Source organism: Aquarana catesbeiana, linkage group LG11 (genome assembly GCF_042186555.1).
Source record: "Aquarana catesbeiana isolate 2022-GZ linkage group LG11, ASM4218655v1, whole genome shotgun sequence".
NCBI classification, from domain to species: domain Eukaryota; kingdom Metazoa; phylum Chordata; class Amphibia; order Anura; family Ranidae; genus Aquarana; species Aquarana catesbeiana.
In genome coordinates, this window is record NC_133334.1 from 254,493,481 (window position 1) to 254,565,569 (window position 72,089).

The window sequence follows — 72,089 nt, forward strand, 5'->3', positions numbered from 1 at the left end:
TATTTTATGTGGTACGCCACATACACTGTTACCTTGTTATTCTTTTCTTGTTTCCCCACCCATCCCAGTTTTGCCAGAACATTTGCTCTCAGGCTTGAGAGCTCAAATTATTTTTTGATCTGTGTTCTGTGCCACCTGGACGGCTATCTGGGTGGATTTGTCGCCAGTAAGAGGCCAACCACATTATTACCAGGGACCACCATGAGTAGCTGAAGCAAGTACCTGAGCAGTATTCTCACCAACTGGGGACGGTGAAGAATCGGAAAATTTCAGTGGGTATCAAGCCAGGGACCCAACCAGTGGAGGTGACTCTTGCAGAGCAGCCTTGTGTATCAAGCCAGGGACCGAGCAGGCCATTGGGGTGAAGCTTGAGAAGTATCTTGAGTCCCAAGCTAGGGACCCAGCAGAGAGGTGGGGGTGACGCTTGAGGAAGATACTGTCATTGAGGATTAGAGGAGCTCAAGGGATTCAGTGGCAATGAATAAACTAGTCTAGTGAGAGAGACTGGGAGCTCAGTGGGCTGAAGAACTACAAGAAGTGATTGTAGTGGAAGCAAAGAAATTGTTACACTTTGTGTTAGGAACTGTTAAAGACTGTTGCCATAGGAGACAGCATTCCTACACATGCAGATGTGGCGTCTTTGCCGTCTGGATGCCTTTCCCTGCATGGCTGTCCTCCTGTTGAAGTCTCGGAGTCTGCCAATTAATCTTGCAACTACCTAAGGGTGTCCTGGCCCTAACCCTCTCTCCCAAAGTTCTGTTAAGAGAAATAAAAGTCTTTTTTGCATTCAAGAATTGTCTAGCACCCAATGACTTTAACTACTTTGCACCCACCATGCCTCACAACCCACCATATACAGAAGGATGTCAGCTGTCTCTGGCCCTGGAGGTTCTCATTAGACCGAAGGAGGCCTGGGACCTTCCTACACAGAGATCCCCCCAATCATACGGAGACCCCTCCAATCATACAGAGACCCCCACATTCCCCAATCATACAAAGATCCCTACAATCATACAGACATCACTCCAATTACAGAGACCCCTCCAATCACACAGAGATCCCTCAAATCACACAATGATTCCTCCAATCACAGAGATCACTCCAATATTTCAGAGATACCTTGAGTCACAGAGATCCCTCCAATCACACAGACCCCCTCAGATCACAGTGATTCCTCCAATCACAGAGAACCATCAAATTATCCAGAGATTTATTCAATCACAGAGATCCCTTCAATCACCCATAGATCCCTAAAAACATCCAGAAACCCCCTCCAATCACAGGGATCCCTCCAAACATCTACATAGAGACCCCACCAATCACACAAAGATCCCTCCAATCATAGGGATCCCTCCAATTACAGGGATCCCTCCAAACATCAACATAGAGATCCCACCAATCACACAAAGATCCCTTCAATCACAGGGATCCCTCCAATCACAGAGACCACTCCAATAATTCAGAGATACCTTGAGTCACAAAGAACCCTCCAATCACAGAGATCCACCCAATTATCCAGAGATCCCTTAAATCACTCAGTGATCCCATAAAACATCCAATTAAATAGAAGGTACAAAAAAACCTCCAAAAGCTGATTTTCCACTGCTAATTACCCAGCAATGGCAAGATAAATGTGAAAGGTGACTTCTATACTCCCTCCATCTGCTCCACAACACTGAGATTTGTGAGAGGTGGAGGTCAGGAGGCTGGAAAGTGCAGAGAGGCTGACATAGGCCACAGATAGATCTTTGTTCCAGTGTCAATGGCAGTGTCTTAATAGTTCATGTATGGACCATCAGTGGACCTCCAAGGGTTGGGGAATCTCAGATCTTGGCCTCCAGCTGCCGAGGCCGGCTGATATTTGTGGTTCTCCAGCAGAAGGAAGTCTCAGGGGTGACATGGCGGGCAGTACAAAGTCATTTTCTTTACTGCTTGTGATTGGCTGAGTGGTCACCAGAATTTCGTGCCAGTTGTCCGCTTATAGTTATACACCTGAGAGAGGATCGCTATGTCCAGACCGATCTGCAGGGCCCCACACAGCCAGAATTGGGCGGGGGTCTCCTTTATGATGAAGTAGGTGGTCTTGAAGCAATCACCAGCCATCCAGAGCAGAACCATCTTCACACTGAGGAGAGAGCAGAGCAGGAATTATAGGCAGAATCTACTCTGGGGGGGTAATACAGGGGCCACTAAACCTGGGGACCCATTCCATTCTGTAAATCAAATTTCTGCATCCTTCATGTCCCTTCCCTGCACTTATGTGAAGTATACCAGCATTGGTAATCAACTTGCTAGATATAGGGGGCCCCGACGGTGGCCCCTGACATTCCCAGAAGGGCGCACACATACTACAGGAGACGGTCAGAGACTACAGACATACTACAGGAGATGGTCAGATGGTCAGAGACTGCAGACAAAATACAGGAGATGGTCAGAGACTGCAGACATAATACAGGAGATGGTCAGAGACTGCAGACATGGTACAGGAGATGGTCAGAGACTGCAGACATACTACAGGAGATGGTCAGAGGCTGCAGACATGGTACAGGAGATGGTCAAAGACTGCAGACATGATACAGGAGATGGTCAGAGACTTCAGACATACTACAGGAGATGGTCAGAGACTGCAGACATACTACAGGAGATGGTCAGAGGCTGCAGACATACTACAGGATATGGTCAGAGACTGCAGACATGGTACAGGAGATGGTCAGAGACTGCAGATATACTACAGGAGAATGGTCAGAGACTGCAGATATAGTACAGGAGATGGTCAGAGACTGCAGACATACTACAGGAGATAGTCAGGGACTGCAGACATAGTACAGGATATGGTCAGAGACTGCAGACATGGTACAGGAGATGGTCAGAGACTGCAGATATACTACAGGAGATGGTCAGAGACTGTAGACATACTACAGGAGATGGTCAGAGACTGCAGACACACTATAGGAGATGGTCAGGGACTTTGGACATACTACAGGAGATGTTGACATTTCTGGCGCTGTCTATAAGCGGTTTGTGAGGTTGAACTGGGCCCTATGTCTTCCCCCTAGTGGCCCCAAGTCTGGGGGACCTCATTACGGCACTCTGTAATATCGGACTGTGTGCTCCATTTCTCTCTAGGAGAGTCCATTTGTCTCCATCATCCGTCACCTTCACCAGTCTCCCACTTCAGTGACCACACATTTTCACCACATTTGCTACTGATAGGATCATCCATCATCCAGCTAGAGCAGGTCTGTCCACACAGAGGCCCTAGGGCCAGAGGCGATCATGCTGCTATCTGGCTGTAATATGTTTGAAGGATATGAAGGGAACGGGGCCCGGCAGGGTGGGCTCAGGGGGTTGCAGCAGGGTCCCCCATGCTCTGAAGATCTGAAAATGAGCTTCCATATCAAGGATGTTCTCAATAAACCATCTCTATGTGAAGAGGTCACCTGAGATATCGCTGTCCTCGTTCTAGATAACTATGAGCCTTTCTGTGAATACCACCACCCCAGCCATACTGTTTACTATAATGGCAGAACTTGGTAAGGGGAAAGCTGGAAATCCTGCCGGGGCCTCCAAGAGGTACAAGAATCATGTACATTTCCATTGTGTCCCTTCCCCCCTGCAGAGCCCGGCTGCCTTCTGTAGGATTGATTAAAAAAAAAAAACTCACAATATGGGGGTGGGGCCTAGTGATAAAAACAAATGTATGTTAGGAAGCTCAGGGGTGGGTTTTAATAGCAATGAGGGTGGGGTGAAAGAGCCACACCCAGCTCCAGCGTTTACCCGGAAACCAGAGATATAATGCAAAATATGGCCAATGCAGCCATAGAATAAAGCGTTTATTTTATTTATTTTCTATTTATTATGTTCCTCACCAAAAAACTGTTTACAGATACTTCTGTTTAAATTGGGTAAATATGCAGCCAATGCGCACATGGCAGGCTGACAACACTGCCGCTAATTGTATTGCAGTGGCTTAGTGTTGCCAGGCTCTAACAGTACAGCTGACGGGGGATCTTCTCCCCATACCCGCTGTTACAATTTAAAAACTGCACGGCTGTTCGGGACTCAACCACATCATTTATTCACCGAGTTCTGTGAACGAATGAACATGTAGTCCTGCCTGCCAGTGCCACCACGGCAGATGGCTTGTAGTTCTCAACGAACTGCAGGGGTGCTGGTGAGCGCTCTCACAGTTCATTGACACTTCCTGCACTTCAGTAAGGTCCTGTTCACATTATCCTGTAGCGACAATGAGCGTTCCACCTATGCGATTTTGACATTAGGATTTTCATGTGATTCTGTGTTTTGCATAGGGCAGCGAATGGGCTGCCCTATGCGCATTTGTCGCTCAAAAAAAAGCTCCGGATACTTTTTGGGCAACAAGTTTCACGCGATTTGTGAAGGTATGGTTTGCCATGATTGCCATGCGATCTTGTCCTGTGACAATCGTGGCAGAATCGCAATGCGTTTGAAGTGCCATTGAAGGATAATGGCACCCAGACGCATGCAGAGCATTGTGCTGTGATTGTCACAAAATCGTGAGATGTGAATGGGGCCGTACTGTCTGCCTGTATGGGAGGTATGGGCAGACAGCTGTATTGTGTGTCTGCAGGAGCCTGACATTGCACCCATATACTGCTGATCGCAGGTGCAATGCACATTTTTTTACATACAAATTCATGTGCATTTATTGTTTTTTTTACAAAAGGTGAACTTAGCCTTTAACCACTTGCGGACTGTGCGCCCACAATGTACTGCGGAACGGTGGCCCGCACAGCCAAAGCAGCGTACCCATACGTCAATGCCTGCTTACAGGTTTAGAACGTGCCCCCTGCCCAGCACCCACTGTAATGGTACACAGCAGGAGCCTGTCAGCAAGCCCCAGCCAATGATTCATGGCCGAGACCTGCTGATCTGCTGTGCACAATCACAGCCCAGAGCTCTGTGTTGGTAATCAACACAGAGCTCTGTACAGAGGGAGCGATCCCTCTGTTTCTCGTCCCTGCAAAACAGGGATGGGAAACTAAGAGATCATTTAGTAAAAGCAGAACATGTTACACATAGTTAGGCACACATTTAATCCTTTGATTGCCCTAGATGTTAACCCCTTCCCAGCCAGTGTCATTAGTACAGTGACAGTGTATACATTTAGCACTGATCACTGTATTAGGCTGCATTTCACATTGGAGCCGCAGCCGCATTGACGGCAAAATGCTGCTCATTTTAGCAGCCCTTTACCATTGTTTTAGCAGCGCCTTTCTAAAAACACCCCGCTATCGGCCGAAGAAAGGGTTGCAGTGCTTCGGAAGCGCTTTTCAGGCGCTTCGCACTAAAATGCCTGAAGAGCGCCTCAGTGTGAATGGGGTCTTAGTGTCACTGGTGATGTCAGTGGCAGTTAGTTAATTCCCCCTCAGTGTCAGTTAGTGTCACATTGCCCAAAGCAGTATCGCAGTCCCATTATAAGCTGCAGATCACCACGGTATTTATATGTATATAGTAGTATAAAGGTTTTATACTAATATATATATATATATATATATATATATATATATATATATATATATATATATATATACCATAGTATGTAGGGGCTATAACTTTCACCCAAACCAATCAATATACACTTATTGATGTAGCAGGATACATTTTGGCCAAATTTCATGAAGAATTTTTTTTTTTTTTATTGGATATGTTTTGCATCAGAAAGCAAAAAATATTGTTTTTTTTCAACATTTTTTTGGTTTATATTGAAAAAAGAAAAAAATCACCAAAAGAAAGCTCTATTTGTGCGGAAAAAAAAATGCAAAAAATTTGGTTTGGCTACAGTGTTGCAAAAAAATGGCCTGGTCATGAAGAGGTAAAACTTTCCAGAGCTCAAGTGGTTAATCGGCAGATTTTGTGGATTATATTTTGTGGTAAATATATGAAGGTCACAAATTACGCAATTGTTGCGTTGGGTGAAATTACAGAAAAATGTTTAGGTTTTTTTTTTTTTACATTTTTTACAAATTAATACCAACCAAAGCTGAGGAACTGAGGAAATTATTATTATTATTTATATTATTAATATTATTATTATTATACAGGATTTTAAAGGAAATTATTATTATTATTTATATTATTAATATTATTATTATTATTATTATTATACAGGATTTATATGGCGCCAACAGTTTGCACAGCGCTTTATATTATAAGGGCAGACAGTAAATAAATGTATCGAAATCTACTACCAAATTAAAGCTTTAGCTGTCCTGAAAAAACAACGTATAACATGTTGGGGTGGGATACAAATGCTAAAAGGTATAACGTGCGCAAATGAGGCAATACTTTAAAAAAAACGCTCTGGGATTGGGGGGATTTACGGAGGAAATGACTCAGGATTCAAAAAAAGAAGGAAAATAAAATTGACGGAAAACCATCCCAATCTTCGGAACATAGAGGCATCTGTCGCTTTAAAACAAGGATGTTCTCCCGATTCCCCCCATCACCTCTTATCGCCCTCCGTCATGTATTAAACATAACCGCCGCGCTGGCTGCCCTCCGCGTTCCTCCTCGTTGACGGGCGGAGTTAAATCAAAGTGATTGTAATGGGCCGGTGTTTATTCAGCGGGTTTCCCCTCCAGAAATCATTAATGACTTTCTCAGCAGACGGAAAATAATGATTTCTGCTCCCAGCTTGGTAATGACATTGTGCAGTTTTCAATGCTGACGGATCTCAAAGTATCCCCGGCGGGACGCAGCTCGCAACGCTAAAGGGGAACTCCTGCTGGACAGCTAAACACACAGCTGAGGTACATCCTGCATAATGGGCAACCTTGTGCTTCTGCAGACATGATGCAGAACTGAGAGGGTGACACCATCATTTAATAGAGAAGCTTCCTGTGTCACCTCCCCACCTCCAGCCTGCTCACTAGTCTGTGAACAGGCATCATGGCACAGCTGGATTTCTGCTTCCATAAGTTTGCCAGAGAATGCCCCTGGTGCCTGAAACATGTCACACTAACAAAAATCTGAGGGCTTACTGTTCATTTCTACTGTGGGAAACTAATATAGAAGACATATTTCAGGCAGTTTATACCAGCAGTTTTTTATTATTTATCGTAAGGATTTTTTTTAATGATTACAAACTTCCTGTTCTGCCTGGAGGCCTTCTTTAATCTGAATGCACGGCGGCCCCAGCTTCCCGCTTTAGAGTAATTCTATATTCTTAGTTCTGTTCTGCAGACCCCATTTATTACCGGTTGGTGGCGGAGATCTGCCGGAGCGGGAGGTAACAAATTATGTCATTTGTGTTTTCTGCATCTGGAGAATGTTTTCCTTGGACACAATGGATAGTCTCCGGCGGCTAGGAATCGGCTCTGGGGGGGGTTATACTGATTATTCCTGTCTGCAGCTTTTCCTAATTGTGTCTGGGGGGAAACTCCACCGCCTGTCTCTGGTGGGAGGACACCGCATCACCAGACAAAATACCCAATATGCCAGGACGGGGCTCTGCGCCTTTCCCCGGGGAAATACAGACGGGGATTGAGTAAAGATGGAGTGTAACATTCTACCCTGCAGGACACCAGTCTGCCACAGGGAGCTGAAATCTCAGTTTTCTGGAGCTGCCTAAACTGAGCTGAATGCCAAGGAAAGGGGGTATATTATGCGTGCCCCCATAGGGGATATCTACTATTCTCTCTGAGGGCATATCCTTCCTACAGTACACTCTCTGGGGGAATATTCTTCCTTCTCCACTAAGAGGATGTCCTTCTTACCCTCACTAGGGGGAACCCTTTATGTCCCACTGGTGGGATATCCTTCTTGCCCCCCTGGAGGATAGCCTTCCTGTCCCACAAGGGGGATATCCTTCCTACACCACTGGCAGTATACCCTTCTTACCCGACTGGAGTGATATCCTTCTTTCCTCACTTTTTGGAAATCCTTCATGCTCCAGTAGGGGGATAGCCTTCCTGCCCTGGTGGAGGAATTACCCCTCTTTCTTCACTTTTTGGAAATCCTTCCTGCCCCACTGTGGGACATCCCTCTTGCCCTCACTTGGAAAATATACTTTCTGTCCCTCTTGGTGGAAATCCTTCCTGTCTCAATAGGGTAGGGGGATATCCTTACTGGTTTATTAGGGGGATATCCTTCCTGCCCTGGTGGAGGAATCCCCCCTTTTTCTTCACTTTTTGGAAATTCTTCCTGCCCCACTGTGGGATATCCCTTATGCCCCCATTTGGAAAATATACTTCCTGTCCCTCTTGGTGAAATCCTTCCTGTCCCAATTGGGTAGGGGGATATCCCTCCTGGTTCATTAGAGGGATATCCTTCTTGCCCCCTCTGTGGGGATATTTTTCATGCCTCACTGAAAGGGCATCTTTCTTTCCCGCACCAGGAAGATAGTCCTCCTGCCCCACTAGGGGGATATCCTTCCTGCATCACTAGGGGGATATCTTTTCTGACCCTACTGTGATGATATTCTTCCTTTCCCCATGCTAGGAAAATATTTTTTCTTCCCCACTAGGTGGTATCCTTCCTGCCCCCACTGGGGGATATCTTTTTTGTCCCACTATAGGTTATTCTTCCTTTCCCACTAGGGAGTATCCTTCCTACCCCCCACTGGGGAATATTCTTTCACTCCCACTATGGGTTGTCCTTCCTTCACCACTAGGAGGTATCCTTCCTGCCCCCACTGGGGAATATCCTTTTTATGCCGCTAGGGTAGTATCCTTCTTGCGCCTCTAGGGTGGTAACCTTCCTGTTTCAAATGGGGGCGATATACTTCCTGCCTCCTTTCTGCCCCCACTGGAAAATATCCTTCATGTGCCACTAGGGTGGTATCCTTCCTGCCCCCAGTGAGTGATATCCTTCTTGTCCCTAATAGGGAGTATCCTACCAGCTTCCAATGGGGGGGGTATCCTTTGTCCCCAATGACAGGGCATCATTTCTGCCCCTACTTGGGGGATATTATTCCTTTCCCATAACCCCCTGTTCCCAGGGTCTGGCTGACAATGTCAGTCACATAACCTGGAGAGATGTTGTGCAATGTTACCTCATCCCCCGGGTAGATCGGTTCCTCCTGTTCTGCAGGAACTGGGGGAGTCCGAGCATCGCCTCCGTCATCAGAGCCAGCAGGCCAACTCCCTCCACGAAGATGGGGACATCGATGAAGACGTAGGTGAGGAGAGCGCCACACACCACGAACACCAGGCAGAATTGCACATAATCCTCAAACCGGCTCCAATTCCAGAAGTCTTTCTGCTGGAAATCTGCAACGAATCACAAACACTGTCAGTGTGACATCACCAGATCCACGTATCTGTCACAGCGACCAATGAAATGCTCCAAACATTGGTTCCGCCTCTGCGGAGCACCTGTAACCCTGAAAGTGAAAAAAAAAAAAAGAAGGTGTTACATGGTAGCTTAGTGGTTAGTATTACTGCCTTGCATCACTGGGGCCCTGGGTCTGAATGAAACACCATCTGCATTGGGTGTGTATGCCTTGATCATGTTTATACTGTATGTATTCTGATCTCCTCCCTCAATATAATCAGTGAATTGGCAAACAGTGAGAAGTCAGTTAGTGTATGGCGCCTAAAGCGTGATAAATGGAGCACCGCGCGGGTGGAGAAAACCTTCCTAGATGATGGATATTTCATTCTCACTGCTGAAAGAATTTCAGGGCAACTGAGCTCACTGTACTTCCATAATGATCTCTATTCTATTCTCAAAGTAAGAGCCACCGTGACAAGAAAAGTTTTGTCTTGAGTTACATTTTAAATTAATTTTTTCCAATTCCATTTTTTTTTGGCTGCTAGTATAACTTGATCCTTATCTTTATTTTCTTCATCCCAGACCCTGCACACTATAAATCAGGCAGAGAGTGGATATGTCAGCACCAGGAGTCAGGTAGGATTTATGGCATTCCACACTGCTGTTACCCTAACATGTTGCAGGCCCTGGGTGTTTAGGCATGGAACCCCTTAGCAGTATATAGATGATGCTGATTCTCAATTGGATGAGCAAGCTGGTGATGAATGAACAGTATAAAAGCCACAGCCTTGAATTACAGTGTCACCCCTCGGGCTATGCTGAGTGGCAGTGGTCAGTATCACAAGACTGGTTGAACAGAATTAAAGGAATTCTGAAAGGCAAATTTGTTCCCATATATGAATTACAATTGAATATTTAGCTATTTGGTTGCTTTAGAATTTATTATTACAAACAAGTTATATACAGAGTTACAAAATAAAAACCACCACTTCCTGTTTCTATAACTCGCAGAGATAACACGCCATGTGACAGAGATATTGTCTTCCTCTCTGACCAGATCACAGAGTTCAGAGGAGGAAGAAAATCTAGAAGAGATTGTTTTAGATTTCATCTTATTTTTATCATTGTTTCATTTTTTTCATCCGGTATCAGCAAAAAAAAAGTAACAAACCACTGCCACCACCACCAGGGGGCTCCAGAGGGACCTACATATTGGGGTAAATCCAACACTTTGGATGGGCTTCATGAAACACTGAACTCTGAACTCCACCAATGAGATCTGATCACACACATCACAAGCTGATTATACAATCTGAAAAACTGAAGAAAAGATTTTGTTTCTCAGAAATGTCGTCAAAATTTGGGAACAAGTATAGAAATCTCAGCACAATGTATTGAAGTCCGAGGGAACATTAAGGGTTTTTTTTAGAGTTTTTTGGTCTTTAACTGTTACATAGTTATATAAATGGTAAGGTTGAACAAAGACACCAGTCTGTCCAGTTCCACCTATGTGTGAGTATTTATGTCTCTACCATTTCCCATATCCCTGTGTATTGTGTACACTAAGATGTCTATCTAAAAGGTTTTTTTTAAATTGTCGAAACTTCCCGCTGACACATCCTTACCGCTCTGACAGTAAAGAACCCCCTATACAGTTTAAGGTTAAACAGCTTCTCATCCAACTTTATTGAGTGTCCCTGGTCCTCTTGAGCAACCTAAGACTGAATAGTTTTCTCCCTTTGCCTCCTGATGGTTACAGAATCCGTTTTTGCATTAGGAAATGATAAACCTAATGGGAGCCCTACCATTGTGTTTATAAACAAAGTCATGTGATCACTGACGCAGGATATAATGGATGGACAGGCAGATGGATAACACAGAATGGGAAGTACAGGTGGATAATATGGGATTGCATGGACAGACAGATGCATAATGTAGAATAGGATGGATGGGTAGACACTGGTGCTACCCCTGGAGCCACTGTTCTTCACTTGGCCCTGAACAGAGCCCCACTCCTACTGACACCACCAAATTACCTTGGCTGGGGAGTCTCCCAAGAAAAATATGTACGCACCGTTATAAATGAAATGATCAGGTTGTATTACTAGCAATAAAGAAAATGGTAAGCAAGTCAACTGTTAAGAAAGGGTTAACAGTAAGCAAGGTGACTCAGCACAGGGGCAATACAAGCACCCCAGTAATTCTAAGAAAGTTAGTCCCTGAGCACAATCAATTTGGAAGGTAAATGAATCTGCTGGCTTGGATGGGGCCCTTATGTTGACGCACGGTAAAAAGTGCTTTCCCTTTTTATTGATATGGAGAATAGAATGATTTTCTTTAAGAAGCAAAGTGGTTGACACAGTTCTCCTTAATAAGTGAAGTTAGTGAGGAGGGTCACTATAAGATGTAGGAAAAGGTCACTTTAAAAGAAGTAGGGGGGAAGAATTGACAGGCGTGTAAAAAATATAGTTAACTTAACTTAAACTTAAAGCGGAGATCCACCCAAAAGGGGAAGCTCCACTTGTTTGCTTCCTCCCCCCTCTCCACTGCCACATTTGGCTCCTTTCGGGGCGGAGCGGTTACCTGTTTAACCCCCCCTCCTTCCCCCACCGCCAGGCTATTCATAAAGTGCAGTGCGCTGTGCGCATGCGCAATAGGGAGCCATCTGTGAAGCGGCAAGGCTTTACTGACGGTTTCTCTTACAACGAATGGCGGCGGCAGCACCCGAGAGCTGATTTGGAAAATCGGCTGGGGTGCCGGCATTGCAGGATCCATGGACAGGTAAGTGTCCCAATAATAAAAGTCAGCAGCTACAGTATTTGTAGCTGCTGACTTTACATTTTTTTGGTGGGGGGGCTGGACCTCCTCTTTAAGCAGCAAAATTCCTTCCTGCAGGGAGCAGAGTGGTTAACCTAGTTCAGTAGCCTGCAGGCAGTGACTGTGATAGTGATAGCATTTGAAAAATTACAGTTTGTAGCAATAAAGGCACAGTACGGATGTCACTTCTATTGGTCTATGCTGAAGAGTCTTTTGAAGTGTCTTTTACTTGAAAAACCTAAATAGCAGAAACTGTTTGTAATTGAAAATGTCGATAAGTGGGTTAGGAACACTTTCACCCAGTCCTTAGGTAATGATCAGCAAAGCGATAAGGGGCTCTCTTTTCTCTTGAGAATGCAGCTGTGCTGGCAGCAGCTCTCCCCCTTTTGCCAGGAACAGGTCTCCGCAAGTCTTCTACCCCCACCCAATGCTCGGCTTAAACAGTGTACTTTGCGGCTCCTTGGCCAAACCTGGGCCAGTCCAGGCCCACGTGACTTGACACAGCTCTTGTACACACACCTCCTTTGACCAGCATCGTCTCTCTCCAACTCCCTCCCGTGTTCCAGGGCTTTTGCTTTTATTTGCTCATGCTCCCTGGTGATATCTCACGGACTGTGTAGTTTAGTTGCAGCTTAACTGAAGAAAGTTCTACTTACAGCATACAACTCCCAGCAGTCTCTGGACAACTGCATTAAAGCGGAGTTCCACCCAAAAGTGGAAGCTCCACTTATCTGCCTCTCCCCCCCCCCCCCCCCCCCCCGGTGTCACATTTGGCAAAAACAGGTACCCGTCCCCACTTCCATGAGATTTCACCACAGCCAGATCACTCAGAAGTTCGCCCCTCTCCTCCTTCCCCCATCGCCGGGCCATTCAGAAAGAGCTGCGCACTTCGCACATGCACAGTAGGGAACTGGCAGTGAAGCCGAAAGGCTTCACTGCCAGTTTCCCTTACCACGAATGGCGGCGGCAACACCCGAGAGCCAATGGAAACATCAGCTGGGGTGCCGACATTACTGGATTCCAGGACAGGTAAGTGTCCTAATTTGGGCCCAGAGCCTATTCACCCTGAACCTTCCGAACCTGAGCCTGACATCTCGAACTTAGCGGAGGTAAAGGACTTCACTGAGCCTATTACTCCTGAGGCCTTAGATGGCAGCTCAGAGCAGGAGGAGAGGGCCTCAGAGGCTGAAGATGAAACCAGCTCACACTCAGTGAGGAAAGCAGGCTATAAAACTGCCCAAAAAACGGACATCAGAGAATGTGACCTGCCCCTCACTGACACCACCGGCGAGGCAAATTCTGGGATGTCGCCTCTTCCCACAAACAATTGACCCATCCTAATCCATGGTGGGAAACCCTGTTACTAAGTTTGTTTTGTAATGAGAACTTACCTATAATTGTCCCTCCTGGTTAATATACTGTTATACCTGTTCATATTTTTCTTGTTCAATTTTTTTGGGGACCAAAGACATTAAGTGGGGGGAGTATGTAACACTGTACATCGTTACTGTAAATGGCCTCATCATATAAATCAGATGTTCTGTGATAATAATGTTAGGGGAAGATTTTACTGGTATTATCCATCTGTCCATCCTGTTCCATGTTATCCTTCTGTTTGTCCATCCATTCCATCCCATGTTATCTACTGTAACACGGTGCATTGTTACTGTGAATGCAGATTTATATTTAACCACAAGATGGCATTGTTTAGCATTACTGTTCTTCACAGCCTTAAAGTGGAGTTCTGTGGGGATCTCTACCACCACACTTAGCTCCCAGTGGCCATTTTCAGCACTGGGCTGCAGCAGCAGCGACCATGGCGATTGCCCTTGGCTCGTTGTCTTTGTGCCTAACTGATACAGCAAAGGAGATCCCGGATGAGCCCCCACATTTAGTGCTACCCCGGAAGGAGCTGCTGGTATATTTGGGATCTCTATTTTTCACTTGACCCTGAACAGAGCCCCACTCCTGCTGACACCACCAAATTACCTTAGCCGGGAGTCTTGTGGCAGCCACATAAGAAAAATATGCACACACCGTTATAAAATAAGTGATCAGATTGTATTTTTAGCAATAAAGAAAATGGTAAGCATTTAAACAGTTAAGAAATGGTTAACAGTAAGCAAGGTGAATCAGCACAGGAGCAATACAATACAGTCAAATACCCTTTAAAGCCTGGCTACCTGTCCTGTAGGACTGAGGATATAAAAAATAGCCCTCCAACTGGGAGATGACTCCCAAAATGAGACGTGTAGGGTTAACAAAGAATTAGGGCTAGATCACTTGTAGGCCCTCAGTCGGGAGAGCCTAGGTTTAAAAGAAATCAGTCAAATCTCCTGCACACCAGTACTTCTATAAAAGATAGTCCCTGAGCACAATCAATCTGGAAGGGTGATTCTTCTGCCGGCTTAGCTGGGGCCATTATGTTGGCGCACAGTGTAAGGTGCAGTCCCTTTTTTTGATATGGAGAAGAGAATGATTTTCTTTAAGAAGCAAAGGAGTTGGCACAGTTCTCCTTAATAAGTGAAGTTAGTGAGGAGGGTCACTTTAAGATGTGGAATTGTAGGAAAAAGTCAGTTTAAGAGAAGGAGGGGGAAGAATTGACAGGCGTGTTTCCCTTTAAAGAATGGATTGGACCACAATGGATGCTGCTACGAGGTTCTACCTAGCAGGGAGCAAAGGGTTAACCTAGTTTATTAGCCTGCAGGAAGTGACTGTAACAGCCTTTGAAGAATGACAGTTTGTAGCAATAAGAGGCACTGGTACAAAAGTCACCTCTATTGGCCTATGCTAAAGAGTGTCTTTACCTTGAAGAACCTCAAAAGCAGCAACTGTTTCTAATTGAAATTCTCAGTTAAGTGGGTTAGGAACCCTTGCACCCAGTTCTTAGGTAATAATCAGCAAAGCAAGGAGCTTCTGGCGATTTTCTCTCTTTTCTCTTGAGGATGCAGCTGTGCTGCCGGCGGTTCTCACCCTTCTGTAGTGAACAGGTCTCCACAAGTCTGCTACTTCCACCCCGATGTTCGGCTTAAACAGTGTACTCTGTGGCTTCTCGGCCTAACCCGCTCCATGCCCACTTGACTAGACACAACTCTTGTATACACACTTCCTTTCACCAGTAAAGTCTCTTTCTAACTCACTCCTGTGTTCCCGGGCTTTTGCTTCTATATGTTCCTGCCCCATGGTGATTGCTCATGGACTGTGTAGTTTAGTTAAAGAAAGTTCTGAATACAGCATACAACTCCCAGCAGTCTCTGGACACCTGTATTGAGGCTGCGATGAACAGTAATGCTAAACACTGCCATCTTGTGGTTAAATACAAATCTGCATTCACAGTAACAATGCACAGTGTTACAGTAGATAACATGGGATGGAATGGATGGACAAACAGAAGGATAACATGGAACAGGATGGACAGATGGATAATACCAGTAAAATCTTCCCCCAACATTATTATCACAGATGATCTGATTTATATGATGAGGCCATTAATGGTCAATGCAGAGCGCCTCATCGATATCTCGAAGGACAAATGAATCCGGGACAAATCATCTGATGTCAGATAAAATCTGTGTTCAGGCAACCAGAGCAAGCTGGGACTTATATTGTAGTTCAAGTTATACCCTTTTCCTCTATATGCATAGAGTCTGTATTTTCTCCCCATCACATGGGACCAATTTACTAAAGTATAAAGTGACATAAATATCCAACCGTAACAGAAAGACTGAGCTTCCCCTTATATGACTGGAATACAGAAACACTTCACTACACATGAATGTGGGGGGACATTAAAATGTAAGCTCCTCTGCTACAGAGACTGATGTGACTGGTTCAGTGTTCCCTGTGCAGCACTGTGGTATATGACAGAGCAATGTCAATTTGTAATAATAATAGTGTGCGACTGTAGTGGGGACATTAGAGTGTAAGCTCCACTGGTAAATAGACTGATGTGACTGGCTCAGTGTTCTATGTACAGCACTGTGGTATATGTCAGAGTTATATAAATGTATAATAATAATAGTGTGTGGCTGTGGGAGGACATTAGAGTGTAAGCTCTTCTGGTGCAGAGACTGATGTGACTGGCAGTACAGATAGTTTTTGTATGTCGGTTGCCCCGTCGGCCTGATCTCCTCCATCCTGACTGTTATGTTCACCTATGGTGTCAGTGGCTCTCACCTGTAAAGGAGCGTTGTTTGGTGGAAACGCGGTTTGCAGACTGAGTAGAGCAGCACAGGTTCAGAATGGCCAACATGGCGCCGATCATAAGAATACTCTGCAGTAGTAGCGGAAACTCAAAGTACTTCCCAAACCTGCGAAGAGTAAACATAGTGGTCATGGTCAGCAGGCAGCAAGAGACTCTGAGATAACCAGGGAAGGCGTAATCTTTTAGGGCCGGTTAACACCTGAATCGCACAGGAAAGCAGTCCGTGTGCCTGTGCTACTAAGTGCAGTGCAATTTTCAGCCCATTTATTTGAATGGGATGAAATTGCACCATGCACTACTTTTCAAAAACTCACTGCACCAAATCTGGTGCAGGTGAACACACTGTGTTTAGTTTGTTCTTTGTATCATATATAGAATTGCTACTTTTTAAAATCCTGTTTTCAGTCCTTTTTCATTCTTTGTTACATCTCAAGGTTGCTGATCTTGCTGCCACTTTCTATCTAAATGTACACCAGTGATGGCTGCATGACATTTCTTAGAATGGATTTCCTGATGGTGACAACAGTAGAATGTCTGTGTAATGTGTGTTGAAACAGCCACTTGCAGTCTCCATCAGAAGCCCATGTGACGGGGTGACAATGCAGAAGCACAATTGGGAAACAGAGTGGTGTCACCCTATAGCAGGAAGTGCCTGAACAAGGACCGTCATGTCAGGATCACCAGGGATTTTTTTTATAGCTGCAGATTTAGAAAGACTGAAAATTAAGCTACTAAAGCTTACTAAAAAGATTACTTGGGATTTTAGTAAATGAGAGTTGGGGCCTAGGGTATCCAACTGTGGCCCTGTAGATGGGTGGGGCCCAGGGTTATTAACTGAGGGTGTGGAGTTGGTTGGGCATCCAACTGTGGGACTGGAGGGGGTTGGAGCCCTGGGTAACTGACTGGAGAGGGTTTGGGGTCCAGGATATTCAAATGTAGAGGGCTGGGTCGCTAGTTATCTAACTGGGGACCAAGAGAGAGTTTGTGGCCCAAGGTATCCAAATGGGAGCCTGGAGAGAGCTGGGGCTCTAGGCATCTAACTGGGGGCCCAGAGAGGGTTTGCGGCCCAAGGTATGCAAATGGGAGCCTGGAGAGGGTTGGGACTCTAGGTATCTAACTGTGATCCCAAAGAGGGTTTGCGGCCCAAGGTATCCAAATGGGAGCCTGGAGAGGGTTGGGGCTCCAGGTATCTAACTGGGGGCCCAGAGAGGGTTTGCGACCCAAGATATCCAGATGGGAGCCTGTAAGGTTGAGGCTCTAGGTATCCAACTGGGAGCCTGGTGACAGTTGGGACCCTGAGTATCCAACTGGGAAACTGGAGTAGATTATGGCCCTGGGTATTCAACTGGAGGCCCAGAGAGGGATTGGAGCCCAGCATATCCAATTTGGAGCCTGGAGAGCCTGACTATAGGTCTCCAACTGGAGCATTAGCAATGGTTGGGGCCCAGAGTATCCAACTAGGAGACTTGGGAGGGTTTGGAGCCTTGGGTATCTAGATGGGAGTCTGAAGAGGATTCGGAGCACAGAGGATTCAAATGGTGCACTGAAGAAAGTTGGGGCCCCTGGTATTTGCCTACTTTTCTCCCCTCTAACACTGGTTCTGATTCTGAAAGTCCCATTAGCGGGATTGCAAGGAGAAGCAGAGACGCGCCCATTAATTCCATGCACATTTCATGCCACTGGAGTGATCTGAGGCGCTCAAAGAAAAAAATGACAATTACAGGAATTAGATCCAATGACTTTCTCGGCAACAGTCAGATCATTAAAAATCCCCTTCACTCCCCACAACTGTGCTATTAATAATTACCATGTGTGGCCGGAGCATTAATTAGAAATAAAACATCCCTGGAGGGGACGATGACTTCCTAATTGGAAGAAAGGTGACCGTGCAGAGCGGCCGAAGGTTGGGAAACTTCCAGCTGTGAGATAAGACGTCCAGGAGGACAAATGGAGTGGGGATTAAAGTGGAACTCCGGCCAATGCTTCTTTACTCACAGGGGAGGTCAGAGCTTCTGTCAGGTTCTGAAGATTTCTTTTTACTTCCCATGTGGTCATTATTCAGTTTTGTGAGGATGTTTGTATGTCTTATCCCAATATAAGAAAGCTATTAAGAGGGAGTCTCATGCTGCAGCAAGAAGAGTGAGACTCCCTCTTTTGGCTTTGTGATGGCTGTGGTGTAAGAGAAGAGCTGTTGGAAAACCAACCATATCTCAGGGAGATCCAGTCTGTGTCCACCTTAAATGTGGTCTTTCTTAGCTGAACCCATTGGGTACAATACCATCAGATTGTAGAGCCCTGTGTGGTACCGGCGCTCAATTTTTGCCCATCGTGAAGCTAACTTCTGACTTCATAGCCTCATCTTTCAGTTTTGAGAAAAATGCTGTCCACTTACCAGAAGAATATACGGAGGATATTGGCCACCAGCAGAACCAGACAGACCCAGGTGGAGAAGCCCTCTGTGTTGGAGGTTTTCTTAATTTCCTGATACTGGGGGATGTACGGGATGATGCCTCCGACCACCATGAGACAGGAGGAGACCCAAGAGAGGAGGAGCCATCCGCCATCGCCATCTGCATCCATCATCCTTTACAAAGAGCACCTGTGAGAAGAGATAATCCCCACCATTGGTCAAACCAAGGGGTCTAGTTATAATGAAATTCACAGTGTGAATGCCTCAGCATGAGGATAATCCCCGTAATGTCACTGATATGTATATTTCCTATGATGGCCAGCACCATCTAGTGGCCAAAATGCATTATTTTTCTGATTGTGATATTTCAGGAAACTACCACATTATGGCCACTAGATGGAACTGACGATCATAGGACATACACATCTAAAAAACATTATGAGGATTATTCTCATGCTGAGGCATTTGCATAGCACATTTTATATAAATACACCCTGTGGTGTTACATATTTTAAAGTGGACCTGTCATCAGATATAGTTTCATGGTAAATGCAACACGCTGTGTAATGTGTCCATTACTTTTTAATACCTTTATAAATGATTTAGGGTCTGGGATTAAAAGTACAATTTCTGTCTTTGCAGATGACATCAAGCTATGCAGTGGAATAACGTCCTTACAGGATGTCTCCAACTTAAAAGCCAACCTCATTTCCCAATGCACTGCATTGGGCAACTAAATGGCAAGTGAGGTTTAATGTTGATAAATGTAAAGTTATGCACTTGGGGGCTAAGAATATGCATGCATCATACATACTAGGGGGTGTACAACTAAGGAGTGTACAACTAGGGGGATCCGTACTGGAGAAGTATCTGGGGGTTTTGGTGGATCATAAGCTCAATAATAGCATGCAATGCCAAGCTGCAGTTTCCAAAGTGAGCAAAGTCCTTTCTTGTATTAAAACGGAGTTCCACCCATATAAAAGTCAGCAGCTACAAAAAGTGTAGCTGCTGACTTTTATTAATCGGACACTCACCTGTCCCACGGTTCAGCGATGTGGAGGAACGAAGCCTTGCTCCTCTCCCCCTCCTCTCTGCGGCGCCGGCATTGTCACTGTGGGTGCCTGGCTGTGGCTTCACGGCCAGGCACACACTGCATATGTGAGAGCCGCACTGCTCAGTGTGACTGGCCGGGCAATCACGTGGGACCTGTGACGTGTCCCAGATGGTTGCCGAGAGGGATGGGGGAGATCTTCCTTCTGGGAGGAAGTAGGAGCTGGATGCCTCTAAAAAGAGGGTATCTGCCCCCCCCCCCCAAAAAAAAAATGACATGCCAAATGTGGCATGTCAGGTGTCACCTTCACTTAAAGCCGTTCCATTTTTGGGTGGAACTCTGCTTTAAGAGAGGTATGGACTCCAGAGAGAGAGATATCATTTTGCCCCTGTACAGATCATTAGTAAGATCTCATCTGGAATATGCAGTTCCGTTTTGGGCACCAGTTCTCAAAAAGGATATCAGGGAACTGGAGAAAGTGCAGAGAAGAGCAACCAAACTGATAAGAGGCATGGAGGAGCTCAGCTATGGGGAAAGATTAGAGGAACTGAATTAATTCTCTCTTGAGAAGAGGAGATTAAGGGGGAATATGATCAACATTTACAAATAGATAAGGGGTCCATATAGTGAACTTGGTGTTGAGTTATTCATTTTAAGGTCATCACAGAGGACAAGGGGGCACTCTTTACGTCTAGAGGAAAAGAGATTTCATCTCCAAATACAGAAAGGTTTCTTCACAGTAAGAGCTGTGAAAATATGGTATATACTCCCTCCAGAGGTGGTTTTGGCCAGCTCAGTAGATTGTTTTAAGAAAGGCATGGATTATTTCCTAAATGTACATAATATAACTGGGTACTGACATTTAAAGGTAAAGTTGATCCATAGAAAATCCGATTGCCTCTTGGGGGATCAGGAAGGAATTTTTTCCCTGCTGTAGCAAATTGGATCATGCTTTGCTGGGGTTTTTCGCCTTCCTCTGGATCAACTGTGGGAATAGGATTGTGTATATGGGATTGTATTTTTTTTTTTTTTTTTGGTTGAGCTGGATGGATTTGTGTCTTTTTAACCTGACTAACTATGTAACTATGTAACTATGTGTCAGTGTAACACAGGTATTTATTCCCACTCACAAAGATCACAGTACTCCGAGCCAGGGGCGGACTGACCATTTGGGCACTCTGGCACTGCCCAAGGCCCCATACCACTAGGGGGCCCCATCAGAGTTGCCAGCCTCAATAAAACCAGGGACAGTATGTAAAAATCTGTGTTTTTTTTAAATCCCAAGATTATAGCTGCCCCGCCTCTCCAGTACCTTTTCAGTGTGTGTATGTGTATTCTGTGTGTGTATACTGTGTGTGTATAGTGTGTGTCTGTGTGTGTATACTGTATGTGTGTGTGTGTATACTGTGTGGCCCCATAATCTATTGCCTGGGGGGCCCCATAATCTCCTATGGTCCGGGGGGCCCTATAATCTTCTCCTATTGCCCGAGGGCCCCATAATCTCCTATTGCCCGGGGGCCCCATGAGTTGTCAGTCCGCCCCTGCTCCGAGCCCTGACAACGTCTTTATCTAATTTTCAGAAGGATGGCACCATCTTTGTTCAGGCGTCATCCAGGATCCCCATCTACTTTCTGGGTTGAGATGCGAAGTCAGAGACGACACGATTATGTAAATCCTGGTGCCTGTGCAGTTCTGGGCTGTGTTCACAAATGTCTGACTCAGATCACAATGTTTCAGTTCCTCGGTGATCAGACCACCATTGTGATTTTTTTTTTTTATAATGTTACACTTTCTCAGTGATCAGACTGCAGCATTAAACCTTTATCGCTACTGCAGCCTCTCACCTTGTGACTTGCTACAAAGTTACAATGTTGCAGTCTGAACACTGGGGGAGGGGAGATTGAGGAAATTCTCAGACTGATTACAACATCTGAGCCTAGGCAAAGTCACTGACTGGGGTTCAAGGACAACTTTTTAATAAAAAAAAAAGCCCTCGTTCCCGCCAATGCGATTTGTAATGTGATTTGACAGTAAAAAATCGCATGACAAGTCGCACCCTATTTTCGGCAATGGATACGTTTAAATCGTTGCGACTCTGAAAAAGGGTTCCTGCGCTTTTTTATGCGATTTCATTGCAACTTGCAGTGACTTCTGACAAATGAAATCACGAGGCACAATGAAATTGGAGATCCAAATCGCACTGATCCGCGGATTTGAAATCGCGCTGAAGTAGTACGATTTCAAAGCCGAATTGGTGTGAACCAGGGCAAAAGGTGGAGCTTTTCTGAAATATGATAGTATGACCATTTGTGAACTGAGATTGTTGAAGTGAATTTAAATCCCATCACTAAGAGTTAACCCCGTGCATTGTGTCCTCCTGACACGCGGGCAGTGTAGCGCAGCGGCAGAGGGTGTGTGGCATCCTGCTTCTGCTCTCTCGATGAAAGATGCCGCTGACTCCCTCTCCACGTCCTGTTTGCCTTGTTCTCTAATCCATCAAACACGCTGACATTGAAAACCCTAAACCCGCTCCTTGTTCCCCCCCACACTGAGCGTCGGTGCAAATAAAACCTCAAATCGGTCAAATCGCAGAAAAAAAAAAAAGTAAAAGAACGGGATCAGGAATGGTGACATAATGACAGATAATAAGATGACGCGTCACATCTGTGAACAGGAGAGTGGAGCGATCAGTGTGGACAGGACCAACCGCCAAAAGCATCATTAATCATCACAGCTCCACCTTATTACATTACCTGGCGACTTTCACCTCCACGATCACACATTGCGTACACACGATCACACATTCTGACAACAAAATACATGGATTTTTTCCGACGCATGTTGGCTCAAACTTGTCTTGCATACACACGGTCACACAAATCTTGTCGGAAATTCCGAACGTCAAGAACGCGGTGGCGTGCAACACGTACGACGAGCCGAGAAAAATGAAGTTCAATAGCCAGTGCGGCTCTTCTGCTTGATTCCGGACATGCGTGGAACTTTGTGCGTCGGAATTGTGTACACACGATCGGAATTTCCGACAACGGATTTTATTGTCGGAAAATTTGAGATCCAGATCTCAAATTTTGTTTTTCGGAAATTCCGATGGAAAATGTTCGATGGAGCCTACACATGGTCGGAATTTCCGACAACAAGCTCCCATCGAACATTTCTCGTCGGAAAATCCAACTGTGTGTACGCAGCATTAGAGTGTAAGCTCTTCTGGTGCAGAGACTGATGTGACTAGCTCAGTGTTCTCTCTACAACACTGCAGTATATACCAGAGCTACATAAGCTTATAATAATAGCATGTGACTGTGGGGGGGGGGGCGCATTAGAGTGTAAGCAGGGCTTTTTTTCTCAAACAATAGGTGCTGGAACTTAACCACGGCCCCACAAAACTCCTCCCCCCACACACACTCTCCAAATCACATCAAATAGTGGGTGTGTTCAGTCAAATTTCACAAAAACAGTAGCAGGGTCTTAAAGGGGCATTAAATACCAGGATTGCATTACATACAGAGTGCAGAGTTCATGGGGGTTACACACGGAGGTCAGAGCTGTCACTTGTAAACACAGAAACCAGACTTCTGTGTTTACAAGTGATTGTGGTGAGCAGGCACCAAAGGGTCTGAGCCAGAGGTGGTGGAACTGAGTTCCCCCAAGTTCCCCCTGAAAAAAAGCCCTGAGTGTAAGTTCTTCTGGTGCAGAGACTGATGTGACTGACTCAGTGTTCTCTCTACAACACTGTGGTATATGTCAGAGCTATATAATCATAACAATAACGTGTGTCTGTGGGGGGGGGGGGGGCAACACTGCGGTATATGTCAGAGCTACATACATTGCCTTGAAAAAGTATTCATACCCCTTGAAATATTCCCACATTTTGTCATGACATGGCGACATGTCAACCAAAAACATAAATGTATTTTTTTTGGATTTTATGTGATAGAATTTTTTAAACGTCGCCTATGGAGATTTTTAAGGGTAAAAGTTTGTTGCCATTCCACAAGCGGGCACAATTTTAAAGCATGACATGTTGGGTATCAATTTACTCGGCGTAACATTATCTTTTACAATATAAAAAAAAATGGGCTAACTTTACTGTTGTCTTCATTTTTAATTCAAAAAAGTGTATTTTTTCCACAAAAAAAAGTGCGCTTTTAAGATCACTGAGCAAATACGGTGTGACAGAAAGTATTGCAACGACCGCCATTTTATTCTCTAGGGTGTTAGAAAAAAATATATACAGTATTTATCGGCGTATAGCACGCGTCGGCGTATAACACGCACTCCAAGTTTAGGAGGGCATTTTAAGGAAAAAAACTTTTAGGAGGGAAGTTTAAGGAGAAAAACTTTTAAAAGTTTTAAATGCCCATCAATGCAGCCTTATCAGTGTCCATCTGCAACCTTGTCCATCATTGCAGAATGATCACTGTCCATTTGCAGCCTTGCCTAGTGTCATTTGCAGCCTTGCCCAGTGCCGTTTGCAGCCTTGCCCAGTGTCATTTGCAGCCTTGCCCAGTGCCATTTGCGGCTTTGCCCAGTGACATTTGCAGCCTTGCCCAGTGATGTTTGCAGCCTTGCCCAGTGATGTTTGCAGCCTTGCCCAGTGATGTTTGCAGCCTTGCCCAGTGCCATTTGCGGCCTTGCCCAGTGATGTTTGCAGCCTTGCCCAGTGATGTTTGCAGCCTTGCCCAGTGCCATTTGCAGCCTTGCCCAGTGATGTTTGCAGCCTTGCCCAGTGACGTTTGCAGCCTTGCCCAGTGCCATTTGCAGCCTTGCCCAGTGATGTTTGCAGCCTTGCCCAGTGCCGTTTGCAGCCTTGCCCAGTGCCGTTTGCAGCATGTAACTGTTTAAATTTGCCCCCGCCGAGATAGACAGAGCCTGTGTACTCGGTTGTACTCGGCTCGGCTCGCAGCTCCTATGATGGACATAACACAGGTCCAATGGTGGGACTGGGCGGGACTGCGAGCCGAGCCGAGCCGAGTACACAGTACACTCGGCTCGGTCTTTTTCAGCAGCGCTCGCTCCTCATCCTCTCAGAGACAGCAGGGAGGCGGGACGTCGTGACTGCGAGCGGAGCCAAGCACTCGGCTCAGTCTTTTTCGGCTCACAGACAGCGGGGATTGGCGTATAACACACACCCACGATTTCCCCCTGATTTTAAGGGGAAAAAAGTGGGTGTTATACGCCGATAAATACAGTATATAAGGTTTGGGGGTTCTAAGTCATTTTCTAGCAAAAAAAAAAAAATTGTTTTTAACTTGTAAACAACACATCTCAAAAAGAGGCTCGGTCCTTAAGTGGCTAGATGTACAAAGCTGGTAGAGACATCCCCAAAAAGACTTGCAGCTGTAATTGCAGAGAGGAGGTTCTATAAAGTTTTGACTCCGGGGGGCTGAATACAAAACCATTTATAATTTTCCTTCCACTTCACAATTATGTGCCACTTTGTGTTGGTCTATCACATAAAATCCCAATAAAATCCATTTACCTTTTTGGTTGTAACATAACAAAATGTGGAAAATTTCAAGGGGTGTGAATACTTTTTCAAGGCACTGTAATTGTCTAATAATAATAGCATATGACTGCGGGGGGCATTAGAGTGTAAGCTCTTCTGGTGCAGAGTCTGATGTGACTGGTTCAGTGTTCTCTGTACAGCACTATGGAATCTGTCAGAGCTATATGAATGTGTAATAATAATGTCTGACTGGGTGGGGGGGATCAGGAATCGTAGGGAAAAAAAAAAGTAAAAGAACGGGATCAGGAATGGTGGGATCAGGAATGGTGACATAATGACAGATAATAAGATGACGCGTCACATCTGTGCACAGGAAAGTGGAGCGATCAGTGTTGACAGGACCAACCACGAAAAGCAACATTAATCATCACAGCTCTACCTTATTACATTACCTGGTGACTTTCACCTCCACAGATTAATGTCTGACTGGGGGGGCATTGAAGTGTAAGCTCTTCTGGTACAGAGACTGATTTGACTGGCTCAGTGTTCTCTGTACAGCACTGTGGTATATGTCAGAGCTATATACATGTATAATAATAACAGTGATAATTATGGTGGACTGTCTAATTGCCAGTACACACACCCTGGCTCGCCCCAATCACCCGGTATATGGTCACAATGTTACTGTTGCACCGGCTCTCAGAACTAGTTGTACAGGACGGCTGACACATATCGGCAGGACAAGCTGAGGCGCATTATATGGCGCACAGGAGGAAAGGGAAGGGCGCTGCTCCTTCCTGAGTGTGCCGGTAATTCCTAACCTGTCATTGTGCACCACACTCTGTATAGAATGTGATCTTATAATTGACAAGAACAAGGGTCTGGTAATGTACAGGAGCTTATGACAGAAAAAGTCTACTATGCATGACAGGTCCCCTTTAATAATATGATTCATACCAGCCAACAACAAACATCAGCCAGACAATGTAGATTGGTTAAACTGTATAAAATTATCACTAGACACACTTCCTCTTTTATGAGGAAATGTGTGATCAACTCAGCTGCAGAGGAAATGTTTTGTAACACTTTCAAGTAGAGAATTCTATTCTCTGCCACCATGCTGCAGAGCAGCGCCTTTGTTCTCTGTGTGGAAGCAGCAGTCTCTCTGCAGAGGTCCAGCAGCCATAGATCTCCATAATCGGCAAAGCTTCACCTGACCGGAGAACTCTAGCTGCATCACACCGAGGGGTGTGTTGGACCTCTGCAGAGAGATCACTGCTTCCACACAGAGTCCTTGTCCACAGCATGCTGACAGGGGACAGGCTTTTCTACTCAGGCTGCCTTTTGTATTGATGCACCTGAAATGGATTTAGCTGATTTAAACTGAAAGTTTAATTGGTCTTTAAATAAAAAGATTTCCAATTAATGTTCAGTGTCCCTTTAATGTGATATAAGAGAATCCATTCCCGGTGTACCTCCTATGGAAACATATCCGATTCCAGACATCCATCATGTCCCCAGACTTGTCCTGTGTGTCAGCCAGCAGAATGGATTACAGGCAGACGTGATAAAGTGGCACGGCGAGGGAGAATGATGTACGGTAAACTAAAGTAACTATATACAGCAGAATGAGATGGATGGTGATTGGTAGAAAAAAGTTACTGCCGTTTCTGCATTATTTCATCTTCTAGCAAACTACTCTGGGGATGGAGGGGTCGGGGTTCAGTAGATGGTCAGTTGTGGAGAGAAGGGGACAGTAGGGTCAGGGTACAGTAGATGGACGGCCATGGATGGAAGGGAACAGAGGGGTTGGGATGCAGTAGATGGATGACTGTGGAGGGAAAGGGACAGAAGGGTCAGGGTACAGTAAATAGGAGGTTCGGAAGGGAAGGGGATGGAGAGTTTGGGGTACAGCAGATGAACAGAAGATGAGGGAATAGGACGGAGGAGTCGGGGTACAGTAGATGGAAGGTTGTGGAGGGACAGAAAAGGAGGGGTACAGTAGAAGGAAGGCTGTGGGAGGAAGGGGACTGAGGGGTCGGGGTACAGTGGATGGACAGTTGTGGAGAGAAGGGGATGGGGGGGTCGGGGTACAGTAGATGGACGGCTGTGGGGGTAAAGTGACAGAGGGATCGGGGTACAGTACGAGGAAGGCTGCCGGGGGGACCGGGACAGAGGGGTTGGGGTACAGCAGATGGATGGCTGTGGAGGGAAAGCGACTAAGGGAATGGGATACAGGTGGTGGACAGCTGTGGAGAGAAGGGGATGGACAGGTTGAGGTATAGTAGGTGGACAGCTGTGGAAGGAAGGGGATGGGGGGGTCGGGGTACAATAGGTAGACAGCAGTAAAGGGAAGGGACCGAAGGGTCGGTGGAATAGTAGGTAGAAAACTGTGGAGGGAAGGGGACGAGGATGTCGGGGTACAGTAAGTGGACAGCTGTGGAGGGGAGGGGATGAAGGTGGTCCGGAAATAGTAAGTGGACAGATATGAAGGGAAGGGTACTGAGGGGTTGGGGTACAGGAGGTTGAAGACCGTGGACGGAAGTGGAATGAGGGGCTGGGGTACAGTTGATGGACAGCTGTGGATGGAAGGGGACAGAGGAGTTGGGGTATAGTAGGTTGACAGCTGTGGAGGGAAGGTAAAGGAGAAAATGGAGTACAGTAGGTGGAAGGCTGTGGAGGGAAAGGGACAGATGTGGAGGGAAGGGGTTGGAGGGGACAGGGTATAGTAGGTGATCAGCTGTGGAGGGAAGGGGTTGGGGTACAGTAGATGGACAGCTGTGGAGGTAAGGGGACAGGGGGACGGGGTACAGTAGGTGGACAGCTGCGAAGAGAAGGGACGTAGGGGTCGAGGGGAATTGTAGGTAGACAGCTGTGAAGGGAAGTAGACAAGGGGGGGGCAGGGTACAGTAAGTGGACAGCTGTGGAGGGGATGGAGGGGTTCAGGAATAGTAAGTGAACAGATATTGAGGGAAGGGTACTGAGGGGTTGGGGTATAGTAGGTTGAAGACTGTGGAGGGAAGTGGAATGAGGGGTCGGGGTACAGTTGATGGACAGCTGTGGAGGGAAGAGGGCAGAGGGGTTGGCTACAGTAGATGGATGACTGTGGAGGGAAGGGGACAGAGGGGTTGGAGTATAGTAAGTGGACAGATGTGGAGGGAAGGGGACTGGGAGGGGGGGAGGGCACAATAGGTGGACAGCTGTGGAGGGAAAGGAACGGGGGGGGGACAGGGGGTACAGTAGGTGAACAGCGCTGGAAGGAAGGGGACGGAGGGGTCAGGGTATAGTAGGTGGACAGCTGTGAAGGTAAGTGTCTGTGGGGGTCAGGGTACAGTAGGAGTAGGTAGACAGCAGTAAAGGGAAAGGACAGAAGGATTGGGAAATAGTAGGTAGACAGCTGTGGAGGGAAGGGGACATGGGGTTAGGGAATAGTAAGTGGACAGATGAGGAGGGAAGGGGACAGAGAGTCTGGGTATAGTAGGTATAGTAGGTAGACAGCTGTGGAGGGAAGGGGACAGAGGGGTTTGGAATAGTGAGTGGACAGATGTGGAGGGACGGGGACAGAGGAGTTGGGGTATAGTAGGTGGACAAATATGGAAGGAAGGGTACTGGGGGGTCGGGGTACAGTGGGTTGAAGTCTATGGAGGGAAGTAGAATGAGGGGTCGGGGTAAAGTAGGTGGAAGGCTGTGGAGGGAAAGGGACAGATGTGGAGGGAAAGAGATGGAGGGGTCAGGGTATAGTAAGTGGACAGTTATGGAAAAAAGGGGATGGAGAGGTCGGGGTACAGTAGGTGGACAGCTCTGGAGGCAGGGGGACTGAGGGGTAAGGGTATAGTAGGTGGACAGCTGTGGAGGGAAGGGGACAAGGCACAGTAGGTGGACAGCTGCGGAGGGAAGGGGTCGGAGCGGTCGGGGTACAGTAGGTGGACAGATGTGGTGAGAAGGTGATGGAGGGGTCGGGGTACAGTAGGTGGACAGCCGTGGAGGGAAGGGGTCGGAGGGGTCGGGGTACAGTAGGTGGACAGTTCTGGAGGGAAGGGGATGGGGGGATGGGGTACAATAGGTGGACAGCTGTGGAGGAAGGGGGACTGAGAGGTTGGGGTATAGTAGGTGGACAGCTGTGGAGGGAAGGGGAGGGAGAGACAGGTACAGTAAATAGCTGTGGAGGGAAGGGGACAGAGGGGTCAGGGTACAGAAGGTGCACAGCTGTGAATGGAAGGGGGCGGAGGGGTTGGGGCACAGTAGGTGGACAGATGTGGAAAGAATGGGACAGGGGGGTCGGGGTACAGTAGGTGGACAGATGTGGAGAGAAGGGGATGGAGGGGTCGGGGTACAGTAGGTGGACAGATGTGGAAAGAAGGGGACAGAGGGGTCGGGGTACAGTAGGTGGACAGATGTGGAGAGAAGGGGATGGAGGGGTCGGGGTACAGTAGGTGGACAGATGTGGAGAGAAGGGGATGGAGGGGTCGGGGTACAGTAGGTGGACAGATGTGGAGAGAAGGGGATGGAGGGGTCGGGGTACAGTAGGTGGACAGCTGTGAAGGGTAGGGGACGGAGGGGTCGGGGTACAGTAGGTGGACAGATGTGGAGAGAAGGGGATGGAGGGGTCGGGGTACAGTAGGTGGACAGCTGTGAAGGGTAGGGGACGGAGGGGTCGGGGTACAGTAGGTGGACAGCTGTTAAGGGAAGGAGATGGACGGTTTGGGGTACAGTAGGCGAACAGCTGTAGAGGGAAAGGGATGGAGGAAAAGTTGTCAGCTGTGTAGATAATAGAAAATAGTCCTGTACCCCATGTGTACAAGATAGCAGTGCCCCCCACTTGTGTCAGTGATGGAGGAGAGAGAACACCTGGCTGTACTCACCGTCAGGGCTCCAGCACAGTCCGGTGTGGGGATGGAATTGTTGTAGTAGGGCAAGGAGGAGGAGACGAGGTTAAGCTGAATATGTAAACAGCTGGAAGTAACTTCCTGCTCAGGATGGAATTACCGGCTACTGTAACAACTACAGCTGGAACGTGTACTGAGATGTCATTGCAGAGTGTGCATGTCAAAGTTCTCATTATGCAGGTCATGATATATCTAGTAGTTGGTCACATTGACTTGTTCTATAATGATGAATAGGGATGAGCAGAACGTGCGAACAGGCAAAAAAAGTGTTCCAACACACGAACACCGTTAAAGTCTATGGGACACAAACGTGAAAAATCAAAAGTGCTAGTTTTAAAGGCTTATATGCAAGTTATTGTAATAAAAAGTGTTTGGGGACCCGGGTCCTGCCCCAGGGGATATGGATCAATGCAAAAAAAGTTTTAAAAACGGCCGTTTTTTTGGGAGCAGTGATTTTAATAATGCTAAAAGTGAAACAATAAAAATGAAATATTCCTTTAAATATCGTGCCTGGGTGGTGTCCTCAGTATGCCTGTAAATTAGCGCATCTTTCCCATGTTTATAACAGTGCCACAGCAAAATGACATTTCTAAAGGAAAAAATGTCATTTAAAGCGGAGTTCCACCCAAAAGTGGAACTTCCACTCATCTGATTCCTCCCCCCCTCCTGTGCCTCAATTGGCACCTTTTGGGGTGGGGACAGGGGACAGGATACCTGTCTTTGACAAGTATCCTTTGCCACTTCCGAGAGCCTCAGCCATGGCTATTGACGTCACGGCTGGGGCTCCCTCCTCCTTCCCCTGTCTCCGGGTCAGTAGGAGAGAGGAGCAGGCCTCGCGCATGCGCAGTAGGGTTCCCGGCGTGAAGCTGAAATGGCGGTGGCAGCACTTGACAGCGGATGGAAATATCAGCTGCGGTGCCGACATCGTTGGACTCCAGGACAGGTAAGTGTCATATTATTAAAAGCCAGCAGCTGCAGTATGTGTAGCTGCTGGTTTTTATTTTTTTATTTTTTTGGGCGGACCTTCGCTTTAAAACTGCTCGCGGCTGTAATGTATTGTTGGATCCCGACAATATAGATAAAAATACCAAAAATACAAAAAAAAAATGGCGTGGATATCATCCCCCAAAATCCATACCAGGCCCTTCAGGTGTTGGTGGTAACAGAACACTGTAACCCCTCACAGTTACTCTTGTTGGGTGCAGGAATGGCCCTGCTGTGAAAAATGATATCAAGAATTGTAATTACATGCCCCTGTTAAACAGGGGCATAAAAATTAGGCCTTGGGCGGTGGTGGTGCCACAACACTGTAACCCCTCACAGATACTCTTGTTGGGCGCAGAAACGCGCCCTGCTGTGAAATATTGTATCAAAAATTTTAATTACATGCCCGTGTTGAACAGGGGCAAAAAAATTGGGCCTTTGGTGGTGGTGGTGCCACAAAGCTGTAAGCCCTCACAGTTACTCTTGTTGGGCGCAGGAACGGGCCCTGCATTAAAATATTATATCAAAAATTTGGTGGAGGGGTGGGCTCCCTCCAGGCTTACCTGCCCTCTGCCTATCCATTAGAATGCATGTGCTTCCACTATGGAGGCTCTCAAAATTTAGAGTTAGGACTACATAATACTGGGGTGCCTTGGCGGGGCTCTGTAGCTTATGCATGTTTTTGCAAATGTGTGCAGACTAAAGCCCTATTTTTAACGCAGACTGTTAGAAAGGATAATTCAGTTGGTGACAGACTGGTCGGTAAGTTGAGCTGGGAATTTTTGTTTGGTTTTGTTCTATCTGACTTGCTGCAGCTTCTAATGCACATTGTGAGAAGCTCACAGTGTGCAGTGAAATCAGAGTAAGCCATTTCAGTCCAGGAGAGGAACCTGTACTACTGTGCAAGACTGAAGGGAAGGTCTCTACACAACGTCATTCTGAGGTTATGTGTGTTTGCAAGAGCTAGTTCAGTTAAAAAACGATACAATATACCAATCCAGAGTACTTTTTTAAATTGTATTATTTAATATTATTTTTGTATGGGGGGGGGGCTTCTGTTGGTGGTGGTGGGGGGGGGGGGGCAGGGCATTTGCCCCTTTTATAAATCCAGCACTGTGTGTGATGATACTATTGAGGATCTTCATGAGTTCTCTTACCTGTACACACGGCTCCCACTATACAGAGAGCAGCGCTGCCATCTAGTGTTCATTATACAAAGTGACAGTTTGGGGGGAGTTCATTTAAAATTGGTACACAGTGCTAGTAAGTGGACCTGTCATTCAATATGGACATGTATGCTACATTTACTTCTCACAGAAATCACAGTACTGCCACTGTCAACGCCTCCTGCTGTATCTTTCATAGCATAAAACCCCTCATAATGGGCACAGCAGGTGTACAGACCTGGGAACTCAGCATAGGGATGGTGGGAGCCAATCATAATGGGCATAGAGGGTGTACCAACCCAGGAACTCAGCACAGGGATGGTAGGAACCCCTCATAAGGGGCACAGCAGGTGTACAGACCTGGGAACTCAGCACAGGGATGGTGGGAACCCCTCATAATGGGACAGTAGGCACAGGTGTGCGCAGCCTATTGCATTAGGGTGTGCACCCTAAAGCTCAAACACACATGCCTGTGTGTGTCTATATATATGGCCCTGGCACATTGGTCTCCCTGCTGGCACAGTGACAGAGAAGTGCATAAGCACTTTTCTTATGGCAGAACCGGTAAGAGGGAGATATTTCCCATCTCCCCACTGCTACACAAAGCGAAAATGCTAATGCGCATTAGGTAATTAGGGTGTGCCCAGGCACATCTGGAACACCCTGTGCACACACCTATGACAGTAGGTGTACAGACCCGGGCACTCCACGTGGTTCCAAAATCAGAATATTTAATTCCTCTTAAAGTATGTTTATCTCAGCACAGCTCATTTCCTGTCCAGGATCTGACACAGTGCCAGCCTTTTCCAGATGGTTCCTAAACTTGAAAAGACCCTGTCAGCCCCTTTTAGCTCCAAGTCATGCCTTGGAACCACTAGATGGTGCTATGAACATCATTGGCCAAAAACCTTCCTCTGTGCACCCCTCTGAAACTAACAGTACCCCATTTTGGCCCAGAGATGGTGCTAAAGTACATAGGTAATTAGTCCCTGTTTATCATGGTACACAGTGACCCCCCCCTCCCCCCATTCATCACTCCCACCCCACACACACACACACACAAACCAACCTGACATGGAGATTTCTCATTGTTCTGGCTCAGAATGTTCCATTGCCGACACCCCATAAATAAGAAATATTTCCCATCGGAATGACACCACTGATTGCTGAATGACCATGGCGTTCTCTCATGGAGGGGTTGTTATGTCAGCTACAAACACAGGATACTCCTCAAATGACTTTGACTAAATATAGTTTTATAGAGTGATCGAGACAGGTGACAAGATAGAAGGCGGGGGGGGGGTCGTCTTCTCGGTCAGAAATTCTCAGCAGATCAACGATATCAGATATCACCTGTGCACACGGACTGGTCAGCTAATCATATACAGCGATGGAAATGACCCCCTCCTCCGACATTCTACATTATTATATCCCATCACCAACCACCAGAAAATATTACATTGTATCCAGTGTGTGGAGGGTGAGAACCTCAAAATAATCCTTCGATTGATGAGGAGCTCTGATCGCTCCAGGTTTGTGTGAAGTTGTATGTTCTGTGGATGGTCAATAGGAAATCCTATATATAAGAATAGAAGTGTCATCCCCCTACAACCGTCTCAGGATTATATTTTACTGACGGATGAAGTTTAGCCACTTGCCATCCGGACACTTTCTGACACTTCGCTCCTACATGTAAAAATCAACTTTTTTTTGCTACAAAATTTCTTAGAACCCCACACTATATATATATATTTTTTTTTTTAGCAGAGACCCTATAGAATAAAATGGTGGGTGTTGCAATTTTTTATGTCACACAGTATTTGCGCAACGGTTTTTCAAACACTATTTTTGGGAATAAAAACATTTTCATGAATTAAAAAAAAGTTAGCCCAATTTTTTTTGCATAATGTGAAAAATGATGTTACGCTGAGTAAATAGATACCTAACATTTCACTCTTTAAAATTGCATCTGCCAGTGGAATGGCGGCAAACTACAGTGCTTAAAATTCTGGTGCTAGAATTATTGCTCTCGTTCTGATGTTCGCAACAATACCTCACATGTGTGGTTCGATCGCTGTTTACATATGTGTGCGGGAGTAATGTATGCATTCGCATTTGTGTGTAAGCACGGTGGGACGGGGGCACTTTGAATTTTTTTTATTATTATTTATTTATTTTTTACAAACATATTTTTTTATACTTTTTTTGTACTACTACTTTATTGCTATGACTAAGGAAGGACAACATCCCTTGTGATAGCATGGGCCGTGACAGGTCCTTTTTATGGAGAGATCTGGAGTCTATTAGACCCCAAATCTCCCCTCTGACCTCCCATGTAGCCGATGAAAAACAAATCAAAAACTATTCGAATTCGAAAACTATTCGAAATTATTTTGAAAACTATTCAAATCGATTTGAATTACATCCAAAATGTTTTCTGTTATTTCGGCTTAGTTTGAAGTTCGTTACTGTTTGGAAATTCGGATACATCCGAATTTCCTGACAAACTCAAAATTTGTCCAAATTTCAATTAGGAACTAAACAAACTGCACATGTCTACCCCCAACACATGTTGGCTTTGGTCTCCTTGGAGATCTTCTGACCTCCGGCCAGTCTTGCACAGTTGACAGACACAGATCGGTCTGATCGGCTACTTACCTGGCCGTTGCTGGCCAGGTAAATAAAGGGGCGGAACCAGTGACAAACTGCTTGTCTCTTCCAGTTTCCAGGGTTACAGAGAGAGGGAAACAATGTCAGTTCCTCTCCCTCTGTACAGGGCAACCATCACCGCCGACCGCACATCACCGCCGGCCGCATCGCTCCCGGCCTCTGCAATGGGACTGGAGAGCCCGGGATAGGCAGCGGCGGGAGGGGGGGGACCCCATTCCACCACCCGCAGAAGTGACTCAGATCACTTCTGCCTTGAAGAGAATCACCGGCTGAAAAGATCAATACCGGGATGATGCCTGTAGGTTCCGGTATCATCCCGGTTTAACCAATGTCCATGTACGCCCTCCCGGTGGAAAGTGGTTAATCTGTTTATATTCTGCCCTGGTCCCCCCCCCTTCATCATCATGATAATTACATTTTTTAAATAAATGCTTTCCGTTTTCATTACAGACCTTGTATTAGACTGCCTGATGTCATCACTGGGTCTCTGTGCTTCTCTATATAAGGCAGGCAGATCATGGCTGGTGGGAGGGGCCATCAGGGTGCTGTACATAGCTTCCTGAAAACATCCCAGCCCCTGCCTCCCATACTTCTCTCAAGAGAACTCAGTCCTTACCAGGGGTTTTATTGCATACAGTTAGACGGGATCATTTGGTTGGTTGCAGACTGGTTGGTAAGTTGAGCTGGAAAATTCTTTGGTTTTGTTTTACATGCGTTTGTCTTCCATGTGCTCCTTGCTGCAAAGGCCAGTTATAGGTAAGGGCAGGGGCCATTTGTTTGTATTGACGTAATATTGGTGAGGGTATTCACTGGACCCCTTTGCTGCCCCTGTAATATTGGTGAGGGGATGCACTGGACCCCTTTGCTGCCCCTGTAATATTGGTGAGGGGATGCACTGGACCCCTTTGCTGCCCCTGTAATATTGGTGAGGGGATGCACTGGACCTCTTTTCTGCCCCTGTGCTGTATGCTGGGTGTCCAGTGCACCCCTGTGCCTTTGTGGAGGGGTGGGCTCCCTCCAGGCTCACCTGTCCCTTATCTGTCCATTATAATGCATGTGCTTCCACTATGGAGGCTCTCAAAATTTAGAGTTAGGACTACAGATAATACTGGGGTGCCTTGGCGGGGCCTGTAGCTTACGCATGTATTTGCAAATGCATGCAGACTAAAGCCCTGATTTTAAAGCAAACTGTTAGACAGGATAATTTGGTTGGTTGCAGACTGGTTGGTAAGTTGAGCTGGGAATTTCTTTGGTTTTGTTCTATCTGATTTGCTGCAGCTTCTAATGCACATTGTGAGAAGCTCACAGTGTGCAGTGAAATCAGAGTAAGCCATTTCAGTCCAGGTAAGGAGCCGATACAGCTGTGCAAGACTGAAGGAAAGGCCGGAGGTCAGAAGGTCTCCAAGGAGACCAAAGCCGACATGTGTTGGGGGGTAGACATGTGCAGTTTGTTTCGTTCCAAATTGAAATTCGGACACATTTTTCGTTTTTATTATAACTATTTGTTATTACAATAGTAACGAATTTAGATGAGTCCGAAATAACGGGAAAAAATTGTGATGTAATTTGAATAGATTTGTATAGTTTTCTAATCAATTTCAAATAGTTTTCAAATTCAAATAGTTTTGAATTTGTTTTTGAATTTCCAAAGAGAATAAAATAGAACAGAAAATAAAGGAATAGAATAGAAAAAAATACAATAGAATAAAGAAGACTATAACAGAAAATAAAAGAATAGAATATAATAGAGTAAATCGTAAAAAAATAGAATAGAAAACAAAAGAACAGAACAGAATAGAAGAGAAACAACAAATAAAATAGAATAGAATACAAAAAGAATAGAATAAAATAGAAGGAATATAACTGTCTTCTGCTATTTGAATTTCAAATAGAATAAATTTAAATAGAAAAAAAGAAAAGAATAGAATTCAAAAAGAATAGGATAGAATAGAATATAACCATTTTCCAAAATGCAAATAGAATCAATTTGAATTTGGATATAATAGAAAAGAATAGATTAAATAGAAAATAAAATAACAGAATAGTATATAAAAAAAAACAACAGAATAGAATAGAAAGAATATAACCATCTTCAGAAATTTGAATAGAATAAATTTGAATTTGAATAGAAAAGAATAGAAAATAAAATAATAGAATAGAAAAGAATAGAATTGAATAAAGAAATAGAAAAGAATAGAATAGAAAGTATATAACAAAATAACTGTTTTCCGAAATTTGAATAGAAAATAATAGAATATAATAGAAAAGAAAAGAATAGAATATAGAAAACAATAGAATAAAATGGAATAGAAAGAATATAACCATCATCCAAAATTCGCATGCAATTCAAATGGAAATTGGAATCGATTGGAATTCAGAAAATTCCAATCGATTTGAATATGAATAAATGAAGCAAAATTCCGAAAACAAATTTAACTAAACAAATTTATGTAAATAATAAATCGAAACGAAACAATTTTTTTCGTTCTGTACATGTCTAGTTGGGGGTTCTCTATGTTCAGCTCTATAATCACAGATCACTCATATTTCACATGATTAGTTATTCAGTGTTGCCAACCATCCGTTAATTTACGGGCAGCCCATAAATTTCAGCCCGTTTTCGGGCCGCCCGTAAATGTAAAAAAAGATGGCTGCCGGCCAACAGCGCAACTGCGCATGCGCCATTCTGAAGCCTGCTGAGCTTGGGAACTCTTGTACATGCTCGGCAGGGCGAAGCAATGCGCAGTGAAGTGATGGCGCTGCCTGGCGCCATTTTTGAATGTCAGGTGCTCCGTTCTCGTTGGCTGATCAGCCTGAGCTGAGGAGGGGGGACAGCTAGAGCAGAGCTGAGCCATTCAATAGGAGAACACTGCACACGCAGCTTCTGACCCCCTGTGCCATGTCCAAGCAGCCTCTGACCCCCTGTGCCATATCCAAGCAGCCTCTGACCCCCTGTGCCATGTCCAAGCAGCCTCTGACCCCCTGTGCCATGTCTGCGTAGCCTCTGACCCCCGTACCATGTCCGCGTAGCCTCTGACCCCCCGTACCATGTCCACACAGCCTCTGACCCCCGGTACCATGTCCACACAGCCTCTGACCCCCGTACCATGTCCGCGTAGCTGACCCCCTTACCATGTCCACGTAGCCTCTGACCCCCCGTACCATGTCCACACAGCCTCTGACCCCCGTACCATGTCTGCGTAGCCTCTGACCCCCATTACCATGTCCACTCAGCCTCTGACCCCCCGTACCATGTCCATGTAGCCTCTGCTTCCCCTACCATGTCCACGCAGCCTCTGACCCCTGTACCATGTCCACGCAGCCTCTGACCCCCTGTACCATGTCCACACAGCCTCTGACCCCCCCATACCATATCCACGCAGCCTCTGACCCCCCCCATACCATATCCACACAGCCTCTGACCCCCTGTACCATGTCCACACAGTCTCTGACCCCCGTACCATGTCCACATAACTTCTGACCCCCTCTTGTTCCATGTAAATGGAGAAATATGGTTGTTGACTTTTGTTTAACTTAAAGACATTGGGATTAGCACTAGCAACATGTTTATTGTTTAAATATTGATATTTGCATTGTTTAGCACAGAAAACAGGCGTTTTTGCCAGTAAAAAATGCAGCTCTGTCAGTAAATTTCATGGGGTTTTTTTTGCCAGTAAAAAAATTGTTGCCGTTTGTAAATGTTGGCGTCCAGCCAGTAAATTTCACTTTGGGGGGGTTGGCAACATTGTAGTTATTGTATATATCATACATAGGCGTGCGCACAGGGTGTGCCAAGTGTGCCTGGGCACACCCTAATTGCCCCGTGTGGTGCTGATACCCCCTGCTGCCCACCACATTGTATTTACTGTGCTTCAGTTTGTGAATGAACAGGAAGCCACCCAGCACAGGACACGTCCCATTCATTCACTGTCCAGTGCATCCAAGGCTGCAGAGAAAGGGACTAGCGAATCTCTGTCCTCAGTCTCTTTCTATGTCTCAAAAGTGGGACATCAGGGGTCCATTTAGACCCCTGATATTTCACCAAAGCCCCCCATTGGGGCTCATAAAAAAATAATATTGTAAATAATAATGAATAATAGAATTGTAAGAAATAGAAAAATATAATAAAAATAAAAAACACCATCCACTGCTCTACTGACAACCATTCATGTTTTAATATATTTTAAAATGTTTGGTTACATTTATAACAGTGTGTATATATATATACACCCATGTGTATCTGAGCTCTGGGGTGCACACCCTAATGCAACAGGCTACGCACACCTATGATATCATAGGATCAGATGGTGGTGAGTGATATAAATCAAACCACACAATAGAATGATAATATTTCCTTTGTGTACATTGCATATAACAGCATGTGTGATCAACTTCATATAATACTGGAGGAGCAGTGCTCAGATAGGGAGAGGTAGTGCTCAGAGAGGGAGGGGCAGTGCTCAGAGAGGGAGGAGCAGTGCTCAGAGAGAGAGGGGTAGTGCTCAGAGAGGGAGGAGCAGTGCTCAGAGAGGGAGGGGTAGTGCTGAGAGAGGGAGGAGCAGTGCTCAGAGAGGAAGGGTTAGTGCTCAGAGAGGGAGGGTTAGTGCTCAGAGAGGGAGGGGCAGTGCCGAGAGAGGGAGGGGCAGTGCCGAGAGAGGGAGGGGCAGTGCTGGCCAGCACTGCGAGAGGGAGGGGCAGTGTCCAGAGAGGGAGGGGCAGTGTCCAGAGAGGGAGGAGCAGTGCTGAGAGAGGGAGGGGTAGTGCTCAGAGAGGGAGGGGTAGTGCTCAGAGAGGGAGGGGTAGTGCAGAGAGAGGGAGGAGCAGTGCTGAGAGAGGGGGGGTAGTGCTGGGAGAGGGAGGTGCAGTGCCGAGAGAGGGAGGGGTAGTGTTTAGAGAGGGAGGGGTAGTGCTGAAAGAGGGAGGAGCAGTGCTGAGAGAGGGAGGGGTAGTGCTGGGAGAGGGAGGGGCAGTGTCCAGAGAGGGAGGGGCAGTGTCCAGAAAGGGATGAGCAGTGCTGAGAGAGGGAGGGGTAGTGCTGAGAGAGGGAGGAGCAGTGCTCAGAGAGGGAGGGGTAGTGCTGAGAGAGGGAGGAGCAGTGCTCAGAGAGGGAGGGGTAGTGCCAAGAGAGGGAGGAGCAGTGCTGAGAGAGGGAGGAGTAGTGCTGGGAGAGGGAGGGGCAGTTCTAGGAGAGGGGGGCAAGACTCAGATAGCAAACAATTGTGCTGCAAGTTTGAAAAGGACTTGCTTAGCTCTTGCTAGACTTGCCAGGCTTGACAAGTTTGTTGCACAATTGCAGCAAGTCCGCATTGCATGACTTCAGATCAACTTTCTTCTGCTGCAAGTTCTGGTTCAGTTATGTTGTGCAATAGTCCTCCCACCATAGAGGTCACTTGCGGCTGAATTTTCATGCTGTAGACTTGCAGAGCTCTTGCTGTAGACTTGCCGCGCAAATTTGGTACAAATTGGAAAAGTGTCAACTAGAACTTGTGCTTCACGTGCTCTGCAAGTGTACAACCTGCCAGTGAAAATGTGCAGCAAGTTAACAGATTTACAATTCAACACTGCCACAAATGTGTGACAAGTTATCCATGCTATCTTTGAGCTGAGGAAGGGACAGTGCAGCAGCTGAGGGAAGGATGGGCAGGGGATGAGAGAGGGAGAAGCAGTGCTGGGAGAGGGAGGGGCTGAGAGAGAGAGTGCTGAGAGCAGGAGGGGCAGGAGCTTAGAGAGGGAGGGGCAGTGCTGAAAGAAGGAGGGGCAGGGGCTGAGAGAGGGAGTGCCAGTGCTGAGAGGGAGGGGCGGGGTTAAGAGAGGGAGCAGCAGGAGCTGAGAGAGGGAGGGGCAGGAGCTGAGAGGAGTGGCAGTGCTGAGAGGAGGGGGAGAAGCTGAGAGAGGGAGTGGCAGGAGCTGAGAGAGGGAGGGGCAGGAGCTGAGAGGAGTGGCAGTGCTGAGAGGAGGGGCAGAAGCTGAGAGAGGGAGTGGCAGGAGCTGAGAGAGGGAGGGGCAGTGCTGAGGGGAGGGGCAGGGGCTAAGAGAGGGAGGGGCAGTGCTGAGAGAGGGAGGGGCAGTGCTGAGGGGAGGGGCAGTGCTGAGAGAGGGAGAGGCAGTGCTGAGAGAGGGAGGGGCAGTGCTGAGAGGAGGGGCAGTGCTGAGAGAGGGAGGGGCAGTGCTGAGAGGAGGGGCAGTGCTGAGAGAGGGAGGGGCAATGCTGAGAGGAGGGGCAGTGCTGAGAGAGGGAGGGGCAGTGCTGAGAGGAGGGGCAGTGCTGAGAGAGGGAGGGGCAGTGCTGAGAGGAGGGGCAGTGCTGGGAGAGGGAGGGGCAGTGCTGAGAGGAGGGGCAGTGCTGAGAGAGGGAGGGGCAGTGCTGAGAGAGGGAGGGGCAGTGCTGAGAGAGGGAGGGGCAGGGTGTGGAGCCTGGTATACACTGACTATGAGATTATCGAACGAGTGATTGTCTTTTTTTTTTGCATCCTAGTCTTGTTTCAAAAATGAAGAGGTTACTAAAGTTACAAAAATTCTGGTACAACAGAATAAAAATTCAGAAGTGATGTAATGTGTTGTATTGTATTTTTTTGACCAATGCTGTACTGATCAAATGAAAATTGTTGGTTATAGTATTGTACGAGAAAAGTTTTAGTGTTTGTCCCTTAAGATAAATTCGGATGAACTGTCGTAATCGGCTCTCAAAAGCTGTGTACAAACAATCAGATTACAGTACGATCGTTTTGAAAGTGGTATTTTTCATCTGATTTTCTGATGGTGTGTACTTGGCTTTATAGAGAGAGGGGTTAGTGCTGAGAGAGGGAGGGGCAGGGGCTGGAAGAGAAAAGGACAGGTCCTGGAAGAGGGCGGGGCAGGGCTGAGAGAAGGAAGGGTTAATGTTAAGAGAGGGAGGGGCAAGGGCTGGAGGAGGGAGGGGCAAGCCCTGGATAGAGAAGTGCTGAGAGAGGGAGCTGCAGGGGCTGGCAAAGGGGGGGGGGCACAGTTTAGAGAGGGAGGGGCAGGGGCTGGATGGGTTGTAGGTCCTGGGAGAGAGCAGGGTAGTGCTGAGAGAGGGAGGAGCAATTCCTGAGAGAGGGCAGAGCAGTGCAGAGAGAGGGAGGGGCAGGTGCCAAAAGAGGAAGGGGTTAGTGTTGAGGGAGGGGCAGAACATGGGAGGGATTAGTGTTGAGAGAGGGAGGGGCAATGCAGAGAGAGGGAGGGGTTAGTGCTGATGAGGGAGGGGCAGAGCTGAGAGAGGGAGGGGCAGGGGCTGGATGAGGGAGGGGCAGGTCTTGGGAGAGGGCAGGGAAGTGCTTAGAGAGGGAGGGGCAGAGAGAGAGGGATTAGTGTTGAGAGAGGGAAGTAGGAGGGATTGATGCTAATGAGGGAGGGGCAGAAAGTGGGAGGGGTTGTTGCTGATGAGGGAGGGGCAGTGTGGGGTAGCAGAACGCTGTGTCGCTCTGAAGGGGAAAATTGGTTATTTCTGCACCATATTCTCCCCTGTATAAGGAAGAGAATTCAGCTTGGGGTAGAGTTTTATCTCTGATAGCCAATCACAGCTCTGCTCTATACACGTGGAGCTCCGCCTCCTGTGACCAGCCTTGAGGAAACATTGCACATGCGCAGTGTAGGAGGAGGTGGCGACGCGCACGGGATGGCGCGCAGAACAACGCCTTCCGCTTAACAACGGCTTGTCGTCTCCATGGTGCTGTTCCCGGAAGAGGCGGAGCTGGAGAGCTGACATCCGCGGCTCTGATTGGCTGGTTGGAAGAGCGGGGTGTATTCCGTGCGGCCTGCGGGAAGAGCGGAGAGAGAGCCGGGAGATGGCGGACAGTGCGGATCCCAAGACGGTTCAGGACCTGACCGAGGTGGTGAGTGCGGGGGGAGGAGGGGCCCTTCATCTCTACCAGGGGCCACATACTATCTGCAGGAGACACAGCACACTGCCAGGGGCCCCATACACAGCTCTCCGCTCCTGAGGGCCACACACAGGAAGGACGTTCTGTATGACCACAGAATCCTCTCTATCAGTGTCCTCTCTATACACCAATCAGACAGAACTCTATGACCAATGACGGATGAAGCCAATCCCATTGGTACAATGACATCTGACAGTCGGTGGGATATATTAGGCAGCGAGTGAACATGTTGTCCCTGAAGTTGTGTTGAAAGCAGAAGAAATGGACATGGCAGTTTGCTGTGCGGTCACAGAGCGGTCGGGGTGCCCCTGCTGACCCGTGTCCTCACATCGCCTACAATGGGCACACGAGCATCAGAACCACAGAGAGCGATGGAAGAAGGAGGCCTGATCTGATGAATCCCGTTTTCCTTTTCATCATGTGGATGTTCGGATGTGTCCCTTATCTGTGGAAGAGACGGCACCGGGATGTGGTGTCGGAAGAAGGAAATCTGGCGGAATCGGTGTGATGCTTTGGGAAATCGGGGCGTTTCTAGGTCTGCAGAAGATCTGGGGATAGAGCCCATAGCAGCGGCTGCCAACCTTTTTGCAGGCGTGGGGGGGGGGGGGGGCACGCCGGTGGTAAGCAAGTTTTCGCGGGAAAAAGGATGGTGTTGGTGTTTCAATCATCACGGCACCATGGTTAATATGTTGTCAGGGTGATTGCATCGCTTTGTTTCTATTGTTACATTCTAATATATAATGAAGTGGCTCAACTCACCATAATGCGGAATCAGTGGGAGCCCTGGGCGTGTCACCTGACACCATTAGCAGATTGTCACTTGCCAACTTATGTGGATTGTCACTTGCCATGCCAGCCAGTGCCACCAAATGTGCATCGTCGCTGCTTTGGTGGCAGGCTGGCAGCACTGGTCCATTTACTGAGGGCAGGAGGGTGGAGATGCGGGGCGGGCAGTGAGAGATGATGTCATCTCTCTGCTCCCCGCCGCACCTTCGACACTTAAGAGGCCCGCACTGTGAGGGCGGAAGAGCGCTGATGTGTGGCGGGCGGTTAGAGATGATGTCATCTCTCTGCTTCCCGCCGCACCTCGCTCCCACGTTGAAATGGCCCGGCTGTCGGGGCGGAAGAGTGGTGACGTGGAGCAGGTGGAGAGAGATGATGTCGTCTTCTTGCTCACACGCTCGTCTCTCTCCTCTCATCCACCTCTGCCAGCCGCAGCGGCGAGCCGCTGGTTAGGCAGGGATGTAAGAGACTCGGGGTATGGGCTCCAGATTCGGGGCTGCAGCCTCAATAGCCACCCCCTGGCGACGCCTATGTTGGGAAATGTTCTGCTGGGAAACCTTGTGCCCTGCCATTCGTTGGATGTTATTTTGGCACGGACTGTACCACCTACCTAAACATTGTTGGTGACCAAGTCCACACCTTCGTGGAAACGGTATTCCCTGATGGCAGTGGCCTCTTTCAGCACGATCATGTGTCCTGCCACACTGCAAACATGGTTCAAGAATGGTTTGAGGAACACAACAGCGTGTTTAAAGTGTTAACTTGGCCTCCAAATTCCCCAGATCCCAATCCAATGGAGCATCTGTGGGATGTGCTGGAAAAAGGGGCCCCACCTCACAAGTCGCAGAACGTTCGCCTAGGTTCACACTGGTGGGTGCGGAACACTGCGTGTGATTTTTCACGTGACATCACATGCAATGTCTGTACATTTTTGTATGGCTCAGATCACATCCACACCAAAATGGTGCAGGGAAGTTTTGTGATCTGTTTACAGGTGTTGTTAATTTAACATTGACACCCGCAGTGGATCATATGATTGCTGTGCGTTTGTAGTACAATGTGTGGGAAACGCAGAAACATTCAGCGTTTCCTGCATCACATCAGTGTGAACCGGAGCTAAAGGATCTGCTACTGAGGGCTTGGTGCCAAACACCACAGTGAGTGTACCTCAGAGGTCTAGTGGGGTCTGTGCCTTGATGGGCCAGGGCTTTAAGGTGGAAAAAGAGGACCTGCTCAATATTAAGTGGGTGGTCACAAAGTTATGGCTGATTTGTGTGTGTGTGTGTGTATATATGTATCCTCCATGTCCCCCTCTACATCAATCCCCCCCCCCCCCCCCCACGTTCCCCTCTACATCTCACCACCCCACCATTGTAATTGTACAGCTGGCAGTAAGCGGGGTCCTCTTCGCAGCTCCTGATTGGTTCTTTTCTCTTTCAGGTCCAGAATCTTCTCCAGCAGATGCAGGACAAGTTCCAGACCATGTCTGACCAGATCATCGGCAGAAATATCCTTTCCTGGACACAAGGGTATTACTCCTTCCAGAAATCCCACCTCCTTATTATATATTCTGTACTATAGATGGGCTGATCTCTGATTGGATGCCACAGAATGGTGTGTAGTTAAGCGCGTTCTTCCCGACCAATCAGAGCAGACCATGTGACTGCTTGTTTTGGTAATGTGCATGGGGGGTGGGGGGTGGGGGTTAGTGTCTTATTGAGGCCTCTTACACATCGTGTCCTACCCTTGGTGCTGTGTCTGATTGGCTGCGGGAAGACACATACATAAACCTGCCCTGTATGTGGGGCTATCAGAGACCCTGGCACTAGGGGCCAATCTGACACCTGAGGGGAGCGGTCACTGGGGGCCATTCTGATGGGGGGGGGGGGGGTCACTTAGACTCCTGGTGTTTACTACCCACTAACACAATCAATTTTGATTGACAATCAGAAGACTCCCGTTCTGTCCCATCCATGATGACCATAACATGATTGACAGATCACAATCCCACCGTGTTCAGTTACAATTTCCAGTGCATGATGGGAATTGTAGTTTGATCCAGCAGCGCCAAACGCTGAAGGAATGGCGTGAACGCTTCATACATGCCTCTTCTGGGTGCCCAGAGTTTTCTCTTTGAAGGTAATGACATGACGCACTTTACAGAGGTCATTTATTCACGTTTGTAATTTACATAGAGACAGGAAGTAATGGGCTGAATTAACCACTTCCCGTCCAACAACATACCGGTACATCACTGGACCATGGTGGTTGTACCGGAAGATGCAGGCATCATTCCGGTACAGTTTTATTTAGAGCCAGCTCACCAGCGGCGTGGCAATGTCCACTGCGGCTCTCTCGGGCTTTCTAGTCCCATCGGGAGACCCGAGCAACCAGCTGGCGCATCCGCCAGCTGGCTGGACAGCTGAACAAAGCCAGGACCGGCTTTGATTGTCTGTTCCTTTTTATAGTAAACCGGAAGCGATGACCTGACATCACTTCCAGTTTACTCGGAAACAATCAGCACCAGTTTTTGAAAAGCATTTGAAAACCCTGATCTTGGAGGCACGCTTTCGTCCTACACATGCAATGGCAGAAGGGACAATGTGTCAGCCAGTAAGGCCCCTTTCACACTGGGGCGGTTTGCAGGCGTTATTGCGCTAAAAATACCGCCTGCAAACCGCCCCTAAACAGCCTCCGCTGTTTGTTCAGTGTGAAAGCCCTCGGGCTTTCACACTGAAGCGGTGCGGTGGCAGGACGGTAAAAAAAGTCCTGCGAGCTGCATCTTTGGAGCGGTGTATTCACCGCTCCTAAACCACTCCTGCCCATTGAAATCAATGGGACAGCGCGGCTATAGCCATGCTGTACGAGGGGTTTTAACCCTTTTTCGGCCGCCAGCGGGGGTTAAAACCGCACCGCTAGCGGCCGAATACCGCGGTAAAACAGCGCTAAAAATAGCGCTGTTTTACCGCCGACGCCCCCTACCGCCCCAGTGTGAAAGGGGCCTAAATGACAGGATACGACCATTTCATTCTGAGAACTGTCTGGTTAGAGTTCCCCTTTAATCTGACCTATGTTGAGTTCATGTCATCCTTCATCACAAACCAAACTCTAACCCCTCAATGCAGTGAGCTGAGCTGCGTTCACGGCAACTCTCTGTACCTCATAGTAAACCATTGTTACCGAGGAGACAGTAAACTAACAATACTTCGGCCTCCATCCTGATTAATGAGCTATGGAGCGTTCCTCTTCAGTGAAGAGGAAATGTGCACTTCCTATAAACACCAAGGACTTTATGTGGGAGAGTAACGGCTAACAGGGACAGACTCAAAGAAATGGCCTTCCTGTGCACAGAAGATAAGAAATCAGATATGTAGCTGCTGTGCCCATTCTGAGCAGCCTTTGGTTACAAGTCCTGGACAGGAAGTCTGCTGTGTGTGGCAGAATATCCTCCCCCAGTATGAACAGGGCTAGAAATAATTTCCCATTCTGGTGTACGTGGTGAGACCCTGCAGACAGTACAGCACTCTCTGTGACGGGAGCGAGAGAATCAGCCAGGCAAACAAATTAATGAAGAAAGTTTAAAAATGAATGGCTATAAAAATGGTATTAAAAAAGCAGTAAATAGTGACTGGTGCGAAGGAGCCAATTAGGACTGACTAGTAAATGAAGGGTTATAAAGGAGTAAATAGGAGCAACTTTTAGTTAAAGCAGTATTAAAGTGGTTGAAAAGGCAGAAGGTATTTTTTATTTATTTTTATTTTATTTTTTTTTATGTTGATGCATTAAGGTATAACCTGTGTGCAGCAACCCCCAGACCCTCCTCATACTTACCTGAGCCCCATCTTGACCCAGCGATGTGCATGAGAGCAGCAGCTATCCCGGGTCTCTCTTCTCATTGGCTCAAACAGCAGCAATTGGCTCCTGCTGCTGTCAATCACAGGCAGTGAGCCAATGAGGAGAGAGTGGGGGCAGAGCTGAGCTGCGGTCTGTGTGTGAATGGACATTGTTTTGTTTTTTTGTTTTTAATCGCAACCTTTATAATCCCTTTTAGCCAGCTTTGCGGCTTTGAAATCACACTACTTCTGCGCGATTTCAAAGCCGTCGGTCAGTGATATCATATGCCGCTTGCCGACATCTGTGCATGCAAATGCACATATTCACCAGCACACCAAGGATCCTCAAATGTCGTCCAAAGGTTTTTATTGCAGAGTGGTCACATCACAAGAGAGTGTGCAGGGCCCCTTCATCAGGCATGGGGAGAAGGGGCTCTTATGACCTTCAGAACCTGTTTTTATAAACGCTCCAGCAATAGAAAGGACTTTTATATAATCGGGTTCTTTCTCAGGCGTTTCCCCGTACATACAGAGTGTATTGTGGTGATCTAGTTTCCCTGTATAAGTGTGATCTGTGTACATCGCCACTGTATGTGCTTTCCTTAATCCAAACACTTGATGAGATGAGCACACGCATTGATGACCTGGAGAAGAACATCGCAGATCTTATGACACAAGCCGGTGTGGACGAGGAGGACCCAGGAAACAAGGTCAGTGTCTCTATTTCCATAGCACATGGAGAATTAAAGCTTACAATGTCCCCACCACAGTCACTCTATTAAATATTCTACATTTATATAGCTCTGACATATACTGCAGTGTTGTATAGAAAACACTGAAATTCACATCAGTGTCTGCACCAGAGAAGCTTACACTTTAACCCCTTCACGCCGACATAACGCATATATGCGGCCTTGCTGGACTGGGCTTTTTTCGTGGGACCGCATATATGCGTATCTGTCTTTTTGCTAGCAGCATGCCGCACGGCGCTCTCCCGGCACAGAGACTGGGGTCTAAGAGGCAGCCCCAGGTCTCGTACTAATGATCGGGACCTGGACCCCCTGGTTCTGGGTCACCTGATCGCTGTGATTGCTCTGGTTCACTATCTCGGTGATCAGTCACTCACTCCCCTGAGTCAATACTTTGTAGAACCACCTTTTACTGCAATTACAGCTGCAAGTCTTTTTGGAGATGTCTCTACCAACTTTGCACATCTAGAGAGGGACATTTTTGCCCATTCTTCTTTGCAAAATAGCTCAAGCTCTGTCAGATTGGATGGAGAGCGTCTGTGAACAGCAATTTTTAAGCCTTGCCACAGATTCTCAATTGGATTTAGGTCTGGACTTTGGGCCATTCTAACACATGAATATGCTTTGATCTACAGTGGGGACGGAAAGTATTCAGACCCCCTTACATTTTTCACTCTTTGTTATATTGCAGCCATTTGCTAAAATCATTTAAGTTCATTATTTTCCTCATTAATGTACACACAGCACCCCATATTGACAGAAAAACACAGAATTGTTGACATTTTTGCAGATTTATTAAAAAGAAAAACTGAAATATCACATGGTCCTAAGTATTCAGACCCTTTGCTGTGACACTCATATATTTAACTCAGGCGCTGTCCATTTCTTCTGATCATCCTTGAGATAGTTTGTGATATGTATGGTTTTACTAATACATTGCAAAATTGTGTTTAGGCATTTAGATTTGTTTTATCCTTGGACACAAAGGGGTTAATGTCCCCACCCATGGTTCCAGCTGATTGGTCTCTCTCTCTCTCTCTTTCTCTTTCCAGCAGGCCCCCAAGTGATTCTGGGTGACGTTTTCTATCGGGATTGTCGTCTGAAGTTTTCTAATTCCGGTTGTGATAGCGGTCATTTAATAATGTATTGTATATTTAGAGTGTTTTGTTTTGTACTTTATGATGACCTGTGATGTCACTTTTTTATTTTAAACATATACAGTAAAATAAATGTAAAATAACGACTCTGCTGTGATTTTTGTTTTTCTTAAGAACAAAAGGAGAACAGAGCGTCTCCAGACAATTTGTGAAGGTAAAAATCTGTCCCTGTGTACCACACCTGACCAAAGGGCAAGAATTCTGTTTAGCAGGACATATAGGTCACCACCTGCCAGACTGCACAGACAGAGGGTGATGCCATTATTAGGAGCTAGCTTGCACAGAGGGTGATACCACTGTTGGGAGACAGCCTGCACATACAGAGGGTGACATTACTTTTCATAGCCATACAGAGAGAGACACTACTACACAGAGCCTGTCTGCACAGAGGATGACAACACTATTCAGAGCCAGACTGCACAGACAGAGGGTGACACCATAATCTTACAGCCAGAGTGCACACAAAGAGGGTGACACCATTATTCGGAGCCAGCCTGCACAGAGGGCAACACCACTGTACAAAGCCAGGCTGTACAGACAGAGGGTGACACCACCATTCAGAAGATGACACCAGTATTTAGAGCCAGACTGCACAAAGGGTGGCACCACTAATCAGAGCTGGACTGCACAGACAGGGTGACACCACTAGACAGGCAGGTGGTGCAGAGAGAGGGTGACACTATTATTCAGAGGCTGCAGCTTTGTGTGTCACCTTCAAGCTGTTATTGGAGCATGGATGAGCTTCATCACAAAATGGTGAGGTACATTGCATGACCATTCCACTGCAAACTGAATCTAAAGCCAGGCGATGGGGTGGGGGTGGGGGGGGGGGGGGGGGGGTTAGAATCCCTGTCAGGTTCTAACTCCCTCCCCACTGAGGATATTCACCTTCTGTGTGTCCTGGTGTCACCAAGACAGGAAGTGACAAAAATCCAAAATGTTTATTATCACTAAAATACGAATAGAGGGAAATCTTCCTATGTGGGGACACCTGTTCTGGTGACAACTAAGAGGAGAATTCCTTCACTTACTGTTGTGTCTTCAGGACTGGAATTAAAGGGATTGTACAGGCTGAAGGTTTTTTCATCTTAATGCATTCTATGCATTAAGATAATGCAATGTGCAACAGCCCCCCCATCCCCCCCCCCCCCCCCCAACACTTACCTGAGCCCATCTTTATCCAGAGATTGTTGCAGGAGTTTCTCAGCTGCCCGGGATTCCCCTCCTCATTGGCTGAGACAGCAGCGGGAGCAAATCAAAATCGGTCAGCCAATCAGGAGAGAGAGAGGGGGTGGGCCAGGGCACGGCTCCGTGTCTGAATGGACAAAGGGAGCTGTGACTTGACTTGGGTACCCCCATAGCAAGCTGCTTGCTGTGGGGGCACTGAACAGGAGGGAGGGACCAGGATCACAGAAGAGGGACCCGAGAAGAGGAGGATCTGGGCTGTTCTGTGCAAAACCAACTGCACAGAGGAGGTAAGTATGACATTATATATATATATATAAATTTATTTTTAAATAACACTTTACAATCACTTAAAAGGGAAACTCCCCAATGAGGGTTTTGGTCTTAGGTTATCATTTCCCAAACTGATTGCTGCAGATCCAAAACTGATTATTTTTTCCATCATAAAAGAATAAATCTGAATACATGACTAAAGCCTCATACACATGATAGGACTTTGTACAAACTTTCCCTTGGATTTTTGTACAAAGGGCTTTGACCATAAATTTGTATTGCATACACACGGCAGAACATTTTCAGCCAACTTGCACCAAATCGCGTGGTTTTTCAGCTCTTTACCACCACGCTTTGGTCAACTTCTGTATTGTCTGATATTGTTTCAATCTTGCCGGCGAGATAAAAGCATCGGGGCATGCTGGGACTGTGACGTCATAAGGGGCCGTGGTCATGTTATCCAATGAACACGCCCTCTTTATGACGTCACAGTCCCAGCATTCCCCGGGACTGTAACGTCATAAGGGGCGGGGTCACCGCCTATATAAGTCGTTGCGGAGCACTCACACAGCATTACAGCGGGAGAGAGCGTTGTGTCAACATCGGAAGAAGACAACATAGAAGACCAGGCCACCGCTAGCAAAAGAGCAGCAGAAGATGGCGGTGGAGCCGGCAGAAGAACCGGACATCGGGAGAAGACGATGGAGAGAGCGGAGAAGAACCGGACACCAGGAGAAGAGGCCGGAGAGACCCCCGAAGTCAGAAGAAAACCACCGAAGTCAGAAGAAGACCCCAGAGCCGCCTAATAAATTACTTTAAAAACCTGTGTAGTGTGTTTTTCTTATTGACACTTTTTTTCCCTAAGTGAATGGGTAGGGGTACGATGTACCCCTGCTCATTCACATAGGGTGGGGGGCCGGGATCTGAGGGCCCCCCTTATTAAACGGGGTTCCCGGGTTCCGATAAGCCCCTCACCCGCAGACCCTGACAACCAACGGCCAGGGTTGTCGGGAAGGGGCTCTTGTCCTCATCAACATGGGGACAAGGTGCTTTGGGGTGGGGGGGGCCGCAGGGTGCCCCCCCTCCCCCAAAGCATCCACCACCCATGTTGAGGGCCTTGCGGCCTTGTACGGTTCAGGAGGGGGGGGTGCTTGCTCGTCCCCACCCCCTTTCCTGACCGGCCGGGCTGCGTGCTTGGCTAAGGGTCTGGTATGGATTTTGGGGGGACCCCCACGCCGTTTTTTCCGCATAGGGGGTTCCCCTTAAAATCCATACCAGACCGAAGGGCCTGGTATTCCCCCAGAGGGGAATTCCCTCTCGCACCCGCCGCAATAGGAAAATGTGTTTTTCCTATTACAGCCAGCGTGAGATGTACAGTACCCGGTCGCCGAGAACCAGCACAGGAAACATTCTCGCGGCTGCGTACTGTTGTTTGTACAAAAGTCCGATGGTTTTGTGTACACACGATCAAACTTTTCTCCATTTTGTTGCCGCAAAGTTTGTGCATTCGCACAGCCAACAAAAGTCCGATGGAAACAGAAAAAGTTTGTCCCATGGAGCGTACACACGGTCGGATGTTGCTCCAAAACAGCTAATTTACATGTTTGTTGTCAAAAAGTCTGATCGCGTGTACGGGCCTTTACACTTCCTGCTCCATACAGTGCTGCCTCCTTCTGTATATTGAGGTCTGCGGTTACCCCACTGGGGTGGGGAGGGGACACATAGTGGAGAAGTAATGGGTATCTTATAATCCACTTCACTCTAATTTTCTTTGTCACCAACCATGATCTTTGGTCGATCCTCCCCTCATACAGACGAGAATGATCTGCGATCTAACACGCAGCGTACAAATCAATGTGTCAGTTTAATGAGTGGAGTCGTTGTCCATTTCATGGAGGAGCACGGGTGACTCAGTCAGATAATCCGTATAATCGCCACACTCTACACCACAGTTGTCATTAGCCAATTCTGATTTAATTGGTGTCACCAAAGGCCGTCACGGCATTGTCATCTCCCGAATATTCTTCCAGCAATATACTCAGCAATTCACAGTTATGTGATAGGTCTTCTTTGACTTCTTACCAACATTTGCAGCTGCAGCTTCTATCACAATGCAAAGGAAGCAAAGACCAGAGAATGTTTGTGATCCCCATGCCCATCCCTCACCCTCTCGGATTAGGTTGCCATTTTGGTCTGGGACCTTCCAGTATGGATGACCCATGTATTGCATGAGTTCCACCATTGTGTCAGACTTTGGGTATATTTTTCAGGAAGTAGCCACATATGAATTTATCAGGTGAATAAATCTAACAAGGCCAAAACTATATGAACCCAATGATGGAGTTCAGGTGTCTCCAGTGAAGGGTACTGATAATACTACATCATGCAAAGACATTGTGGACAATTGTACTCTTCCAACCTTGTGGTAAGAGTTTGGGGAATACCCTTTTCTGTTCCAGCATGACTGGGCCCCTGTGTACAAAGCCAGCTCCATAAAGACATTTGCTTGACCAGGTTGGTGTGGAGGAACTGGAAGAGCCCTGACCTCAACCCTACTGAACTCCTTTGCAATTAACTGGAATGCCAATTGTGAGCCAGGTCTTCTCATTCAACATCAGTACCTGACCTCACCAATGGGCCCAAATTCCCACAGATACCCTCCAAAATCTTGTGGAAAGCCTTCTGAGAAGAGTGGAGGGTGTTATTGCTGTAAAAAGGGATAACTTCATTTTATTGGCCGTGGTTTTGGAATGGGATGTCCAACAAACTCATATAGGTGTGATGGGTGGAGGAACTGGATTGTGGAGCCCTGACCCCAACCCTACTGAGCACCTTTTGGGTGCATTGGACTGGCAATTGTGAGCCAGGTCTTCCCATCCAACATCAGTACCTGACCTCCCAAATGTTCTTTTGGCCTAATTGACACAAACTCCCACAGACACGCCGCAAAATTTTGTGGGAAGCCTACCCAGAAAAGTAGAGCCAGTTTTATAAAGGCGTGGTTTGACCAGTTGGGTGTGGAGGAACTCGAGTGTCCTGCACAGAGCCCTTACCTTAATCCTACTGAACACCTGTGGGATAAATTGGAATGCTGATTGTGAGCCAGGTGTTTTTTTTGGTCCCCAACATGGGGTTCAATGTGTGACCCAGGTCTTCTTATCCAACATCAGTACCTGACCTCACAGATGTTCTCTTGGCCTAATGAACACAAATTCCTGCAGACAAGCTTCAAAATTTTGTGGTAAGCCTACCTAGAAGAGTGGAGCCACTTCTATAAAGACACGGTGTGACCAGTTTGGTGTGGAGGAACTTGAGTGACCTGTACTCTACTGAACATATTTGGGATAAATTGGAATGCTGATTGTGAGCAGGGTGTTTTTTTTTTGGTCCCCAGCATGGGTTTCAATGTGTGAGCCAGGTCTTCTTATCCAACATCAGTACCTGACATCACAAATGGGCACACATTTCCACGGACATCCTCCAAAATCTTGTGGAAAGCCTTCTCAGAACAGTGGAGGGTGTTCTAGTTTCAAAAGGAAGGGCAACTCTATATAATAATAGCCATGGAAGAAGGGGCAACTCCATATAAATGGCCGTGGCAGGGGGGCACATACAGTATTATTGGTGTTTACAGAGATCTGGCCATACAGTGTAGTAACACACATTTATCTTCTGTTTAGAATCCAATGATCAGATTTAATTGCCAAAGCTGCAGCAGCTGGAATGAGACTGGCATGTGAGATACTTAAACAGTAACTCCACTTTTGTTGAGAAAATAAAAAACATTCCCCTCTTCGTGGTCTATGTACATTGCAAGGATTTTAACAAACCTTGTTGCAGATTCCTATCTTTTGTTATTCTGAAGGAATCCCTGTTTGTTTGTCTGCGTCCATGTGCAAAGTGAATCAGTATGGGAGTGGTTTTATAATTATCAATCAGCTGCTGCACCTGCAGGGCTCTAATGACTAAATTGGCAGGGTCTGCATCCTTTTAGATGTGATTTCCATTTGGGAGTCTCTCACCAAAAATTACATTTTTGTTGCAGGGGATGCCAAAAATCTAATTTCTATCTTAGTGTAGACTTCTGGGAAAATCAATAAGCCAATCACACAAGCAGAAAATGACATTTTCAGGGGGACTTTCTGTACACAGTCTGTGTACAGAACACCTCCAGGTAGTTATATTGCATTTCACAGAAAATGACAGCAATGCAGATTGAAAAGGAAAGGTTATTTTTATAAAATTAAATTACAATATGACTTGTGTCGCAATTGTATACACTACTATATTATTTATATATTTATTTTTGGCTAATTTTTTTTCCCACAAAAGTGGAGTTACCCTTTAAGTTCCTTCTAGGCTGCTTTTAGATTTCGCTGACTTGTATGGGGAGAAAACCAATCCTGACCTGCACCAAACCCGTGCACACAGATCGATGATTAGAACACATCTGCAATAATTATCAATGAACAGCAGAGGGCAGCATAATACCACAGAGGAGGCACCAGTGACAAAAAGGTCTCATAAACCTTTTTACTGTAAGGGGATAAAGGGTTGAGTACAAAGAAACAGGATTTTTTTTATTTGGGGGGGGGGGGGGGGGGATTGTTTGAAGTGGACCTGTCAGCAACGTATAATTTCACATTAGGTGCAGCTTGCTCAGTAATATGTTAGTGTAATACTGCCAGGGGTAGAACAGTTATAACAGAGACCACAGTACACCCCCTTGACAAAGCCTTTATCTGCTTATCTCTGTAGAAGACCCCGCCAAAGTTGTTCATGCATCATCCAAACCAGGTCACTATCTACTTCTTTGATTAGGAAGCCAATCATTCTGATTTAGACCTATAGCTCTGCAAGTAGCAAAGTTTATGCTCCCACAGAGAGCTCTAAAATGAAGGCATATGGACCTCTGCAGAGAGGCCACTGCTTCTACACAGAGAACAAAAGTACTTCTCTGTAGCATGTTGACAGCAGACAGGCTTTTCAACTCTGCGTAACAAAAGGCTGAGTAACAAAACAACTGTAGCACCTTGCATACCTTTTTTCTGTAATGCAAACCCCTCCCTTCCACAACCATCTGTCCACTGTACCCCGACCCCTCTATCCCCTTCCCTCCACAACTGTCCATCTACTGTACCCCGACCCCTCTATCCCCTTCCCTCCACAACTGTCCATCTACTGTACCCTGACCCCTCTATCCCCTTCCCTCCACAACTGTCCATCTACTGTACCCCGACCCCTCTATCCCCTTCCCTCCACCACTGTCCATCTACTGTACCCCCAACCCCTCTATCCCCTTCCCTCCACCACTGTCCATCTACTGTAACCCCAACTCCTCCATGCTCTTCCCTCCACAACTGTCCATCTACTGTACCCCGACCCCTCAATCCCCTTCCCTCCACAACTGTCTATCTACTGTACCCCTAACTCCTCCATCCCTTCCCTCCACCACTGTCCATCTACTGTACCCCAACTCCTCCATGCTCTTCCCTCCACAACTGTCCATCTACTGTACCTCGACCCCTCAATCCCCTTCCCTCCACAACTGTCCACCTACTGTACCCCCGACTCCTCCATCCCCTTCCCTCCACAACTGTCCATCTACTGTACCCCCGACTCCTCCATCCCCTTCCCTCCACAACTGTCCATCTACTGTACCCCCAAACTCCTCCATCCCCTTCCCTCCACAACTGTCCATCTACTGTACCCCCCGACTCCTCCATCCCCTTCCCTCCACCACTGTCCATCTACTGTACCCCAACTCCTCCATGCTCTTCCCTCCACAACTGTCCATCTACTGTACCTCGACCCCTCAATCCCCTTCCCTCCACAACTGTCCACCTACTGTACCCCCAACTCCTCCATCCCCTTCCCTCCACAACTGTCCATCTACTGTACCCCCAACTCCTCCATCCCCTTCCCTCCACAACTGTCCATCTACTGTACCCCCCGACTCCTCCATCCCCTTCCCTCCACAACTGTCCATCTACTGTACCCCCCGACTCCTCCATCCCTTCCCTCCACAACTGTCCATCTACTGTACCCCGACTCCTCCATGCTCTTCCCTCCACAACTGTCCATCTACTGTACCCCCGACCCCATTATCCCCTTCCCTCCACAACTGTCCATCTACTGTACCCTGACTCTATCCCCTTCCCTCCACAACTGTCCATCTACTGTACCCCCGACTCCTCCATCCCCCTCCCTCCACAACTGTCCATCTACTGTACCCCGACCCCTCTATCCCCTTCCCTCCACAACTGTCCATCTACTGTACCCCTGACTCCTCCATCCCCTTCCCTCCACAACTGTCCATCTACTGTACTCCGACTCTTCTATTCCTTAACCTCCAAATTTGTTCTGCTGTACCCCGACCCTCTGTGACAGACCCAGCCAGGACAGGGGCTTTTGGAGGGGACTGCGGGGTGGCCTCTTACCCACTGACTATGGGCCCTGGCTTTTAAGGGAACACAATGTATGCCTGGGGGACCCTTGGAGTGGTCTTGCTTCTGATTCAAGTTCACGTCTCCCCAAAACACACAGACTCTGGAAATCTAGGCCCGGGATCCATGTTTAGGGCCTAGATGCCCCATTACCAACAATGATTGCTTCACACTGTGAAACTCATTGCAGATGTTAAATTCATCAGCTCAAGCACCTGTCTGGGGTATCCTGCTATGATGTGTTTATTGTAAGTAGGTCTCTCCCATAATGTGCCTCCTAAGTGTCTTTCACCCATCGTTAATTGTGCTAATAAAGTCACCTATTGTTAATGTCTGTCTGATCATCTCTTGCAGTGGCGATTGATATAGTGACCACTGTAACTTTTTATTGAACCATTGTGGGATGTTTATGCTTATAATAATATGTATTGTACTTTGTATTTAGGGTGGTGGGCTCGGTGCCGATTAGTCTTGGTGGGCACTAAGTCATCTAGGTGGCTAGTTGTTTAACCACCTCCCGTCTGCACTATAGCCGAAAGACAGCTGCAGCGCGGACTTAATTTGCCGGGATGGCGTCCATGGACGTCCTCTCATGCTCGAGCGGCCTGCACGTCCCCTGCAGGGCGCGCGTGGCGCGCTCTGGGATCAGTGAGTTTATAAGACTCCGCTGATCACAGATCGGAGTAAGGGGTCAATCCCAACACCTTACCACGTGATCAGCTGTCAGGCAATGACAGCTGATCATGTGGCGTAAACAGAGCTGGTAATCGGATATTTTTTCTCCTCACGCTACCAAAAAAAAGCCAATCACCGGCGACTATGAGAGGGACATCAGTCCCGATCCTGGACAGCCTCTGCAGAGGCTTCTGTGCCCAGCAGCACCACCTACCAGTGCCCACAGTGTCACCTATCAGTGCCCACAGTGTCACCTATAAATGTCACCAATCAGTGCCTCATCACCAGTGCTGCCTATCAATACCACCTACCAGTCCCCATCAGTGACATCCATCAGTGCCACCCATCAGGGCTCATCGGTGCTGTCTTATCAGTGCCCATCAGTGTCGCCTTATCTGTGCCTATCAGTGCAGCCTCATCAGTGAATATCAATGACTCGTTTGCAAAATTTTATAACAAACTTTGAATCATGTTTTTTTTTTCTGTCTTTTTTTGTTTGTTTAGCAAAAAATAAAAACCCAAGTGGTGATTAAATACCACCAAAACAAAGCTCCATTTGTGTGAAAAAAATGATAAACATTTCATTTGAGTACAGTGTAGCATGACCGCACAATTGTCATTCAAAGTGGGACAGAGCTGAAAGCTAAAAATTGGTCTGGACAGGAGGGGGGTTTAAGTGCCCAGTAAGCAAGTGGTTAAGTAGCTTAATGTTTATAGTTTATGTTGGTTGGTCTTTAGTTATGTTAATTATATTCCTGTATACAGTTTCCTTTGCATAAGATAATGTGATCAACCTCCCCTGATTGTGTAGTATATACATTCTGTGTGAGTTTTCAGTTAACAGTTACAGTTCTCATACAAGCTATTGTCAGCTAGTATGCTCAGCTATAATATCTGTTTCCTATGCCCAGACTGGAGGAGGCTGTATACTGACAGAAGCACTCAAGTTGGGTGCTGGACGGTTCCGTCACACCCTCTATCCCCTTCCCTCCAAAGCTGTCCATCTGCTGTACCCCAACCCCTCCATCCCCTTCCCTCCACAACTGTCCATCTACTGTATCTCGACTCCTCTATCCCCTTCCCTCCACGACTGTCCATCTACTATGCCCTTACCCCTCTATCCCCTTCCTTCCACAACTGTCTATCAACTGTACCCCAACTCCTCTGTCCCCTTCCCTCCACCACTGTCCAGCTACTGTACCCCGACTCCTCTATCCCCTTCCCCCCACAGCTGTCCATCTACCGTACCCCAACTCAGGGCCTGTGCTACCACTAGGCAAACTAGGCAGCCGCCTAGGGCGCACTGCTGCCTAGGGCGCCCAGCCATTGGTGTTCCTACTCTCTTCTCTCTGCAGCAAGCAACTAAGTCTCATTAGCAGGCAACTGCTGCTCCATTCGTACATAGTATCAGAGGTGCAGTGACGGTGGAGGACTGTGTCTGTGTCCCAACTCCCAAATGAATGGAAGCAAGCAAACATTCATTAATGGGCACTGGCTAATTTAGTGTTTGGTGAGCATTGATTCCAATCATGCGTGTTTGTACTTTCGACTTTTGTGTGACGGATTTGTGTACTGACGATACGAAAATCTGATCGTCAAACCGTTGTCCGCTGAAAATTTACTAGCCTGTCATCCAACATTTGTTGGCCGAAAGTTGGACAGCAATTGTCAAAAGGAGCATACTAACTGTAAGATTTTAGGACAACAGTCTGTCAACAGACAATCCCCTGCCAACAACCGTACCGCGTGTACGAGGCTTTAGAGGTGATTTATTCTTCCAAAGCAAACACACCTTTGCACACTGGCACGTATGCCAATGTTTCTCTTCAGTTTCTCTCCCTCATTTAGCTAATGTGACCCCAGTGATGATAAAGAGGGGCAAACAAGGATGCTGTGCAGGCTCCAAACATTCTTCTTATCAACCAATGACATCATTGGTTGTTAGGATGCTGGTGGCTGGAAGGTTGTATTAGTGAACAATGAAAACCTGTGGCTTTGTGTAACTAAAAGGCAAGTTTCATCCATCCGCTGGCTTGTATACAATTTTGGGGTAATATCTGGACATATTGCCAAGGCAACCCTGAAGAAAACTGAAGGCACCTAAGGGTGCCTGGGCATCCCGATTGAAAAAGACTGATCTACAGTACCATGACCTATCCTTCCCCTTTTCCTTGGGCTACTGTAGCCCAACCCCTTTGCCCACTGTAGCCCAACCCCTTTGCCCCCTTCCCTCCACAGCCATCTATCTACTGTACCCCAACCCCTCCGTCCCCCTCCCTGCACAGCCATCCATCTACTGTACCCTGACCCCCCCCAGTCATCCATCTACTGTACCTCAACCCCTCCGTCCCCCTCCCTGCACAGCCATCCATCTACTGTACCCCGACCCCCCCCCCCCCAGCGTCATCCGTTTATTGTACCCCGACCCCTCCATCCTCTTCCCTCCACAGCCGTCAATCTACTGTACCCCAACCCCTCCATCGCCCTCCCTCCACAGCCATCCATCTACTGTACCCCAACCCCTCCGTCCTCCTGCCTGCACGGCCATCCATCTACTGTACCCCGAACCCCCCCAGGGTCATCCATCTATTGTACCCCGACCCCTCCACAGCCGTCCATCTACTGTACCCCAACCCCTCCGTCCCCCTCCCTGCACAGCCATCCATCTACTGTACCCAGAACCCTCCCCCCCCTACAGTCCTCCACCTACTGTAGCCCAACCCCTCCACCCCCCCTCACTCCACAGCCATCCATCTACTGTATCCCAACCCCCTCGCCCCCCAGGGTCATCCATCTACTGTACCCCAACCCCTCCATCCCCTTCCCTCCACAACTGACCCTTTAAGGGCTCATGTATGAATGATGGGAGGTGTAGCTCCTTTACACAGGGTGAGGGAACATGCTGGGAGTTTTAGTCCCCCCAGCAGCTGCAAGAAGCAGAATCAATAGAAATCGATCATTAATCATCTTTGGCAATTAATTAGGTACATTTTCCTGATCGCCTTAAAGAACAGAAGTGTACAATCCATGCACACACGCTGATCATCTTCTATTACAGAAGGAACAAATCCTCTTTCTTTCTGAGCACTTGCACTGAATGGCGGTAAGCAATAACAATTACCCCCCGATGGATTTAAGCTTCCGAAAATGCCCGTCACAGGTGGTAATTTCTCCTGTTTAATATTCAGCAGAAAAAAAAATCCATTTTAATAACTAGAGGAGAGCAGAACAAAAAGGCAAAAAAAGTACGGAAAATGTTCCTGCGGCGTTCTGCTTCGCTTAGCAACCACAGCGAAGGCGGCACTTTACAGAACAGCGCGCTCCGCCGCGTCGGAAGATAAAGGATCCCCGCCACGCACTGAGTGAAAAGTCGAGGGCTGAGCGCGCCTCCCCGCCGCGACAAGTCTTCGCCGTCATCAGGAAAATCCTTGGGATTAGAATAATAATTTCAGCGCAGTGTCAAAACATCGTTCCAATTACCTGATTTCTGCGAGGACAAGAGCGCGAACAGCGAACGCTTTTACAGGGGCGGCAATTAGTCCAAATGGATTTCATAACAGAGAGAGCCCTGAAAGAGAAAACATCCCCCTACCCGTGCAGCCGCTAAAATCAGCAAATGTATATCTGCATTAAAGCAGAACTCCGGCAAAAATACACATATAAGAGCTGGGCCATAGATCAAAGGATTTACACAGCCAGCCTGCTGACCCAGCTTTGTTCTGCTACAGTTAAAGTGGTTGTAAACCTCAGACATGAAATATGAACAAAGCATATCCCTCTAGAGTGTGTACTTGTCTCTATCCAGAACACTAAGTGTTATTTCTGTCTGCTGCTTCCTTCCTATCAGCATGAGTCACGTCTGACCAGTTTTCCTGACACCAAGAGAAAAAAAGGTGATCGGGAGCTCCAGCACACAGCCTCTTATTGAGAGCCTCAACTGTGTATGCTGTGTGAAGGAGAGGGTGTGTCACTTCCCTCCAATCATCTCTCAGAGTTCTTCTCGCTGAGCTGTGCAGTGTGTAATTTCATCTATCTGCCCCTTCTTTTCTGAAAGCTCAGAGAAGCTTTATAAATTCTGGACTTTGAACGGATGTAGAGAAAAAAGGGCTGCAGATAAACAGGTACAACTTAAGTAGGAGGAATTGTTTCATCTCTGTGTATCACCTGAGGCCAGTCACTTCACTGGGTATATGTATGGGGGTTACAAACACTTTGATCACTTGCCAACCTTGCTCTAGGCGAATGACGGCTACACCTCGGCCGGCTTGTTCTGGGAAGCTGTATATGAGGGCGTGTTGTGATCAGTGTCCTGATTACCCTGTTTCCCCGAAAATAAGACCTAGGGTGATTGTCGGTGATGGTTGCAATATAAGCCCTACCCCCCAAATAAGCCCTAGTTAAAGTCCTTGTAGGTCTTATTTTCAGGGTAGGGCTCATTTGGGGGGTAGGGCTTATATTGCAGCCATCACTGGCAATCACGCTAGGTCTTATTTTCGGGAAAACAGGGTATCAGTGCAGTCCCAACAGTGCCCACCAGTGCTGCCAATCAGTGCCCATCAGTGCCTCCTCATCAGTGTCACCTATCAGTGCGCCTATCAGTGCCCATCAATGCCCACATCAGTGAAGAAGAAAAATTACCTGTTTGCAAAATTTTATACCAAAACTATGAAAAAGTTGTTTTTTTTCAAAATTTTTGGTCTTTATTTGTTTAGCAAAAAATTAAAAAAAAAACAAGGGGTGTTTATTGTTTAAATACCACCAAAAGAAAGCTCAATTTGTGTGAAGAAATGATAAAAATGTTGTTTGGGTACAGTGTAGACATGTGCGATTAGTTTTGTATGAATCTGAAATACGAATTTTTATGCATACGAATTCTGTACGAAATACGAAATTTCGTTTACAAATTTCGGATCCAAATTCATAACGAACATTCGTAATTGTTACGAAAAGTTAACGAACCTAAAAGTTAAAACCCCAGGAAGTCAGCACAGCACAGGGATGGTGGGAATCCCTCATAATGGACACAGCGGGTGTACAGACCCGGGAAATTAGCACAGGGATGGTGGAAACCCCTCATAATGGTTATAGCAGGTGTACAGACCTGGGAACTCAGCACAGGGATGGTGGGAACCCTATGGGAATTTCTATGCTTACAAATTTTATACGAAATACGAAATTTCGTTAACGAATTTCGGATCCAAATTCCGTTACAACAGAAACGTGACTGGTGTTTTGTTCACCAATCAGAGGAAGTCAGCACAGCACAGGGATGGTGGGAACCCCTCATAATGATAAATTCATCATAACGAACTTTCGTTATTTTGCGAAAAATCGTATTTCATACGAATCCAAAATATGAATTCATTTTCGTACGAAACGGAACGAAATAACACGAATTTATTGGCGGCGCACATGTCTAGTACAGTGTTGCATGACCGCGCAATTGTCATCAAAGTGTGACAGTGCTGAAAGCTGAAAATTGGCCTGGGCAGGAAGGGGGTAAAATTGGCTGGTAGGCGAGAGGTTAAGCAATACAGCTTGGTCAGATCTTCACCCACATGCAGTAACGTAGGGGGCAAGGTATCCCCTGAGATGTTCCTCCTCATGTTTTTACCAGTTGTTTGTTTAAAGCCCCATTTGTATCACTTTTTTTAGTGCATTTTTTGTCAAATTTGTTGTGCAGCAACATAGGCCTATGCACACCAAAGTAGCTCAAGTACCTGTTTTTGGCACTGAGCCAAGTACGAATTACATTTCGCATTTTCCTGTATTTTTTTTTTTTTTTGCGCATCAAAACACAGGACTGATACCCGCTTTAATAAGAAATAACGGCACCGCAAGTGCGTTGCATGTTTTTGGTTTTAACACAACCTTACTGCACTGATAGAAATGAAACTTCATACTCCTTAAAGGGGAGCTCCACCCAGAAATGGAACTTCCGCTTTTCCGGTTCCTCCCCCCTCCAGTGTCACATTTGGTACCTTTCAGGGGGGAGGGGGGAGCAGATACCTGTCTAATACAGGTATTTTGCTCCCACTCATGGGCATAGATACCCGAGCCACCTGCGGATATCTACGCCACCTCCCGCCTCCCCGCTGTATTCTGGGAGACACACGGGTCCCAGGAGTCAGCAGGGACCAGTGGCATAGCGCAGAAGAGTCGCGCATGCGCAGTAGGGAACCAGGAAGTGAAGCCACAAGGCTTCACTTCCTGATTCCCTTATTGAGGATGGCGGCGGTAGCACCCGACAGCCGAGGGAGAGATCGGCTTCGGGTGCCGACATCGCGGGTGCCCTGGACAGGTAGGTGTCTATATTTTAAAAGTCAGCAGCTGCAGTATTTGTTTCTCGTTTTCGTTGTAATGGAATTTGGATCCGAAATTTGTAAACGAAATTTTGTACAAAATTCGGAAGCATAGCAATTCGTATTTTGGATCATCCCGAATGTACGAATTTACAGAAATTCGTATGAATTTTCGATTCGTACAAAACTAAATCGCAGATGTCTAGTGGTTAACTGAAGAACTGAATAAAAGCAGATCAGTGTGAAAGAAGCCTACTTACAGTATCTATATTCTCTCCCATAATACTTGTCTGTATACTAAATAGTGGAGCAATCTCTCCACCTTCAACTATTGGACAATAAAGGAGCAGCAACAAATGGATAAGGTCATTGTGCTGCCCTCTCCTCCTATCAGAGTGTTCATTGGCAGCATTCCTAATTGGTTGTCCCTACCTCTTCCCATTTCCAGAGCGCCCCCCCCCCCCCCTCCAAGACCCCACCCCCTCCAGACGCTGGTAGCATTTAAACACCTTTAAAGCATAAAACTTTGTTCAGTTTTGGATAGAGTGGAGAGGGATTAGAACCTCTGTCAGGTTCTCATTGCCGTCTGTGCCCACATTAGAGAGATTCACTCTCTTGGTTAGCCCTGGTTGTCACCAAGAGGGAAGAAAAATAGAGGGCAAATTTTCCAATGAGGGCACTAGTTTTGGGGACAAGCAGGGTTTCCTCTACTTTAGAGGGATTTCCTCTCACTCCCTGTTTTGGTTATGGTGAAGGAAGTGAAGGGAAATCTCCCTAATGGGACACAGAAAGGGGTTATACTCTATCTAAAATTAAATAAAAAAAGTTTTGGCTTCAGTGCTACTGGGGCTGGGAGGAGACAGTCAATTATAAGTACTACATTTACATACATTGCCAATGAACACACCGAGGGAAGGTGAGAACACGCCAAGGGAAGTAGAGAGCGCAGCGAGGGAAGGAGAGAACGCAGCGAGGAAAGGAGAGAACGCAGCGAGGAAAGGAGAGAACGCAGCGAGGAAAGGAGAGAACGCAGCGAGGAAAGGAGAGAACGCAGCGAGGAAAGGAGAGAACGCAGCGAGGAAAGGAGAGAACGCAGCGAGGAAAGGAGAGAACGCAGCGAGGAAAGGAGAGAACACGCCAAGGGAAGGAGAGAGCGCAGCAAGGGAAGGAGAGCGCGCAGCGAGGGAAGGAGAGCGCGCAGCGAGGGAAGGAGAGCGCGCAGCGAGGGAAGGAGAGCGCGCAGCGAGGGAAGGAGAGAGCGCAGCGAGGGAAGGAGAGAGCGCAGCGAGGGAAGGAGAGAGCGCAGCGAGGGAAGGAGAGAGCGCAGCGAGGGAAGGAGAGCGCGCAGCGAGGGAAGGAGAGCGCGCAGCGAGGGAAGAAGAGAGCGCAGCGAGGGAAGGAGAGAGCGCAGCGAGGGAAGGAGAGAGCGCAGCGAGGGAAGGAGAGAGCGCAGCGAGGGAAGGAGAGAACGCAGCGAGGGAAGGAGAGAGCGCAGCGAGGGAAGGAGAGAGCGCAGCGAGGGAAGGAGAGAACGCAGCGAGGGAAGGAGAGAACGCAGCGAGGGAAGGAGAGAACGCAGCGAGGGAAGGAGAGAACGCAGCGAGGGAAGAAGAGAGCGCAGCGAGGGAAGGAGAGAGCGCAGCGAGGGAAGGAGAGAGCGCAGCGAGGGAAGGAGAGAGCGCAGCGAGGGAAGGAGAGAGCGCAGCGAGGGAAGGAGAGAACGCAGCGAGGGAAGGAGAGGGCAGCAAGATGACCTGATCTGTTCGTTGCTGCTTCTTAATTCTCCCTGGCTGTCACCAGAACTAGTGTCCCCAATGGAAGATTTTCACTCTATTCCTGTTCTGGTGACAACTCAAAATTTGTGATTTTCTTTTACTTTCAATGATAATGGCAAACAGGACAAATAGAGAGAGTGAATCTCCCTAACGGGGGCACAGACAGTACCAAAAACCCGACAGGGGTTCTAATCCCTCTCCACTCTATCCAAAACTAAAAAAAAAAAGTTTTACCTTTAATTAAAAAGGGATTATTTAGTGTTCTATAGCTGCCGATAGGTCTGCTTTAAATTGATTTTACAAACCAAAGAAGCATGGCGGCGCAAGGTGGTAGAAGGTGTGCCGTTTTCATAGAGTCTGCAGATTTTTCTGGTCTGGGTTGTCTGCCATCTATTTATTTTTCAGGCTTGTGGCACTTTGATATCAAAAATCTTTTCCGACACCCCTTTGATGTCGTGCGTTTTGGCCTCTACAGAAGCTCCTCCTCCAAAGCAAGGGGTCGGCGGGAAGACGGTGATCTTATTCCCTTATTGTGTAACTTTGTGCTTCACATGAAGAAAATATAGAAAACAGGATATACTGTAGATTATGCTCCTAAAAAATTCAAAAATGTCCACTGAGCGCCCCCCACAGGTCCACCTGAAATATTCCCCGACTGGTTCCGATGAGGGTGTTGGTTGGCTGTGACAACTGTCCATGAACGTCTGATGAATTGTTCTAAGGAGATGATGGCATGCATTGTTTATTGATTTGCAGTCATGTGATTCGCTGACTTCTTGTGTAGTTACTAAATCGACCACAAAGCATACGCTGTATCACCTGGCCTCTTTAGATCATGTAAAGTCCTGTAACAGACACGACTCCCTATAAATTGCAGGAACATCAAAGCTCTGCTGGGGCTGCTAAACACTTCACAGTGGATTTCAAAGGAATCTGTCAGGAAGTTAAAGACCTGGGTGAGAAGGTTGTGATAGAAGCTGCATACTAATTCCAGGGCAGTTAAACTTAACCAAGTCAACAAACACAGCAGGCGGGGGATGGGCTGCTTCAAAATGGAGGTAAGGCTCGGTTCACATCTGCGCAGTGTGTTTCCGTTCAACGCTATGCAATGTGTGGTTGACGAAAACATATCAAAGATGCAGATTTTCTTTAACGCACTGCACCTAAAAAGTCCCCAAAACGCCTAGATGGGAACACTGGGGACCCTTTATAACCAGGAAAGTGAAGAAATCTCATCAGCACACCAAGGATTCCTTGAAAGGGTCCAAAGTTTTATTTTGCTGGTCACATAATAAAACATACAGCAACGTTTCATGGGGAATCTTGTGTTTGTACTTTATAACCATGAGTGGCAGGGCTGCTGTTAGAAACTACAGGGCCCCATACAGCCAACCTGACAGGGCCCCCACCAAATAAACACAGCTTACTATGCTTCAGTTATGAATGAACACAATGAATGATCAGTACTGATATCTCATTGTGTTCATTCAGGAAAGGAAGAAGCTGGTAAATGTGACTTACACAATATTGTCAGAAGTATTGGGGTGGCTGCCTTTACATGCACATGAACGTTAATGGCATTCCAGTCTTAGTCTGTAGGGTTCAATATTGAGTTGGCCCACCCTTTGCAGCTATAACAGCTTCAACTCTTCTGAGAAGACTGTCCACAAGGTTTAGGAGTGTGTCTATGGGAATGTTTGACCATTCTTCCAGAAGTGCATTTGTGAGGTCAGGCACTTATGCTGAACGAGAAGGCCTGGCTCCCAGTGTCCGTTTTAACTCATCCCAAAGGTTTTCTGTCAGGTTGAGGTCAGGACTCTGTGCAGGCCAGTCAAGTTCCTCCACCCCAAACTCACTCATCCATGTCTTTATGGACCTTGCTTTGTACACTGGTGCTCAGTCATGTTGGAACAGGAAGGGGCCATCCACAAACTGTTCCTACAAAGTTGGGAACATGAAATTGTCCAAAATGTCTTGGTAGGCTGACACCTTAAGAGTTCCCTTCACTGGAACTAAGGGGCCAAGCCCAACCCCTGAAAAACAAACCCACACCATTATCCCCCCTCCACCGAATGATTTGGACCAGTGCACAAAGCAAGGTCCATAAAGACATGGATGAGCGAGTTTGGGGAGGAGGAACTTGACTGGACTGCACATCAACCCGATACGGACTAAGACTGGGATGACTTTAAAGTTCATATGCGTGTAAAGGCCGGTGTCCCAATACTTTGACAATATAGTGTATTTACCAGACCCTTTGCTCACTCTCCATCCTGAAGGATCCTTTTGTGTGCTTGCAGCTGCCAGTGGGAAGGAGAGGAGGAAAGCCGGAAGCACTGCAGGGGGTGGGGGGAACACAGGGGGGCAATGTATGGTGCACAGGGAGGGTGATTATTGGAACCAACCTTCTATATGGCTTTCTCTGCAGAAGCTGAAAGCTGGCAGGAGGGAGAGGAGAAGTCAGCTTTCAGCTGCTGCAAAGAGAGCCATGCGGGGGATCGGTTCCAGTATTTGCCCCCCCCTGCACATCCAATCACCCTCCCTGTGCATATCCGATTCACCCAGCTGGGCCCCATACAGGAGGACCAATGGTACCCCCTTATCCACGGCCTTGATGAGTGGTGAACAGGTGTGATCTCGACATGGCGCGGCACAAATTGCGCCACCTCCTCCTCCGTCTGCACTGCATCGGATTGTTCCTGTGAAGCTGCGTCCGCCCAGCCAATTTCTTAATGAACAATCTGACACGAAGACTCTAATTAAAGGATGAACATTTTCTGCCGAAGATCACAGCCACCGTCTGGCGCTTCATCTGGAGCTGCCGGATCTTAAAGGAAAAACCGCACTGAGGAAAGTATGCAGGTTGCCGTTGTTGAGCTCTGTTTGAACATGCCAGCGGCTGAGTTTCAATATGCAGAATCACTGACTTAGTACAAGCATGCAGCCAGTTAAATCAGACTTCACTGGGTATATGTAAGGGGTTACAACCACTTGAAGTGACAATCCTCAGGTGATACAGAGATTAAACAAATCCTCCTATGTAAGTTGTACCTGTTATCTGCAGTCTTCTCTACAAACAGGAGGCAGATAGCTGAAGTTACACTCTGCAGAGCTCAGTGAGGAGAGCTGATTGGAGGGAAGGGAGACAGACACACAGCACACAGGAACAGAGCTGAGGCTCCTCCCATGTCACCTTTTTTCTCTTGGTGTCAGGAAAACTTGTCATAAGTGATTCATTCTGATAGCAGATGAACTAGGCAGCAGCCAGAAATGACACTTAGTGTTCTGGATTGAGACACTTACACACTATAGAGGGATATGTTTTGTTCATATTTCATGTCTGAGGTTTACAACCACTTTAAGGCTTTGTTTCATACCATTTAGGAACATAGCATTTTCAGAAAGAGATGTCAGCAGTGGTGGCATACAACAGATCGCCCATGACAGGTTACATTTACCTATCCATCTGGACTGGCTGTGATTAATGGGCAAAAGTTGAGTTGAATCTTAATATAGCGCGGTCTTACCCCGAAGGGTCCCGACGCGCATAGCAAAGATCCTGGAAAGAGAGGGCCCAGGGACCAGAAGCAGCACAGAGCGGCAGAAGGGTAGAAGAGAGAGAGAGATTATGCAGGAAACGCCTGCGTGAAAAGCCAAGTCAAACCAAAAGGAAGGGGCAAGGAGCCAGACACGCAGACTCCCAGCTGGGGATCACTGCCATCCTTCTCTCCACAGCGTCTGCAGCCTCCCATACTCTCCATAGGGCACAGCAGCCTCCCCTTCTCTCTATACATCTCAGCAACTTCCTACTGCCCCCCTTTCTATCCATAAAACATAAAGCCCTTCAACAGCCTCCCCCCCATTCCCTCCATAGTGCACGGCGTCCTCTTGTAGCCTCCCCTTCCATAGAATTCAATGTCCTTCCACAGCCTGCCCTTCATCATAAAGCACAAAGTCCTCCTTCTCACCATAAAGCACAAAAGCCTCTGACAGTTTACCCTTCTGTCCACAGAGGGCAGAATTGTCCCACAGCCTCCACTCTTGTCTCCAAAGAACAAGGTGTCCTCCCACAGCCTTCATTTCTTTCCATAAAGTACTAAGTCCTGGCACAGCCTCATCTTTTCTCCATAAAGCATTGTCATCCTGCAATCTCCCCCTTTTTGCCATAAAGCATAGCGGCCTCCCGCAGCCTCCCCCTTTTCACCATAAAGCACAGAGGCCTCCCACAGCCTCCCTTTTTCACCATAAAGCACAGAGGCCTTCCTCTTCTTGCCATAAAGTCCATCCCCTTCTCCTCATCATACATTGTATCCTCTTGCAGCCTCCCCTTCTCTCCATGGAGCAAGAAGTTTCCACAAGCAGTGGAAAAAGCCACTGACTGAGTCAAAGCATTGGAAACCATCTGGCATACCAAAAGGTACTGAAGGACCAATACTCGAGTCTGAACCACAAGGGGAAAAAACACTAGCAAGACAGGGAAACTGCCACTATGGAGGGGAAGTCAACTCTGCGCACCAGACCAGGAGAGAGAAACCACCACCAAAAGGGAAAAAGCACTACCGCCAAAACCTTCAGCACAAGAAGTGGAACTGGCCACCAATTCTCCAAAACAGGTGAAACAACCAGTAATCTAAAATTGGAAAACTAGAACCACAACGAGCTGGTCAACAGAAATGATGCTACTACCACAGGGATAAGCCCCAGAATGACAGAACCCCACAGGGAACATGGACAACCAAACCAAACAGGTTCAAGATAAGGCCAGCCAGTCTATAAGAGAAGGCCCAAGCCTCATAATCCTAACCCTAACAGGTCAGGGATTGGATGTTCCACGATGAGAATGGAGGTTGCAGAGCAGACAGACAAACAACCTCCCAGGCCGATGTCAATAAACATGAGAGCCCTCAAAGCATGATATTCTACTAAATAGCCAACTAGCCCTTAGAGCGGATAGGGAAGAAAAAAAAAAAAACCCCTCAAGGATAACCCCCCTTGAAGTCAGACTGACTAGAAGAAGTAGAAGGGTCACAAGACACAAGGGCAAGCAGAAAGAAAAAAACATGCCTCAACCCAGACTGGTGCACAAAACACCAGTAAAAAGGTCAGGATGAGCAGGGACCCATGGGCCTAAGCACCAGTGGTGTCTCTGGGCTGACAGAAGAGATCTGCCAACCTGCCTATCTCCAGGTACTAAGAAGCATTTAACCAGCACTGATCCAACAAAGCATCCCCAGCCAAGGAGCGGAGGGATGGAGATTTTTGCCCCATTGCTAAGAATGTCTACTTGATTAGGAACAAGGAAGGAGTTTGTAGAACTTCCTCAATAGACTGCACATCTATATCTGAAGGAGGAGCCAACGTGCAGTAATCAGATCCCACAAAGGCCTCTGGCTAAGCTCTATCCCCACCAGGGAAAACTGGCAGCAGGACTCCAACATAATCTCAATAAGAGCGAACACCTCCTGCTCATAAGTGTGATAGCCTGGTAGAAGATAACTTCACGTCACTGGGATATTCGTTTGTACAAGCCTTGCTGCCTTCTAGGACCTACATCCTGAAGCCACTACAAAAATCAAACCAAAAGAGGGTGCACCAGCCTAGTGCATTATCCCCCCATATTTTATTACATTTAAAATCTGCATAAATTATACTCACAGGCGTGAATTAAAATCACTCATCGAGCTACACATCTGTAGCCCTGTGATCCTTAAAGAAATACTCCATCTTTCCACATGTCCCTCACTAAGCTGTGAGGCTGCTAGATGTGCGGTATAAACTGTATGTATGTAGCTGCAGCCACATGCAGCATACCGCACTAAGTTCCGGGTGTGAGCCGAGACCTTCCTGTCTCATACCCGGAACACAGAAGAGTCTACTGCAGCGGCGTTCAGCCGCTCAGAGCAAGCAATGTATTCTAGCAATGAATACAAAGCTTCAGCTTCCTCTGATTGGCTGAGTCAAAGGTTGTGACATCATCAGTCGCCTCACTGACTTAGCCAGAGGAATCTTTGTATTCATTGATAAAATACATTGCTTGCTTTGAGCGGCTGAGCGCCACTGCGGTAGACTCTTCTGTTTTCCGAGTATGAGACAGGAAGGTCTC

The 72,089-nt window shown here is 47.1% G+C and overlaps 1 protein-coding gene across 2 annotated transcripts; it reads right to left on the reverse strand.

Moving 5' to 3' along the window:
• Positions 1-1,563: 1,563 nt before the first annotated feature.
• On the reverse strand, positions 1,564-33,428 carry LOC141112675 (solute carrier family 66 member 2-like). 2 transcript variants are annotated; one of them, XM_073605671.1, is made up of 5 exons: positions 33,307-33,428; positions 18,669-18,875; positions 16,249-16,382; positions 9,035-9,251; positions 1,564-2,125 (listed from the first exon to the last, which is right to left on the reverse strand). In XM_073605671.1, the coding sequence occupies exons 2-5, from the start codon at positions 18,857-18,859 to the stop codon at positions 1,951-1,953; spliced, it is 717 nt and encodes a 238-aa protein (XP_073461772.1). In that variant the 5' UTR covers positions 18,860-18,875; positions 33,307-33,428; the 3' UTR covers positions 1,564-1,950. The 2 variants fall into 2 exon arrangements, with proteins under 2 accessions (XP_073461772.1, XP_073461770.1); XM_073605669.1 differs by lacking the exon at positions 33,307-33,428 and adding an exon at positions 30,064-30,162.
• Positions 33,429-72,089: the final 38,661 nt, after the last annotated feature.

Excerpts from the sequence above, each read along its gene's own strand:
- LOC141112675 (XM_073605671.1), bottom strand. The coding sequence starts at position 18,859 with ATGATGGATGCAGATGGCGATGGCGGATGGCTCCTCCTCTCTTGGGTC. Across the intron at positions 9,252-16,248 it reads CAAACAACGCTCCTTTACAG|ATTTCCAGCAGAAAGACTTC; the intron begins GTGAGAGCCACT and ends GATTCGTTGCAG. Across the intron at positions 2,126-9,034 it reads CGATCTACCCGGGGGATGAG|TGTGAAGATGGTTCTGCTCT; the intron begins GTAACATTGCAC and ends CTCTCTCCTCAG.